This window comes from Arachis ipaensis, chromosome B6 (genome assembly GCF_059453495.1).
Source record: "Arachis ipaensis isolate K30076 ecotype BB chromosome B6, ASM5945349v1, whole genome shotgun sequence".
NCBI lineage: Eukaryota > Viridiplantae > Streptophyta > Magnoliopsida > Fabales > Fabaceae > Arachis > Arachis ipaensis.
In genome coordinates this window covers 122,112,130-122,184,218 of record NC_142441.1, presented here as the reverse complement: position 1 = coordinate 122,184,218, position 72,089 = coordinate 122,112,130, and the positions used below count along the sequence as shown (strand labels likewise).

Here is a 72,089-nt window from a genome sequence, read left to right as displayed (position 1 = left end):
CACACATTCCTTCACCCAAGTCCTCCATCTAAGTCCAAAGCCCATCTTCTGCAGTACTATATCCACAAAGCTCCATCTCACTCTGTCGTAGGCTTTCTGAAAGTCTAGCTTGACAACTGCTGCCTGCTTCTTCCGCAGCTTTAGCCATTGGACCGTCTCACAAGCAATGAGGGCACCATCATGTATTTTCCGGCCCTTTACAAACGCAGACTGAGTCTCCCCTACTAAATTTGGCATCACTAATCGCATTCTTCGTACCAGCACTTTGGATATCACCTTGTACACACAGCCAACCATACTAATCAGTCTTAAGTCCTTAATTTCCTTAGCTCCCACAAATTTTGGAGCTAACGCCACCCAAGTAATATTAGCATCTGTTGGTAGCTTCGCATTCTGGAAAAAGCCCAACACAGCTGCAGTAAACTCCTGACCCAGCTCCTCCCAACAATTCTTTATGAATTTCATGTTATAACCGTCACTACCTGGTGCTTTACTGGACTCACAATCCCAAACTGCCTCTCGTACTTCCTCAGTTGATGGCATCACCTCTAGTGCTTCTCCCTCCTTATCAGTAATCTTCTTGACTAGCCCATCACGGATCCCAATTAGAGGAGCATACTCCTGCCTATACAACTCTTTATAAAACCCCAAGATCGCAGTCTTTATTCTAGCCTGATTCCGTACTAGTCTTCCATTAATCACTAGAGATTCAATTCTGTTGTGCCTCCTTCTTGCCGATGCCAGGTTATGGAAGTACCTAATGTTCTTGTCCATATCTCGAGCATGTTGGGATTGGGACATTTGCTTCCAATGAATCTCCTTTCTGACATACCACTTCGCACAGCAAGACACCAAAGCCTTCCGTCTAGCCTCCATTATTCCGTCATAACTACCAGCACTAACCATATCATCAATTTTCTTAATCTCTTCCTCAAACTTCTTTATTCTGTTGTCCATGTCCCCAAACTTTTCCTTATGCCATCTTCTCAGCGGTACTGTTAACGCCTTAAGCTTGTTGGTGAATATATCATTTCCCAAGTTCCTCCACTCGTCCTTTACCAACTACAAGAACCCTTCATGCGTAAACCAAGAATCCAAGCTGCGAAAAGGTCTCGGTCCCGCACAAAGTCTAGAATCTTCTAAAATCAATGGGCAATGATCTGAGAGGCCTCTCGGCCCTCCTTTCAAACAAGTATCTGGGAAGTCCTCAAGCCACTCCACACTAACAAGGACCCTATCAATGCGGCTACAATATTGACCTCGGAACCATGTGAACTTCCGATCAGGCAGCGGTAAATCTACTAACTGTAAGTCCTGTACCCATTCCTTGAAATCCTCCGCAGATGCAGGTAAACTAACAACGCTTTTTCTTTCTTCCAACCGTAGTATCTCGTTAAAGTCTCCCATGAAGCAAAACAGAACCTGACATAGACCCACAATGTAGCTTAACTCCTCCCACATCACCAGTTTCTCACTCCGAACATGTGCACCATATACCAAGCAGAAAGCACAATTAAAATTATTTTTTGTCAGCACACCTTCAACACACAGCCAGCCATCCCCTTTGTAGCAGTTCAACCGCTTAAATAAAAAAGTGTCCCATATTAACAACAAGCCGCCAGAGGCACCAACTGATTCCACATAGTCCCAACCCACCGTATCACTCCCCCACAAGCGTGCTACATCAAACTTGGTCACCACCTCCCTCTTAGTTTCAATTAGACCTAGCATATTCAACCTACATTTTTTCTTCAACTCTTTTACCATACTCAACTTTCCATACCCTCCTAAGCCTCTAATATTCCAACAACTGTAAATCATTTAAAAGAATTGCTGCACACCTTGTTGTGATGTTTAGGCCTGCTCCTCCTAGCTTTCTCCTTTTATTTTTCCATCTTCCTTTTTGCTGCAATGGCTTCATTTTGACTCTGTAGAATCGCCATAATATCTTCTTCATCGTCATAGATCGCTCCTGACTCCACTGCTAGCTTCGATGTTTCCTTATTTTCTAATAACTGTTCTGCCTGCTTATCCCTATGATCAGAATCTGTTATTGCGCCTCCAATTTCTGCTTCAGATCCAGCATCCTCTGTAACTTAGCCATTCACATTGTGTGGACCCACACCTCCATCTTCCCCTTCTATCGCTTCCAGACCGCTCACCTTCCCATCAGTTCCTAAAACCAGCATGCTTGGAACTCCAACTTCAGCTTGGCCGCCTGGTTCGTCACCAAGCCCCACCACTTCCGGTTCATCCTCATAGTCACCCCTTTTTTTCCGTTCCACCTTGCTCAATCCTTCGCGGTTGCACTGCACCGGCCCGTGGCTCCGTTCCTTCGCTTCCCCGCCAGTCCCACCAATGGTGCCTTCCCTCCACGCACAGGGATGCAGGTGTCCTTCCTCCTGCGCTTCACAATTGCCCACGCCATTCGCTGAAGGAGATGTCGCGCAGCACTCCTCGCGGTCCGCCTCCAACAATGGACCACAGATCTCCTTCCCAGACCCAGACCCACGTCCAAGCAGCCGACCCGGCCCGCATTCTCTTCCGCGTTGCAGGTCCCTCCCCCCCCCCCGGCCCAACTTGCCCTGAAGCCCGCAGATGTGTTTCTTCTGGACTCCACCTAGCTGCCTCCCAAGCCCAATCCGTTCTACCAGCCCAGTTATTAGTTGCCCCACTTGGTGACTTGGTTTGTTTGAAACCTTGTGGGCCTCCCTCATTTGTGAACACACAAGCAACATATTTCCACCGTGACAACTTGTCCCCTCTTGTTTGGCCCTACTTTTTTTTTCCAAGCATATCTGAGTAACAGTTCTCTCTGATTCACCTTCTAAGCAATCATCAGATTCCTCAAAATCAGCCTTTTCATTACACTCATTAATTTTGATTGGATCCGTCATCCGTTGCGTCTTCAAAGCCATTAAATTATCTTGATTGCATTCATTCAAAAAAATGTCCATTATGACCATTATACCCTTATTTTCACCACCATCGTTAGCTCGTGTCCTGATTAGGTCTGCCGCCGGATCCCAAGCCGCTGCCGTCGACACCATTTCGTCGGCAAGTGCGCTATTATTTACACTTATTGACTTCCCGCTTGCGTCTTCCAAAAAGCATTCGTCTCCATATATTTCACGTCCTATTTCCTTCACAAATACATCAAAACCACTGGTCCCAACTGTGATATGTATCCATTCATTGATCACATCAAAGACACAGGTATCGATTAACATGCGGCCAACACTGAAGGATAAGGCAGATTTCGTCATATCATCGCATTGGAGTACTTCTCCCCATAAACCGCCTATCGTATTGAACGTCTCTACTGAACAAACATGTAAAGGCACTCCGTGACTTTCTAACCAAACTGTCCTAGTCTCACTATGTTCGGATTCCTCCCATCTCCATACACTGTAGAAGAATTGTAAGAAACTATTCATTTTGAAGGTAAATGCTTCCTCTGCATTCTTCACAGAATCAAACACTAGGAGGGCTTTGTATGCTCCAAGCTCCCTGACTTCAACAACCTGAGGAAAGTTCTTAACAATAGCTCTCCGTAACGATTTGAAGTCAAAAGGGCTTGTGGTTCCGCCTACTAGACTCCTCAATAGCTACTCGAAATTCTCTTTTGCTATCGGCACTTCAACCTTCTTCGTCCAGCCCTTACCTTGACTGCCCTTGGCAGGTTCTATCCTCTTAGCTTCTTCCATTCTTGAAGAACTTTCACCCTTCTGAAGTACCTTACTCTCCATCGCCGTTCTTACACGGTCTCCCTTACGTGCCTCCGTGTTCCCCTCTCCCATAGCCCTTCTATACTTGGCTTCACCTACGTAGATGAGCTTCCCCCTTATTCTTGTATGATGCATTTCGGTTATAGCCTTCATCGCTCCTCCTTTTGTTGTATATCGTATAAATGCAAACACATACACAACTCCATTTTTCACCTTTCGAGCCAAATAAATGTCATTGATTCATCCTGTCCAATGGAATAATTAAAATAATTCCTTCTTTGAAATATCATTCGGCAGATTATTGACAAAAATTGAAAAAGACACGTTTTCCAGGCGTTGGTACTCTTCTCGATTCCAAATCCTTGGATCTCTTGTCTGAAAATTCCTAGTTCTACCCCACTCAGTGTTTCCCCACCCCCCTCTCTTGCGCTCTCTCTCGCACTCATTTCTGACTCGCCTTTTGACTGAATTTTCTTCCTTGGCCCCGAGAAAAAAACAAGGTTCTAATAATTCTATGACCAAGAACAATTTAGATTAAATTATAAAAGATTTATTTCTCAATATTATGATCACTATCACAATGATAAATCTCTAAATTTAATCAAGGACCTTATTATATTAACATTTTAATATAATAATAATAACAAATTATTTGACACATGATTGATTGGATTGTGGTCATACTACTTATTCCCAACACGATTCAACAATAATTTCACAAGAACAACCCTTAACACAAGCAAATCAAGCATAATTTTCATATATTATTGTTAGATTGGTCTTAAATTTTTTGAAAATTTAGCCGTCGATGGTATATTTGATGCAAATCGAAAACTTCTAAGACAAAATTAAAACAAAATAAAACTTAAATGTATTTTTAAAATTTTTATCGAATTTCAAAGATAAAAAGTATACTTTATCCCTATAGATATTTTTGAAAAAGAAAACTATACATTACGGTCCCACCCTGAATGGAGCAAGACAAGTTTAGTATATATGATATAAAATTAAGATACATATAAATAATGAGACAACGAGTAGGACTCTATGATGAGACATGAGAATTCAAGGCGGATATAGATAAGCAAATACCTACTCGTCGCATCCATTGCCATTCTAAAGAAAGGTTAGTCAAAATGATAGTTAAATATGTAGTGTGTAGTTTGAATGGAAAGAAAAAAAATTATTATATATTATAAATGTGTACTTTGAATGGAAAGAAAAAAAAAGAAGATTCGTACACTCATAAATATATTGAGTGTATGAAAAAAACAATGATGTAACATAGACAAGAAGTATATGAGATTGGAAGAATATGCATAGGTAATAGTTACTAGTGTATAGAAATGAAAAAGGTGAGAGTTAAACACAGGTACTTGAGTTTGTATGAAAAATTTTAGCCAATTAATAAATTAATCACATTAAATGAACAATTAGTACTAATAATTTTATAAAAATATTTGGGAGAGGCACGTCTCCTGTCTATGTAAAGATTTGGTTCCTGTCTATCCGATTGAATTGGGTCAGATTAAATATCTACAGATAGAATGTATATTGTCACTCCTAGTTGACTACATAAAAATTTAAATGATTTAAATTGTCATTTTCATGTTTTATTCTTTATGGTTCACACAATAAGATTTATATCATAAAAATTTGAGTAATTTAAATTGTCATCTCTACGTCTCATCTTTTATGGTTCACACTGTAAGATTTATACTATCAATTAATCTCTACATATAAGTGATTTAAATAAATAAGTCCAAACAAGTTGATTTGACCTAATTCAACTCCCGTGCTAGTTTCTCTAACAAAATTTTCACCCAACGCGCCAATATATAACTTCCATTTTATGGGGATTTTGTTTTCTTTTTCAACTTTTCTCAATGTTATTTGTGTCTCTACGTTCCGTTCCATCTCTGCGTTCTCTGCGTTTCTCCTCCTTAACTATGTGCTCTTCATTCTCTGCATTCTCTTTGTTAAAGTTCAATGCTCTTCATTCAAGTTTTTGAAATCAAGCTGTGAAATCATATTTGAATAGTTATTTCATTGTGGAAGATAATGAATGATTCAAGTTTAGACTGTCAATTAAATCAGAGCAAAGTGGATTATTGTTTTGAATCGAATGAAGCGATTGAGGTGTGGTTCAATTCTAGTTTAATGTTATTCGTTAGTAGTTTATGATTCTGTAGGTGAATAATGATGTTTTTCTTTGTGAAAATTGTTGTTCATGGTTGATAGTTTGAATTGAATGTAACGTACCATTTCTAATCTAATTCTGTTATTTTGATAAATATGTTTCCTCCCCCCCCCCCGTTTCGGTGTATTTTGGAACTCTTTTGGTGTATTTTGAAAACCTTTCATTGTATTTGTATGTTCAGACTTTCAATTGAACCAGAGCAAATTGTATTATTCTTTTGAATCGAATCAAGTAGTGATGTGTAGTTTGAATCTAGTTAATGTAGTTTGTTAGTAGTTTATGATTCTGAAGTTGAATCATTTTATTTTTGTTTGTCAGATTTGTTGTGTATGGTTGATGGTTTGTATTTGATTGTAACGTACCAGTTCTGAATTTGATTCTATTATTTTGATGAATCTGCTTCCTCCCCATTTCAATATATTTTAGTTTCTAATATGGTTTATTTTGCACCAATTTCAGTTTATTTTCAGTTTCTGTGTGATGTTGACGAGAAGCTTATTCCAAAGGTTGGAATGACTTTTAACAAGCTTGAAAAAGTTAGAAAATTCTACAAAGATTATTCTAAACTTGCAGATTTTTTTCGAAAATTCAGAGCACAAATAAGAAGGAAAATGAAATTAATAACTAATTGATTACATATATTAGAGAGGGAAAATGGAAATCGAACATATCTCCAACTGAGAAGATAAATCCCTTAGCTGGATTTAATTGTCCTGCAGGAATTTATATACATATATTGAAGGATATTACTGTTTGAATCATTTCGAAGGTTGTGTTGCATCATTCACATCCGTGCTATCCAAATCAAGCAGAGATGCTCAAATAACATAGGCAATTAAGCATGTCTGTACAACATACAACAGAGAATAATGAGGAAGCCAGAATCAAACCAAAAAAAACTTACCAATCATTTGCCGCAGCAACAAGCGGGTCATCGTGAATTAAGTTTTATTGAAAAAGATGTGAGAAATTACATCATGAAAGAAGTACAGAATGTTTCGGAACTAGAAGATGCAAAAGAATTTGGGAAATACTTATAAAGAATGAAAGAGAAGAATCATAATTTTCTTTTTCAAGCTTAAACTTGAGGTTGATCAGTCAATTAAGATTGCTTTTTGAGCCGACACAAGAAGCAGGGCTGCCTGTGAGTATTTTGGAGATGTTATTTCATCTGATACCACTTACAATACAAACATGTAGTATGCTGTTCTGGTTTATGTGTATTTTGATATTACTTTCGGTGTACTTAGACAGTTTTTTGGTGTATATATGATTTTGTTTATGTGTCGTTGTATTCAGGTATAATATGGTTTTTGGTTATTTTATTGGGGTGAATTACCATGATCAGTCAACACTTGTAGGGTGTGCTTTGATGAAAAACGAGGAAATTCAATCATTCAAATGGCTATTTCAATGTTGGCTTCGTTGCATGGGAGGAAATTCTTCGAAAGGAATTCTTACTAATTAATGCGCATCGATGAAAAGGGCTATTGAGGTTGGTATACCCACAACAATTCACCGGTGGTGTATTTGGTATATCATGAAGAAGATTCTAAGTAAATTAAATGGCTACAAGCGACACAAAAAAATTAAACACGAGAAGAGTCATGTTTTTTGGAACTCTTTTACAAAAGAATCATTTGATAGAACATGGAATGATTTTCTAATAAAGTATGGTGTTGGAGACAACAAGTGGCTTTCAGATAATGATGTCTTTATTAGGATTAAGTGATGTTGTTACTTTTAATATGTGGATATTTATGTGTTTTTCTTCTCTAGTAGAGGTGTCAAACTGTACGTCTTTCGGTGTATTTTGATTCTGATTGGTATTTTTCTAATTTTTCAGAGCTTTTTAAAGATTCGTCATTTATAGATTTCGGTTTATCTCGATCCCCACTTTTGGAATGGGATGAGAAACACACAAAAGAGTGAGAGCATGCATGCTTTTTTCAACAAGTTTATTAGGTGCAACAACTCACTTTCCAATTCGTCAAACAGTACGATAATTGCCTAAGTAGTAGAGAGCAGAGAGAGAGAATCAGATATTGCAGATTTTCATACCATCATACCTTGTGCAACAAATTCTCAATAGAAGCTCAACTTCAGCATGTGTATACTCACGAGATGTTCAGGAAAGTCCAAGCACAATTTAGAGAAAATGTGAATTTCATTACAAGATTAATGCAATCCACTATAAGTTATACGGTATATGAAGTTGTAGAACATATTTCTAACTCAACATTCAACAAGTTTGTAGTTACGTACGACACGATATCATCTCAAGTTAAATGTCAGTACTTATTATTCGAGTCAAGAGGGATATTGTGCCGTCATTCTCTGAGGGCGTTAAGTTTTGAGTGAGTAGATAAAGTGTCACCAAGATATATATTAGAACAGTGGAGTAAGAACGTAAAGAGGAAGCACACACATCTCAAGAGCAGCCATGACGGCCTCTTTTGGAGCCAAGAAGTAGGAGATTTGTCGATTTGATATTTCAGTCACAAAATATTTATGAATTTGCATCAAAATTTGAGTTGACTACGATTCTGCACAGTGCATATGACAATGCTATGGTTGAGATGCAAGAATACAAAGCCAAAAGCAAAAGGAAATGTTCGTTATTTCACGAAGATGTTTCATTGGAAGATATTAACGAGATTCAAAGACCTCTACGGGTGAGAACAAGAGGACGTCCGAAAAATTTTGCTAATATATGATTTACCTTTTGCAGTTGAACCTTTTTTGTGGTGGTTCAGTAGTGCAATCAAATTTTAGATATTATCATGGACATATTACGAATTATAATTTCAGAGGTTCAAGAGAATAAGATAGATTTTTGATGTTTTTATGAATCTATTTTGTTGTTATGTGATACAATTTTGGTGTAATCTACGTATTGTTATTTTTTTTTTTATGGAAATGAGGTTTAATGTTTAAGTTTTCTTATTTTGTTCTTTTTTACAATGTTTTGAAATTATTTTTTCCAATTATTTGATGGGATTTGTTTCTTTAAAATATACAATACACAGACAATTCAATACTTAAGTAGTGTAGAAATTTAACCTAGAGAATTCGGTGTTTATTTGAATAATTTTCGGTGTATTCGAAAAGTAATTCGGCGTAGTATAGAATTTATTCTTCTTTTCCTACATTTTTTTTAACCTAGATTTATTCAGATTAACAGCATTTCAATACAGTACAGATAGGTTCATCAGAATTTAATTTTGGAAAGAAAATTATGTACTATCAATACAAAGATACAATTTACAGTATTAAACTATCTACTATCAATATTTGATGATTTCAATGTATAGTAAGAACTCAGTAGTGTAGCCGATGGCTTGGATAGTCTGATTGCTTCACATTTTTCAATGGTTTTATCTCTGAGTTAATTCATTTCGTCAAATAGAATAGTTGAGGCATATTTCACTCTGAAATTATCAACTTAATCCTACAGTTTAAAGAAATTTCCTATTATTATTAAAGTCTGTTAATTTAGTAATAGAGAGTTATTTATTTTTAAAGATAGTTACCTAGTTTTAATTCTACCACAAATATTTTCTCTTTTTGATCTATTTTGGATTAATTAACACCAGCCATTTCATAACATATATTGCACAATCGTTGCTAAAAAAGAATAAATTAACACAATAAAATAATAGAGTAAGAGAAAACACAATAAAATTTATTAAATAGAAAGATTTGATACCTTATCCGTTGCCCACTGATGTTGATGTACGGTGCTTCAACACCCTCATCCTTGTTTATAAAAGATTCTCCTCCAGCAAACACCCTCATTTTTGAAATGTTGAATCCCTAAAAATCAAAACAAGGCAAGTATAATTTCAACCTTCAGATTCGATGTTTATTTGAATATTTTTCTGTGTATTCGGGAAGCAATTTGGTGTATAATAATATTTATTCCTCTTTTTCCATAGAATTACAAGTGCACCTTATTTCAAACAGATAGAAACAATAGAATTTATAGAGGGAGCAGAAATTTGTATCAAATAAACAACTTACAACAAATTTATTAATTGTTGTTCTCTCTTTTGTAGGAACTTTTTTGTTTATTGGGTCAAGGACATGAAATTTTTTCTTTTCAACATCCACTATCCATAACCACCAATGTTGCACATAGAAAATCGAGACAAATATCTGAAACTTGACTAGAGAGAACAATTTTTTAGCTTAATTGCCACCTAATGTAAGAATTATTTAAGAAACTTTATAAATGAAAGCTTACAAATGGATAGGATACAAGTTTTTTCTTGTCCAAAAATGGGAGGTAGTCTTGATAGTCTTCAACCTGAAAGGACTCTTTAGTTTTTGGATGAAGGAAGTTGCCCTCATGACTCGACATTGCGTAATCCTACAAAATTTATATAACATCGAAAGAAATAGATACAGCAAACAATGTATTTTAAAAATACACCAAAATTTTAATCTATTACAACTTATAATAATATCAGGGAGAAAATAGTATATGAGTTTCTTAAATCTTTTAATGTTTTTGGTGTTCAGAATTTGGCACATTACCGAGACAACCTACGAAAACCAAAACCCCAAACTTAATACATATATGGCACAATGACTGATAAGAAAATCATTAACGTTATTCTAGGATTATCAGATTTTCGACATCTGATTCAGCTTTTAAGGATTCAAAGTGTATTCTTCTTATTTTCAATAGTTTTTCATGCTTCAGTATAAAAATTGTCTCCCACTCATTAGTGCTTTCATCTTCATAAGTCTTGATATTTATCACCCAATAAAAGCATTTCTCCTTAAGTTTATCTATTATTTGCTTCTGCCTCATGGGAGTTTTGAATTTGTCGAGGAAGTTCATTATATAGGCTGCACCTTTTCCAGAGAGGGACTTTTCTCTCTACCAAAATTTAATGCTGTTGCAACCCCAGTATCTATGATAGCTTCCACTAACTTTTTAAAATCTTCCTCCGATATTGGACTGTCCTGAGATTTTCTCTTGACAGCTTGTGGTTTATCCTCTTGAGAAAGTATAGCCTCCTCACTTGATTGAGTGAATCCAAGACTAAATGATGGTGCAGGAAAGTCATTCTTCAATGCAACATTGGCAACCATCATTATTGCATCAGTATTGTTTGAGGGAGTGAATGACTATATGGTGACACATAAAATATCTTAAGATTACTAAGAAAATATTGAAAAAGAATTTTAAGAAGTAGAACTTACATATTAGTAGGAGCTACTTTTTTATGAGATTCTTGTTGTGGTTGTTAAGGTTCTTCTTCAGTACATTTCTTTGTTGAAGATTTTGCAACAGAATGTTGAGGTTGGGAGAGACTTCAGGATTACAGAAAAGGAATTTAATTAATACAATCAAACCAAGTGCACCTTAATTCACATGAAATACACAGAAATATAAATCAAATACATCAAAATTTAAAAAGATATAAAACTTAATAAAACAAGCACAAAATGACAGTAGAAGCACTACAATAAATTTCTATGGGCTAGTTACAACAAATGCATCAACTAAGTCCATAAAAATGGACAAAATCAATATTCTTTTGCTTAGTTATAATAAAAAGAGGACTACAACACCAAGCACACCTCAAATAACAAGAAATACACTGAAATACAAACCAAATAAACTAAAACTATTAGAAAAGGAATTTAAATAATACTTATTAATATTTTTTTCTATATCTTCCTCTCCGGGTGACGTTGCAGCAGTTTGCTGAGTTTGGGAAAGGCTTAAAGTAGGAGCAAATACTTGAAGTGGGACTCTAAAAAAAAGAAAAAATGAAAAAGTTAATATGGCGTAAATATTCAGGTACAAATGGTTAACTCAATGAAATAAAACATCGAAAGTGAGTTGGAAAACTCACATGTCCAACGATTCTGATTGAGAATGAGTTTGTTTCGAAAGAACAATGATTTGTCCTTTAGGATTATCATTTATTATTCATTTCTGAATAGGAGCTGGTTCATTCAATGATTCCTCTTGTTCCATGTACCTGAAATACACCGAAATCACATCAAAACTACACCACAAGCATTCAATAAAAGCATAACTTCTGTTACATGAGAACTTACATAGTTGCATTTTTTGTATAAAATCTTAAAGGAATTTTTTTCTAAAATAAATATGAAATCAGAAGCAGAATATGGTAGCACAAGAATGAAAGAAATAGTAAGAAAAAAAATACATTTTGTCAATTGGTTGATTTACACTACTCTGATTGCTTGTCTGTGTTAGAAACACAGTATCATTTTTACTTGCCAAATTTTACATGTGATATTCTAAGGACAAAATAAATATTATTAGTAAAACTAGAATAATTATATCAGATTTAAGGAAAATTTAGCAAAGAAAGAACTTTAGACAATGAATCTTACGTTGGTGAAGGATTATAGTGAGCTTCCGTAGAGTGAAGCCCAGTTTCTGGAATATCAGTGACTTTTTGTTGCATTCTGGAAAAGCAAACAATCATCAGGAAAAAAATAGTAAAATTGTCAAAATACACTGAAAATTGACAAGTATAATATCTTACAATGATAGTTTCTGAATCTTACTCATTATCAGATTCAGTTTCTTTTTTGGGTTCAGTTATGCAAAAGCGAACAATTCTCAGGTAAATGAACACAATAAAGATAGCATTACAATGATAGTTTTAGAATCTTACTCATTCTCAGATTTGGTTTCTTTTTCAGAAGATGAATCTTCAATAATTTGTTTTCTTTTTGGATTGCATCCTGGAAAAGCAAACAATCATCAGGAAAACATAATAAAATTGATAAAATAATCGAAAAATAATACTTATATTTTTGCAGGCTTGTGAATTTTTTCTTAAATCTTTGTTTTCTTAATTCCTCACTTTCTTCACTTCTGACAATACATTCAAAAATTTTGTTAATAAATAAACTTTTGACGAAAAAGTAAAACATAGTATTTTCAATTATAATTGCTGAACCTTACACATTATCAGATTCACGTTCTTTTTCGAAAGAAGAATCCTCGGTAACATGCTTTCTTTTTTTGGACTTCATCCTGAAAAAGGAAACAATCATCAGGCAAGAAAACATAATAAAATGGCAAAAAATAAACCGAAAAAGAATACTTACTTCTTTGCCACCCTTTTAGATTGCTTTCTTCTTTTCGATATCTCCTCCGAGTCATCTGTAGAATTGGACTCGGATTCAGCAAGACTTTCACTTTCTGAAGAAATACTCTTCTTCTTCTTTTCCTTCTTTCTTTCCTTCTTTTTTCTTTCTTTTTCCCTTCTTTTAGTTGTTTTTTCAGCTGTGTCATTTTCACAATTCCCTAAAATAGAAAAAATATTTATTTACATAATATATTTATAAGAAATACACCAAAAATAAAGAAAAAATTCTGTTGAGTTACCATCTTATTCTTGATCTCAGCATTTATTCTTTGTACCAGCACTCCTTGGTCCAATGTTGGACCCATGGTGGTCTAGGAATTTCATTTATCGGGCTATATTTTTATGTCGATTTGTGAAAATATACAATCATTAGAGTATAGAGGCAGTCATTAACAACATATTTCTTTTCCAATATGTGCTTTTTAATGCCCTTTATTAGGAAGTTGAGCACATGATTAGTCCAATTCTATTGAAATATTGCGTCCACGTGAAGAATGAGCGGCATGTGAACTAGAGAAGTTTTGTTTATCATTGTCGACAACAAGAAGGACATCTGAATGTATAAGATGAATGTCCTCTTGAATTTCATCCGATTTTTCTCCCCATCGACATTCATCTCCATCATAGAGGTTGATAATTGTGACAAGGTCTTGCCTTGGAAGCTTCTAACAACTTTCTTATTCTCCTCACTAAGTTTTTGAAAGTTAATTTTTGCTGGATAGCGTGGCCCTGCAAAAGCGGAAAGAAATATTTCAATAACACAAATTTAATTTGATAATACACTAAAATTTGATTCACAGAATATATTAGGAAATGAATTTTTACCAGTTATACTTAAGCTAAGGGCAGCTGCTATATTTTCTTAGGTGATATTGATTATACTATACCGTGTGTCCAATCTGTTACGGGGCAGATCAAATGAATATGCCAATTGTTTCAATAACTTATGTGGCACATTTATTGGAGGGATATACATCAAACCACCAAATCCCAATTCTCGAACAATTACTTTTTTGTCCTCGCTCATGTTCTAAAATTTATCATGAATTGATCTTATAGAACATCTCAAATCATGAATTTTCTGTAAATAAACGAGAATCATGTAAATAAACTATATTTATACAAAATAAATTGAGTTGTTCAAACATATATATACTTACATTATATTTTGGTTCTACCTTTGGTGCTATTTTTTCTGTAAAGAATAAAAAAAAGGTTAATATATTGAAAGAAACCAAATACACCGAAATACAAACTAAACACACCACTATTGTTTTTCGATTACATCATATAATGTGAGATTAAAAAGACATACAACTGAACCAAACATGCATAAAATAATACCAAAAGCATTAGAATAAAATTCGATGGTTTGTTACAAGAAATTGATAAACAAAACTTCTGATAAACAGACAAAAAACAATTGCAAATCACTCAAATATGTATACAATAACATCAGAAGCACAAGAATATTCTATTTTCTAGTTATAGCATAAGGAATACACCACCACCAGTTGCACCTAAATTCTGATAAAATACACAAAAAGGCAGACTAAATACACCGAAAGACAAACTAAATAGGCCGAAGCACAAACATGGATACAATGATACTAGAAGCACTACAGACACTCATTTCGAAACATGCACAAAAACACATTCAAATCCTTCAAACACATGCAAATATAGGTTAAACTATACAGCAAACACTACGTAACATTTTTACACCGACCTAATATAGTTATCACCAAATGAAGCGTATAAGGAGAACAGTAATGCAATAACATAAAATAAACTGCAATATTACTACGTAGTGTTTTGTGATCAGAATGAGAAAGAGAAAAATGAGAAAACTGTAAGATTAGTGAATATTACCATCAATAATCTTTCGTCTTTTTTTTCTGTGTTTGATGGTGAAGATTTTGACTTCAGCTTTGAAACTTTTTTGATTTTTTGTGACGATTTTGAGAGATTTTTGAGAGGTTTTGTTCGTTGTTTGAATTTTGAGTGTTGCGGCTTTGATCGAGGGAGAAGAATCATTTTTTATAATGACGTTCGTGCTATTCGATAGTCTTAAAAGCGCGTGTTTACATGTACTCTAATCTGAAAGTTGTTTTGGTTGAATTTGAACCAATTTGTTTGAACTTATTTGTCAAAAAAACTTAGATGTATGTGTAACAAATCTGTTATACTATGGCCATGTTTTAATACATTAATACGCTTTCCGTTTTAAACTTTTAATACTAACTCTTATTCACGGATCTCGCTACGGTATAGAAACTGAAGGTTGTAGAAGGCTTAGAGATGGGGGGATTGAATCTATGACCTTCTTTTATGTTAATGAAATAACCCTTTTGAAACACACTTTCAGTCTGAATCTGTTTGAACTCAGTAGCGGAAAATTTATGAGACAATTTCTTTTTATCTCATGAATATCAGAAAACAGAACAGAGAAGGGAAGAGAGAAGTTGACACCATCATGTATCTTGGTTTAGTTGCCTTGTGCAATGCAACCTACATCCAGTCTCCACCACAACAGTGGTAGAATTTCTACTATAGTTAAAGTATTACATACACCGATTCCACAAGATTGACACAATCCTTTTTCTTATCAAGTTCTAACCTAACTTGACTTGGCTATGCTAATACCTAACTCTTCACTCTTAGTTCTCACCCAACTAAGAAAGGGGTACCTCACTGGTACAAGATATAAGACACAACACCAACCTAAATAAATCTGAAATCACTCTAGGCTTTTCACTCAAGTGTATCACTCTGCCTCTTTCTACTCTTAGGCTTTTACTTGAGCTCTCTCATTCTACCTTTTACCTAAAGAAAATACAGAAACATAAACATTAAAAAGAAAATTACAATCTATAAAACATGAAGGAGATTAATGCTTCAACAGCCTCTTTGCTATGTGATAAACTAGATTTGCTTGCCTCTGATTTAGTTCCTCATTCTGGCAGAATGCTCCTTTGACTAGGAAGCACTGTCCAAGTTGATGAACTTCTTCAGAGAACTCTTCTCAGAACATAAACCTCAAAAACACTGGTTATCTCTCCTTTTTTTTTCTGAAGGATGAAAATCTTTTTTTGTATCTCCTTGCATGATGTTGAATTGCTCTCACCTAGGTCAACTCCTCAAGCCGTGAGCTTCACCAAATTATATTTTCACTTTCTTCCAATAATCCTCAAATTAGGAACTTTGGTTCTAACCTTCTTTCTTGACCGAAAGCCTCAGGACAGCAAAGAAAAATATTTTCAATGGAAAACCCAGATCTGAATCCTTGAAATACTACTTGGTCCCTAAGACACAAATTTGATCATAGATTTACAACAGAGATCACTTTCTTCATTTATTCCAATTTGGAGTGGCAGATAGTTGGGGAAGAGGAGAAGAAAGCAATATGCATGCAAGAGAAAATTAATCACCTTTGGCTTCTGACTTAGCTTGATATGGTTTGATGTGGGTGATTAGACCTCAATCTTTTTGCTTAACCCTTCTCTTTCTTTCTTCTTTGGTGAATACTTAGGAACGAAGCTCTCTCTCTTTCTTCTCTGAGTTCTGATCGAAGAGAAAAAGTGAACGTTGCTTTGGAGGCAACACTTTGGAGAGAACAGCTTGAGAGGAATGCCTTGGACTTGGATCATATTCACTTACCATTCAGCCCATGTGATTTCTTTGTTATTTGCAATTGGGCTTTGTTTGAAATTGTTGCCCACTAAGATAGATTTAGCTTGTTCCATATTGGGCTGCTGCAACAATGAATTTTAGTCTGCAACACTTAATCAGAATTAATCAATATTAATTGGTTAATTAGCCCAATAAAAATAATGTTTGTCATCATCAAATTAATTTAGTTAATTTCTTAACTCAACAATCTCCCCCTTGATACAAACATAATTGTAGCATTTAATCAAAAGGAATTGACATTGGATAAAATTAAGAAACTTCCCTTTGATTTATGTCATTTGCTTTTGTGTTGCTCCCCTTTCCTTTTCAAGAGTAGCTCTCCCTAGATTTATGCTCTTTTCTTACTCCCTGTTTATTATTCTTATAAAAAATATAATAAAGAGCTACACACAATTCAACTTGACCAAGGGCTTTTACACAACCAGCAACATAAATCCAGCCCAATTCTAAACATATCATGTCAGCACTTTTAACAAGTATCCATTTCAGAAGCTGCTCAAAGAATTCGAACAAAAACAGAGCATCAAGATTAACCAAGAGATGACAAAACAACAAAACTTGTAAGATAAAATCAAATTAGCCTGATCACAGCATTATCAAGCTTTCAAAGCAATAAGTATCAGATTTAATTCACACATAATGACCACAGTAGTAGCAAAATAACCAGAATCAGAGTACTACTACTCCCCTTTTGTCATCAAGGGAGGAAAAACACTCAATACCAAGATAAAACTGCACCTTAAAACCTGCACAAAAGTGTTAGTTCAAAGTCCAAAACCAGTATGTAATTAACTAAGTGCAACAGTAGTTAAAAGTATTACAGTCATCCAAAAAAGACATAGAGTAGTTCAAAAGTAAAGGACAACAGTTTTCATGAGACAAAAGTGAGCAGACAGCAGCAGTAACATGAGACAAATCTAGGCATCTGAACCATCCTCCTCAGTATTAGCTTCTTCTTCAGCATCAGTGGCAACATCTTCATCCTATTGGAGATTGTCAATGAACTTCATGAAGACAGCCACTCTGTCTCTGGATTTTTGGAGGAAGTTCTCATGCTTGCTTGCCAGCTTCCTTTGTTCCTTACTCATGGCAATCATATGATTTGATTGGGAGACAAAACTCTTGGACCACATCTTTGACAATATTAAACAGAGCACATTTTTGTCCAGTAGAGATGGAGGTGTCCTCGGTGGAAAGAGGAGGAGAATCCTCAAGAATGAACTCATCATCTTCATCATCTAGAACTACCCTTTCAAAGCGAGTTGGTCCCTTATGCTGTTTCACTAAACCACCTCCCTTTAGATAAGAGTGTCTATTCTCATATGACTCATCAGACAAATCAACACCAAAATGTTCAAAAATGCAAGTTAAGAACATGCCATAAGGAAGAGCTTTATCTTTCTCACTTCTAACAGAATCAAACATGTATCTTACCATCAAATAAGCAAAAGAAAATTCTGTTTTAGTGAGAAGAGTGACAATCGTGATTTAATGTCGGTAAAGAAATTCACAAATATAATCGCGTTGCAAGTATAGCTTCTAAACCAACAAAAAATCCTTTCGTACAAACGTTTGGGTGTCACAAGTAACAAACCCCTTTAAAATTGATAACTGAAGTATTCAAACCTCGGGTCGTCTTCTCAAGAAACTGCAGGGAGGTATGTTCTTATTATTGGTTATGAGTTTTGTAAATTGGGGGGTTTTGAAAGTAAGGAACAAGTAATTTAAATGACAAGTAAAATAAATAAATAACTATAAAATAAACTCTTGGCAAGGTATGAAAATTCGGAAGTCCTATCCTAGTTATCCTTATCGATGGTGATGAGAATTGAGTTTTAATCCCACTTAGTAACCTTTACTAAAGCAAGGGAAAATCAAGTGGACTAATTAGTTAGATCCTCAAGTCCTAGCCAACTCCTAAGAAAGGACTAGAGTTAGGGGAATTCAATTCAATTAGCAAAAATAACAATTAACAATCATGATAAGTTTGATAACTCAAGAGTATCCAGTTAATCAATTAAAGCCAAGAATATAAAAAGCTAAATAAGAATCATAAATTTGAAATACCTCAATTTATATTAAATAAAGAAAATCCTAACATGAATGGTTCATAAGCCGATTTGGCAACATAAGTAATTAAATAAAAGCATTAAAGTATCTGAAAGTAAAAGAGAAATATAAAGTAAAAGGAATATTGAACCTGAGAAAGAGTTGAAATCCTAAATCCTTTAAGAGGAATCCTAATCCTAAAACCTAAGAGAGATGAGAGAACCTCTCCCTCTAAAAACTACATCTAGAATATGAAAAGTGAATGTATGATCATGAATGAATGGATTCTCCCACTTTATATCCTCTAATATGTGTTTTTTGGGCCGCAAACTGGGTCGAAAACAGCCCAGAAATCGCTGAAGAAGAAATATGTCACGCTGATTTTCGTCACTGCGATGCATCCGCGTGGAGCACGCGTTTGCGTCGCATAGCGTCAGGAAAACTATGGTATATTATATATCAAATCGAAGCCCCGGACGTTAGCTTTCTAATGCAACTAGAACCACGTCGTTTGGACCTCTGTAGCTCAAGTTATGACAGTTTTAGTGCGAGAGGGTCAGGCTGACAGCTTTGCAGTTCCTTCAACTTCTTGTATTCCTTCCACTTTTGCATGCTTCCTTTCCATCCTCCAAGCCATTCCTACCCTGTAATCTCTGAAAATACTTAATGCACATATCAAGGCATCGAATGGTAATAAGAGAAAATTAATAATTAGCAAATATAAGATCAAAGAAGCATGTTTTCAATCATAGCACAAAATCAGGAAGGAAAAAGTAAAAACATGCAAATAGTATGAATAAGTGGGTAAAGAGTTGATAAAAATCACTCAATTAAGCACAAGATAAACCATAAAATAGTGGTTTATCAAAGAGCATACAAAACAAGAGTGTCAGTGTAAGATACTCTTTGATATGAACCACTCTGAGGAAGGATGATATGATTTACTATACGGTGCAACTGAGCACGTTCATAACCCAGGGCTCTGTGAGTAGGGGTGATGCCATCAATCAGAGAAACATGTTCACAAATATGAGCTAGAGCATCATTGAAAGAGATACCAACTCCTTCATCCCACTTACCAAAAGTATATGCACAAACCCCAACATCAGTGTATTTCAATGAATCACTGATTGTTTCATTGTTTAACACATATCTCGGTCCTTGACATAAGAATGAACACTGCCCTCATGATAAGTCATATTAGCATAAAACTCTTTGACCAAAATTAGGTACACTGGTTTTTTGATGTTAAAAAGGTGATTCCAGTCCAGAAATTCCAAATTTTCAACAAAAGAAAAACCTTTCTTTTTCAGATTTGGTAAATCAGCAAGAAAAGAGGGACACAGGGTATGCTACTTAATAACCTCTTCATAAAAATCAGTATTCATGACAGACTTAAATTTGTAAGGGTTATAGTTTGAGTGGGAGGTCATGAAGTGTGATTTGTGTGCAAAGGGATCAATGTCTGGTTCTCTAACAGATTTAAGAGGGATACGAGGTTTACCTCTCTGAGAACGAGTGGGAACAGACCTTGTCTTAGGTTGAGTGGGCTCAGAGGTAGGTTCAGCAGCAGCTGGGTGTTTCCCTTTCGAGATGCTTGGCTTTGATGAACTATGTTTTGAAGGCGGTTCCTTTGGTGGTGGCGTTTGCTTAGCTGAGGGTGGAAACCTTGAGGGGTTCTTAGTGCGAGCCATGGTATCTGAACGAGGAGGTGAGGTAGGAGGAGAAGGAGAAGGAGTGAAGGTTCGGTCTTGAGAACGAGTGGAAGGTTTCTGTTTTGCAGGGAGCTTGAAGATCTTTTCATGAGGAGGCTTTTGAGAAATAGTTTTCTTCCTCATTTGGTTGGTTTCTGATTTTGAACAAAGAGAAGCAGTAAAGGTAATGGGGAGAAACCGAAGGGTTGGAGGAAGGAGTTATGAGGGGAGAAGAAGGAGTGTTGGTAACCGCACCATAAAAAGTTTTTCATAAAACATGCAACTGTATCATCCATGATTTGACTTTGAAAGGACTTGACATCATAAAAAGAAAGATATGATTTTATTAAAAGATAAAATAGAAAGTAATTTTAAAATTGAAACCTTTTGACTGAAAATAAAAATGAATAAAATAAATAAAGTAAACTAAGATACAATAAATAAATGGATCATGTAACACTCATATTGGGTCTAGAGGTGGTTTGGTTTAAGGAAACATATTGGACCACCTAGATTCTGAATTTTAAGGTTGGCCCAGATAATTCAACAAGTGCAGAAAAGCCGAGAGAGATCCGTTTAGAGATGGTTCTTCATATGCTGAGAATTGTCTCATACCTGTTTATGAGACAAAAACTTCAACAAACACATAAACAATTTTCAAAAAATGAATCATAACTTAAAATCCCTAGACTAGTCCTAAGCATGCAAAATCTGTCCTCAGCTAGTGGTTTAGTAAAAATATAAGCTAATTGCTCTTTTGATTTAACAAATTGAATGTTAATATCTCCTTTTTGAACATGTTCTCTTATTGAGTGAAATCTCACTTCAATATGTTTAGTTCTAGAGTGCAAAACTGGATTCTTTGAAATGTTAATGGCACTCATATTGTCACACAACAAGGGAATATTTTTAGCAATTAATTTATAATCAGCAAGCTATGTTTTTAACCACATAAGCTGAGAACAACAAGAAGAAGTAGCTATATACTCAGCCTCTGCAGTGGATAAAGCCACTGTTGACTGCTTTTTACTTGACCAAACATTCAAAGGCTTTCCAAGGAAACAACATAAGCCTGATGTGCTCCTTCTGTCAACTCTATCACCAGCAAAATCTGCATCACAATAACCAATTGTAGAAAAATCATCAATCTTAGGATACCATAAACTAAAATTGGATGTGTCATGAACATATCTAATGATCCTCTTAATTGCAAAAAGATGTGACTCTTTTGGTTTTGATTGGAATCTTGAATACATTCCAACACTTTGCACTATATCAGGTCTAGAGGAAGTTAGGTACATAAGAGAGCCAATCATTCCTCTATACCTAGTCTCATCTACATCTTTCTCAGTTTCTCCCTTTTCTAATTTTGAATTAGGGTGCATGGGAGTTCCCATGGGTTTGGCATTTTCCATACCAAATTTCTTAACTAGTTCCTTGGCATACTTCTCTTGATGAATAAAAATACCATTTTCAGTTTGCTTAATTTGAAGCCCAAGGAAAAAATTAAGTTCACTCATCATACTCATGTCAAATTCACTTGTTATGAGTTTTCCAAATTCAGTACAAAGGGATTCATTGGCTGATCCAAAAATAATGTCATCAACATAGATTTGGACTAGAATAAAAGAATCATTAGAATTCATGATAAATAGAGTAGTGTTTGTGGTGCCTCTTTGAAAACCATTTTTCAAAAGAAAAGAGCTAAGTCTCTCATACCAAGCTCTAGGAGCTTGTCTTAAACCATAGAGAGCTTTTGATAGTTTGAAAACATGGTTAGGAAATTCTTTATTTTCAAAACCAGGTGGCTGAACCACATACACTTCTCTATCTATCACATCATTCAAGAATGCACATTTCACATCCATTTGATATAATTTAAAACCACAAAAGCAGCATAAGCTAGAAGAAGTCTTATGGCTTCTATTCGGGCAACAGGGGCAAATGATTCGTCAAAATCTATTCCTTCTTCTTGATCATATCCTTGTGCCACTAGCCTTGCTTTGTTTCTTGCAATGCTACCATCCTCTCCTAGATTGTTCCGAAATATCCACTTGGTGCCGGTCACTTTCTTTCCACTTGGCTTTGGAACCAATGTCCAAACTTGGTTCTTCTCAAACTCATGAAGCTCATCCTCCATTGCCTTTACCCAAGAAGGGTCATCAAGGGCTTTCTTGACGTTCTGAGGCTCCATTTGAGAGAGAAGTGCAATGCTTGATTCTTCATTTTCCTTTCTAGATGAAGAGCGAGTCTTGACACCATGAGAGACGTCCCCAATGATAAATTCCTCAGGATAATTCTTCAAGAATCTCCATTCACGAGGTCTGGTGGACTTGGAGGCAGATTCAGTCACCAAGGGATTCAGGGAACTGGTGGTTTCAGGATTTCCTCTAGATTCATGAGATAAAACAGAATTGTATTTTGTTGGATTTTTAGCAGCTGCAGTTTCTGGTTCAATTTGTCCATAATTTTCATTTTCATGATTTTGTGCTATTTCATCGTCCTTTTGAGCCTAATTTCCTGCATCACAGTCTTTTAAAATGCTTTGAACCAAGTTAGTATCACAGAATGTAATATGTATGGACTCCTCAATTATTCTAGCTTTTTGATGATAAACTCTATATGCTTTGCTAGTTGTGGAATATCTTACAAATAAACACTCATATGCCTTTGGATCAAATTTTCTCAAATTATCTTTGTTATTTAGAACAAAACATTTGCATCCAAAGATATGCAAGTAGTTCAAATTTGGTGGGTGACCTTTCCAAAGTTCATAAGGTGTTTTCTTCAGAAATTTCCTTATGATAGTTCTATTCAAAATGTGGCAAGCTGTGTTAACCGCTTCAGCCCAAAGGAATTTTGGAATATTACTCTCACAAAGCATGACTCTTGTCATTTCTTGAATACTTCTACTTCTTCTTTCCACAACACCATTTTGTTGTGGTGTCCTTGGACAAGAGAAGTTGTGAGATATTCCAAATTTCTCACAAAAGGATTCAAATAATTGGTTTTCAAATTCAGTTCCATGATCACTTCTTATAGAAGAGATCTTTAAATCATTTTCATTTTGAATTTTCTCGCTAAAAATTTCAAAGGCCGAAAAAGCTTCATTTTTGTGTGCAAGAAATAAAACCCAACCAAATCTAGAGTAGTCATCCACAATTACTAAACCATAATGTTTACCACCTAGGTTTTGAGTTTTTGTTGGACCAAATAAATCAATGTGTAGCAATTCAACTGGTCTTTTAGTAGAGACGTCTTCCTTTGATTTAAATGAACTCTTTGTTTGTTTTCCCATTTGACAAGCATCATAAGCATTGTCTTTGTCAAATTTTATCAAAGGAAGACCTCTTACTAATCCTTTCTTGACAAGTTTGTTTATTTGAAACATACTTGCATGACCCAATCTCTTGTGCCATAGCCACTTTTCAGATTCTTTAAAATGAAAACATGCTACATTTTGATCCTTTAGTTCATCAAGGGTAAGTCCATACACATTATTACAACGCTTAGCAATAAACAATACTTCATTTGTCTTTTCATTCATAAGACAGCACTCTAATCTTTTGAAAGTCACTAAATAACCTAAGTCACACAATTGACTTATACTCAAAAGATTATGCCTCAACCCATTTACTAAAAAAACATCATCAATGAAAGTAGAATGATTATTACCTACTTTTCCAATAGCAACTATTTTACCTTTTCCATTATCTCCAAAGGTCACAAAACATCCATCATACTTGTTTAGTTTGATGAAGAAAGTTGACCTTCCAGTCATGTGCCTTGAGCATCCACTATCCAAGTACCACATATCGCTTTTGTTCTTGGATGCTAGGCAATCTGCATCAAAAACTTCAAGTAACATTAGGTATCCAAATTAATTTGGATCCTTTGAAGTTAATCCATCTTGGTTGTCCAAGTGCATTGAAATCACAAATAACATTGTAAATTTGATTTCCTACAATTCTTTTTTCAATGAAACATTGTGAATATGAGTGGCCAAATTTCTCACAGTTAAAACACTGATTTTCTGATGCATATTGCTGAAATTGAGGTGAGTTATTATGCTGAAAATGATTAGAGGACTGAAATTTTTTGGTTTTTGGAAGAGGTGCATTTCTTTTGACAAACTGATTTTTGTTATAATTGTTCCTCTTTGCAAAAGCATTCCAACCAGAATTTTTGAAAGCTTTTGGACTTTTCGAATGTAAGGTTTTGTTGTAAAATTGTGGATTTTTGAAAGCAACCTCATTATTCAAAATGTATCCCAGACCTGACCTATTTGATGTAGGTTCGGTTTTTTATGATGGCTCAATTTCACTAGTGTAAAATTCATCAAGTTCCTCCTCATGTGTGGGAGCATATCCAAGACCAGGTTTGTTGGAATTGGATTTAGTTTTTGATGAAGAAGCCACAAATTTCATAGAGGAATCATTAAAAACTACACTTTCCTTAGTTACATAACCTAAACCAGATTTTTCAAACAATGGTCTTTGACTTGCAAGTAATTTGTCCAAGTTACTAGAACTTTGAGCAAATTTTGCTAAATCACTATTCAGCCTTTTAATCATTTCATTTAATCTTTCGTTTTCAGCAATAAGCTCTTGAGAAGGATCCACAATGTGCTTTCCTTTTAATTTTTCAAGTTCAGATTTTAGAAATCTGTTTTCTTTAATAATATCCAAGGCATATTCAGTTTCCTTCACCTTTTCTCTCAAAAAATCATTTTTAGCTTTTAACATTTCCTTTTCAGATTTGCATTTATTGTACTTATCCAATAGTTTTGAGGAATTTAGTGTAAGATCATCAATTATAGCATGTAAATCATCTATGGACAAGTCATAATAATTTACCTCATCAAGTTGATCATTACCAGTCATGAAGTAGATTTTATCTTCTCCTTCAGAGTCTTCTTCCTCATTCGAGTCATTCTTAAGATCCTCCCAAAATGCCATGAGCACTCTCTTCTTTTCTTTCTTCCCTTTGTCCTCCTTCTTGAGCTTCGGACAGTTGAACTTAAACTGTCCAGCCTCCTTGCAATGATGACAAGTCACCTTGCTCAAGCCCTTCTTGTATTCCTTTGAGTTTGAACCCTTGTACTTGTCTTTGTTCTTCATTATCCTTCTAAGTCTCCTAACAAAAAACATAAGTTCATCATCTCAAATACCATCACTAGACTCGCTCTCTTTTGATTCTATTTTTGACTTGAGGGCTATTCCTTTTTTCTTTGAGTCCGGGTTTGTGTGTGTGGCTTCATAGGCAAGGAGTTTTCCTCTCAGCTCATCATAGGTTATAGGGCTTAAGTTATTACTCTCGGCTAGGACAGTGGCAGTTGTTTCCCATTCCTTTGTGAGGCTTCTAAGGAGTTTTCTCACTAGAGTTTGTTTTGAGTAGGTTGTACCCATAGCATCAAGGTTGTTGATTATGATTGAGAATCTCTCAAACACTTCATTAATACTTTCTCCATCCTTCATATTAAACATCTCGTACTCTTTTCGTAGCATATCAATCCTCGTTTCTTTGACCTGTTTAGTGCCTTCATGTGTAACCTGAAGTTTCTCCCAGATTTCTTTAGCTGTCTTACATCTAGACACCTTTCGGTACTCTTCAAAGTTGATAGCACAGTGAAGAAGGTTGATGGCTTTAGCATTCAACTCCATTTTCTTCTTGTCGTCATCGTTCCATTCAGTTTTTTCTTTTGGAGTCACCACTCCATCAGCACTTGTTTTTGTTGGAATCTTGGAGCTGCTCACAATAATCTTCCATATGTTGTAATCAATGGATTGAATGAAGATCCTCATCCTCTCTTTCCAGTAGGCATAGTTCTTCCCGTAGAAGAAGGGAGGCCTATTGTTTGACTGGCCTTCAGTTAGAGTATATGCAACTGTGGTTGTTCCCAAGTTGTTCGCCATTGGACCTTTGCTCCAAGCGGTGAAGCTTGATTCTTGAGACCTTAGCTCTGATACCAATTAAAGATTGTAGAAGGTTTAGAGAAGGGGGTTAAATCGATGACCTTCTTTTACGTTAATGAAATAACCCTTTTGAAACACACTTTCAGTCTGAATCTGTTTGAACTCAGCAGCGAAAAATTTATGAGACAATTTCATTTTGTCTCATGAATATCAGAAAATAGAACAGAGAAGGGAAGAGAGAAGCTGACACCATCATGTATCCTGGTTCAGTTGTCTTGTGCAATGCAACCTACATCTAGTCTCCACCACAACAGTGGTAGAATTTTCACTATAGTTAAAGTATTACATACACCAATTCCACAGGATTGACACAATCATTTTCTTATAAAGTTCTAACCTAACTTGACTTGGCTATGCTAGTACCTAACTCTTCACTCTTAGTACTCACCCAACTAAGAAAGGGGTACCTCACTGGTACAAGATATAAGACACAATACCAACCTAAAGAAATCTGAAATCACTCTAGACTTTTCACTCAAGTGTATCACTCTGCCTCTTTCCACTCTTAGGCTTTTACTTGAGCTCTCTCATTCTGCCTTTTACCTCAAGAAATTATAGAAAGATAAACATTAAAAAGAAAATTATAATTTGTAAAACATGAAGGAGATTAATGCTTCAACAGCCTCTTTGCTATATAATAAATCAGATTTGCTTGCCTCTGATTTAGTTCCTCATTCTGATGGAATGCTCCTTTGACTAGGAAGTACTGTCCAAGTTGATGAACTTCTTCAGAGAACTCTTCTCAGAACATAAACCTCAAAAACACTGGTTATCTCTCCTTTGTTTCTGAAGGATGAAAATCTTCTTTTGTATCTCCTTGCATGATGTTGAGTTGCTCTCTCTTAGGTCAACTCCTCGAGCCGTGAGCTTCACCAAATTATATTTTCACTTTCTTCCAATAATCCTCAAATTAGGAACTTTGGTTCTGACCTTCTTTCTTGACCAAAAGCCTCAGGACAACAAAGAAAAATATTTTCAACGGTAAACTCAGATCTGAATCCTTGAAATACTACTTGGTCCCTAAGACACAAATTTGACCATAGATTTACAGCAGAGCTTAACAGAGATCACTTTCTTCATTTTGTCCCAATTTGGAGTGGCAGGGAGTTGGAAAAGAGGAGAAGAAAGCAATATGCATGCAAGAGGAAATTAATCACTTTTGGCTTCTGACTTAGCTTAATATGGTTTGATGTGGGTGATTAGACCTTAATCTTTTTGCTTAACCCTTCTCTTTCTTTCTTCTTTTGTGAATACTTAGGAACGAATTTCTCTCTCTTTCTTCTCTGAGTTCTGACCGAAGAGAAAAAGTGAACGTTGCTTTGGAGGCAACACTTTGGAAAGAACAGCTTGAGAGGAATGCCTTGGGCTTGGATCATATTTACTTACCATTCAGCCCATGTGATTTCTTTGTTATTTGCAATTAGGCTTTGTTTGAAATTGTTGCCCACTAAGATAGATTTAGCTTGTTCCATATTGGGCTGCTGCAACAATGAATTTTGGCCTGCAACACTTAATCAAAATTAATCAATATTGATGGGTTAATTAGCCCAATAAAAATAATATTTGTCATCATCAAATTAATTTAATTAATTTCTTAACTCAACAGAAACTCATATAGTTATACACATGTAGAAAACACATGTTGCATAATCATTCATTGTCCGGTGACTCTAACATGCTTGTTTCACATATGATTTAACAGATGGGGTCAGACTTGTGGGAGACAAAAGCTGAAAGGCTATTAGGAGGTGATCAGAAGTTGCAGTGAATTAATTAAAAAAGACTGCAGTGGATTAGTAATTAGTTAAATGATTTATTTAATGGTATAAACAGCATAATAAATTCATTGTTTTTATTGCGGGTCGTAGGTCGAAATTGGGTTTTGGACTATGGGTGTATATTATGCTTTTAGTTTTATTTTGTTGGGTTAAGTTTATTGTGATTCATTTGTTTTTGTTGCATTGTACTACTTGGGCAGAAAATGTATGGGATTTTTGATGGATTATTGAGAGACATGTCCTAAGATGAAATAAGTCTTTGTTTGTCTGATCAGGAGATTATGAGTCCAATAAAATAAGCTAGGATATAAAGAGCCGTAGTAACATGACAAAAAAAATGATTGTGGCTACAATATCAAAACAAAATAGATATAACTAGGGTGCATGTTGGGTAATTTCTTTAAAAATAGATGAAGATTGAATGTAAAAAAATTGATTAGCGGAGACAAATATACGTAACATAAAAAATATTTTTATAATTATATTTATTATTATAAATATAATAAATTTTCAAATAATGTCAGAAATAAATTACAACACTAAAATAATCATTTAGATAACAACATATAAGTTAAATAATCATTTAAACAATAGCATGCTAATAAAGCAACGTTACAAAATTAAAATTAAATACAATTTTAAAATTAATTCATGAAAAAAAAAAGTAAGAAGCCACTGATAAAAATAGTGGTGAAATCGTATACAGACAACATAGTACTGTGTTTTTTAATATAATTTATTCTTTGATTTTGTGGTAAAATTAAAGCTTAAGTACGGTTTTGGTCCCTAAGGTTTTGGTCAAAAAAATTTTTCGTCCTCAATCTTTTCTTACATACAAAATGGTCCCTAAAGTTTAGTCTTGGTTTTAAAATCGTCCATAAAGTTTGACTTAGTTTTAAATTTTTGGCGGCAGAAGCGGAGACAGAGGTGGATTGTGGACAGCTGCTTGTTCTTCTTCCCTTCTCCCTTGGCAGAAGCAAAAACATGCTTCTTCTCCTAATTTTTTTATTATTTTATTAACTTTTTATTATGGATAATTTGGTCCCAAATCTTAAAATTTAAGTAAAAAGAACAATTTTGTATACCAAAAAAAGTTGGAATCAGAAAACATTTTCGACCTATATCTTAGGGAACAAAATTATACTTAACCCTAAAATTAATCGCACGATAGGAAAGAAGAAATGTACAACAAAGATATAAAATTTAATTTCCTCCACATATATGAAACAACTCTCACTTCAGTAGGGTTTAGTAAATAAAGGGTGGAAGGATATTGATAATTGTGTAGGATTTAGGGTTAAGGAGGTAGGAGATATGGTGATTAAGGTATAGTATATTTTATGATTTAGGGTTTGGTATCTTAGGAGTTAGGGTTTAAGGTTTGTTTATGTGGTAAATATAAGATAGGGTTTAGGATCTAGGGTTTATAGTTTAGGATTTGTAGTTTAGGGTGTAGGATTTTAGTGTTTAGAGTTTAAGATTTATGATTTTAGGGTTAGGAGTTAAGGTTTAGGATTTAGGATTTTTGTTTAGGGTGTAGGAATTGGAATTTAGGGTATAGAGTATAGAGTTTATGTTATAGAGTTTTATGGTGTATGATTTTACCATTTAGGATTTAGATATTTATAAAGCTATTCTAATTGAGAATTTAATAATGGTGAAAATACACGTACAATTATGTTAATAGAAATTGATTGTGGATAAGGGTTACACAATTATTATTAATTTTATTTTTTTAAAATCAGTTCTGGTGTTTTTTTGTTAATTAATTAAATAATTATTATGTAATCTATAAAACACGTAATATGTAGGTGAAATGTTTGATATTAAATAATAATAATACCAATAATAATAATAATAATAACAATAATAATAATATAAATTAATAGCGGGTATAGTAATTGTTAATTTACCAATAATGACGAACAACGAACATATGTTATTCCTATATTTTTGTATGTCCACTCCATGATCCAAATTTTCAACCTCTTCCACTTTGGGCCTAACTCATATTGGTAATAACATATATAAAATTTGGTCCACAAAACAGAAAATGTAAGACCCGGTTAATTAACGGCTAATTAACCCATAAAATGAGAATTTATTCTAGAAAGCCAAAAATGTTATTTTTATGGCTTAATGTGATAGAGGAGTTTGAGACGAGAATTTCGGTACCAATTTTATAGAAATCGGACCAAGATTGGACCGAACGGGCCAAACCGGTCCAACCGGACCCAAAGTGGGCCCTTGGCCCAACTAAACTAAACCAAAATCCTAATTTTCAGCACTCTCTCTCCTCACAACACACTAAACACGCTGAAAATGGAGGCCATGGAGGGAAGAACACTCTCAAGTTCTCTCCCTTGGTTGATCTTCAAACCACCATAACTTTTGATCTAGAGCTCCGATTGCCGCTCCGTTTGCGGTCACGCGTTCACCGCGGAGAGCTCTACAAAACCCATACAATTAATCTTGAGGTAAGCCACGTTTTACTGTTCGAAATTCCAGCCCTTGATTTCGAGTTTCATGAGCAAAAATGTTGAGATTTTGGGTTCTTTGATGTTATAGGACCCAACTCTCTTGAAGGAGAAGGTTAATCTTGTCTCCTTGGACCTTGGGTGTGGTAAGATTCTCAACCCTAGTGTAAATTATTGTTCTATGATGTTTGGGTATTGAGATGTTGTGTTATGGATATGATGATTGTGGCTTAGGTTGTGTATATGTGAATATTGGAGCTTGATTGGTGATTTTGGAAAGCTTGAAAGAGGGTTTTGTGTGATAAAATCTGTTCTTGACGGTGTTGATACCTTGAGAGCTTGTGGACAAGTGGTTTGGAAGTGCTCCGGTTGAGCTTGGGAAACCGGCTAAGGTATGGTTTCGGTTTCCCGTATCTAATATGTAATGTGGTAGAAAATACTTAGGCTAGAGGCCCTAAGATAGGCATTGAATTGTTGGTGTTGTTGAATGGTTGAGATATATGATGTGTTCATATATGTGATTATGAATATTGATGCCTTGATTGTGTGATATATGAGAAATGCATGTTGTGATATATGCTTGATGGATGATTGAGGTTGAGTTGATGGGTGGTATCATGTTGATGGTGAGTATGATGTTGATCATGTATAATGATGGTTGATTTGGAAATTGATACTATTGGAAATTGGGATGAGAAGGATGTATGACATGAGATTGTGTTTGTCCTTTAGCCATTGATTGAGGAGTGTTAAAATGGTTGGAGGTAGTTTTGGAAATTTTGGTAAAATGTCAATGTGTGAGTTGAGGATGGCTTGTTGTTGATTTTGGTACATTTTGAATGATTTCAAAGAGAAGGGTTGAAATTGGCATGTTTTGATTGATTTTGACAAGAGTTGAAAGTGGCTTGTTTTGAAAATGGCACTTTGTGGTTTTGTATGAAAACATGGTTTTTGGGCATACTTTGACGGGACATAACTTGGACTACGGATCTCTGATTTGTGCCAAATCTGTTTAGAAATGAAATTGGATCCGGGATGTCCATGCCGTTCGAAGAACGGATGAAAAATGATTTAAAATGAGAGAGTTATGATCGTCGGAAGATTGGGGGTTGAATCTGTGAATTCTGCAGCTTTTAACTTAGAAAATTTTTAGCAGAATGACCCTTCGCGCGTAGGCGCACTTGGTGCGTACGCGCCATTCTTCGAGAAAGCATCATCCACGCGTGCGCGTGGTGTGCGCGGGCGCGTCGATGCGCTGCATCGAATGCCCAGCCATTTTCCAGAGAGTTGTGCCAGAGTTGTGCCAGTTTTGTGCCTGGGGCGCAAGAGTACCCACGCGTACGGGTGGCTGACGCTTGCGCGCCGTTTGGCTAATTTTCAACCCGCGCGTTCGCGCGTATGACGCTTGCGCGTCGATGAGTTTTAAGGCCATCCACGCGTGCGCGTGGAGTGCGCGTACGCGTGGCCCTGTTTTCATCCCAAAGTTGATTTTTGAGTTTTAAAAGCCAAATTTCATACTTCTAAGCCTCCAATCTCACCACTTATGTCTTAAATCATTATGATATGCCTAGCATGAGAAAAAGGGCTAGTGAATGTGGTAACTTGCGAGTGAAGCAAGGGAAAAGATGAATGATCATTGAGGATCAAAGATGATTATGTGAGATGCAGAGAATGGCGGTAGAAGTGCTTGTTATGCCATGGGCCGAAGGGCCATAATTGTTAATGCATTGGCTGGTTATGGATTTAACTGTGAGCCGGATGGCTAGATTATTGCCGTGTTACGGCGGAGCCATGTTTATGGCCAAGTATAAATGCATATATGCTGTTGATTGAATTGTGAATGTTTACACTTCCACCATTGGAGATGAGGGTTTCCCTGGGTAGTAGCAATGGCTAGCCACCATGTGCTCCAGGTTGAGACTCGAAGCTCTTTTGACCCTATGTCGTAAGTGTGGCCGGGCACTGTGAAAGTCCCGGATGAGCTCGCCCCCATAAATATTCACCAGTGATGGTGATGGATAAATATTCACCAGTGAGGGTGATGGATATGGATCATGATTATGATCAAGTTTATGATGAGTATAACTCGAGTTGGGGATGCGCGACAGAGGGACATTCCAATGGTTAGCTACCAGGACTTGTCGGGTTGGCTCTATAACCGACAGATGATATCATCAGCCACTAGGGACAGGCATGCATCATAAGCATACTACATGAATTGTTTGAGATTGCCTATTTGACTGCATATTACTTGCTATTTGTCTAAATGCCTTAATTGTTCTTATTTGTATATCTCCTGTCTGATATAACTGTGTTTGCTATATTATACTCCTGCTGGTGGTTGGGAGGTCTGAAGGAATTGGAAAGGGAAGTATTAGTTAGACTGAAGGATCTTTAGTCAGTTGCCACTTACGGTTTAGCTTGTTTATAAGCTTTGATATTATCTGGAGGAAGTTCTAGGATTGCCTTCGGCTTTCCTCTATTATTATGTATTATATATGTGGAAGCTGTTACCATGCTGGGGACCTCTGGTTCTCACCCATGCGGATTTTGTGGTTTTCAGATGCAGGACGCGAGGCTTCTCGTTGAGGCATGCTGGAGACTTCTGGATTAGCGAAGATCCTTATTTTCGGGACTCTGTTTTGGGTTATATATCTTGTTTAGATACTTTTATCTCCATTAAATAATACAAACTGTGATGACTCCTCTTATAGGAGGTTTTGGAGAATAGGTTTCTGTATTTGTGTCCCTTTGGTAGCGTTTGTTTTGAGGTACTGAGACAGAGACTGAGAGACTGAGACTCAGTATCGTGTTTGTTAGTTCAGAGACTGGTACTAAAATTTCTGTCTCTGTCTCTAAAATTTCAGTATTTCAGTACCTCCAAAAAGTAGAGACACAGGGGACTAAAATTTTTAGAGATGGAGACTGAAACTTTAATAACATTTTATACCTAAAATACTTTCATTTCAATTAATTAATTCCAATTTTACCCTTTGTGCAAATTAAATTAGAGTTTTATTCTTGTTTCAATTCATGTCTCCCATTTTGCACCAAACAGAATACTGAAATTTATTTCAATCCCTGTCTCTTAGTCTCTGTCTCTCAGTCTCAGTCTTTCCGTCTCTGTCTCTCCACCAAACGCTACCTTTGGGTTTCCTTTGGGGTTTCCTTATTTTATTACATGTATATATTGCTATGCTCGGACCGGTTATCTTCGCAGCCGGATTTTGAGTCTTGATATTCCTGTTTTTGATACTCCTTTATATATATTATCTCACGTTGGTTTATCCTTGTTCGTTACGTTATCGATCGGAGTGTTGCGCGTTCGAGTTACGATTTTTGTTTACCCCTTTTTCTACAAAGGCTCCTAGTTATAACCAATTATTCATACTACTATACGTACTAAATTTTTGTTTTAGATGTTGTAATACCTTGCCATCTCTGAATTATGACTTAAGCATAAGACTTTGTATGGTAGGGTGTTACAGAAAACTCAACCACTAATTACAGGCTCATTATATTAACATAATCATAATTTAATTATTTTTACTTACATAGAATAATGACTCTACTTTAGAACTTGCCAAAATGTTCTAGAGGATATTAACCACTGCTTTAGGACTTGCCAAAAAACTCGTCAGATTTAGATTAGCTTAAATTTGGGAATGACCGCTGAGGACTCTAGTTTGGAATTTGTGTCTTGGATTCGTTCTAACCTCAACAAAAATGAGTTTCTTTTTGCAGCGGCCTTTTGGTGGATTTGGAGGGATAGGAATAATGACATCTTCCACCAAGATGATCCATGGAGTAAGGAGAAAATTGTTCACTTAGTTAAACATGCTGCTCGAGATTTCTCTAATGTTGTTATCAACCAAAAACATATTATTCCTTCTTCTTTGAAATATAACTGGGAACCACCTCCAATGAATGTCTGTAAAGTGAACTGCGATGCAAGCGTTTTTGAAAATGAGCAATTAGCTGGCTTTGGATGTATTATTAGAGACAGCATGGGAATTTGGATAAAAGGTTGTTCTGCCAGTATACCTCTCTCTAGTGTTCTTTGTTGTGAGTTTCATGCTATTTGGGGAGGGCTTGTTATGGCTTGGGATTGCGAGTGCAAAGAGATCATATGTGAAACTGATAATCTTGATGGGTTTCTTCTTGTTTCGCGAGGCACAACTAGCATGATTAGGAATGACTCTGGTCTGCTTGACAAAATCAAAGATATGCTACAGCGCAATTGGACAGCTACTTTAGTGCTCATCCAGCGAACATCAAACAAAGCGACTGATTTAATGGCTAAGACTGCTGTTTTAAACAAGCAGATGTATCTAGAGTGGTTACTGCCTCCTAATAATTTAGACATTATTATTAGAGAGAAGTACTACTCTTTTTCTTAAGTCTTTTTTCTTTGTGTTATTTTCAGTCACAAAAAAAAAAAAATAATAACTCTACTAATTATCACTACTCACTAACTCATTTGTTTCATTCCGGTAACAAACACAGAGTTTGTCATTTTTTAATGAAATCATACATCACATTCTGTCATTTATAATTAGAAGATTGTGCCACCATAACAATCTTATCTCTTTACACGTGTCTTCTACATATATAGAAGGAATACCATAGTATTGCCCCTTATTTATATTTATATCATTATTACATTAGAGATGTGTGGATAAACAGCATATTCCTTGATGTGTAAATAACTAAATATCGCATCTAATGGGACTTGGGAGGCATGATGGTTGGCGAAATTTGTGAAAGTGAGAACAAAGCTCAAAGCTGGCAGCGGGAGGACCGGAAAATGGAGATAGACTAGAGGACTAAAGAGTAAATTTGGCTTATCTACGTAATCAATAAATGGATTATCTTTGTCTTGTTACTGTATTTATTATTTCAGTCAAAGAATCGCAATCCTAAGAAACATAAAGCCATAAAAAGAACACATGATGAGTCGGCGCCATCCAAGAAGAAAGCTGCACTTTGCATTGTACTTGTACTGCCTACTTAAGGAAACCGAACCTTCTGGAAGCCGAGGAAGCATTCTGATCTGGTAGCACACGCCACTTCAGACATTCGTGTATGTCAACTTTTTCATCATCATCATATAACAATTAAAAGGAGGCCCTGTTTCCGAATACCGAATAATATTTACTATTACTCCTACGCGATTTGTATTCATCACATTCATTGCCCTGTGATAATGATGACGTGGTTCTACTCCGCCTCTGCCGCCGCCACTCTCCTCCTCTTCTTCAGCCCCTCACTTGTCGATCTGGATCATCACAGACCCCCTCAACTCCCAGGTCCCTAAAATGGATTTTCTCTTCCTCCTCTTCCACTTCCACATTCACTACTTCATTTATTACAGTTTAGTTGATTCTCTCGCTATTCAAATGGTCCTAGGGTTCTCACAAAAAAAAAAGGTCCTAGGGTTTCTCGCAATCTTGCCCCTTTTCAAATTCCGTTAAAAAATACAAATCCCAGGTTCGATAGTACTAATGTCGAGGGTTATAAACCACACATTCAAGACAATTTCATTTTCTTTGACTTCAGGCTGTTTTTATTTGGCAAAAAAAAAAAAAAACAAGAAATTGTTGTTGTTATTGTTGGTGGGATGTGGGATTATGGTGATATAGTACAACCTGTTCGAATCAGATGCTAACTCCACGATGAATTCCTAGAATTCAGTCAATTCACTATTCAATTCTAAGCGAATAGCTTATAGGGCCTGGGCGTGTTTCAAGGTGTTTCTCTTTGCTTTCTGTCTCGTAGGGAAGTGAAGTTTCAGGTTAGTTATGCGGCGAGTCTTGGGTATGATCTGTGTTGTTTTTGTGTGATTGGTGCCTCAGTATGTTTCTGTGGTCTGATTGTTCAAGGATTTTGGGAGCTGATGATGGTAGCTAGCTATCAAAATTCAAAAGCTTTGTGTTTTGTTTATTTTGACCTTTTTCCCTTCTTGGGGCTTGACATGATCAATGCCTGTTCTGTTGTTACATTCCATAAGCAGAAACAGAACATGTTTGAAACATAGTCACTTCTGCTTTATGTTATTATTTTTATTTTATTTTTCTTTTTTCTTTCTTGAAAGAAAAGAATCAGGGTGAAAGCTGGCTTTTGTCCTCTGGGGAAGAAGAGATGGGTATTCCACTCCAAAATCAAAAGGCACAACTCGCAAATATACTGAATATTAGAACCAAATTGCTTTTTATATTATTAGTTATTTTGTTCTTATACTTTCCGTTCCTATGTTGTTAAGAATCTAAAGACACTACAAATGCAGGAGTTAGCATTGAAAGGCCGGTGTTAGAGGTCACCCCTGCCCCCCTTTCCGTTCATTCAGCTACTTATGGTGATGATGTACAAAACACTTTACGATGTGCCCGTGTTGCCATTTATGGCATCTCAAGATTGAATCTTCTGAGCTATGCTAGTTCATTCCACATTTCTGTGGCTCCCTCAGCCGCAATCCCAGAGAGGCTACATAGCCAAGTTCAGGTTTGTCTGCATAGGTGAGTGTATAGCTTTGATCAATGTACATGGTGATAGTATATTTATATTTATTTGCTATCATCGCATTCCACATCATTGGTGCATCTCCTGGATTCAACTTATTGCAAAATTCTATGAAGATTGCTTTTTCTTATTAATAAAGTATGTACAGGGACAATTCACTTGGATGGTGTGAGTGCCAAAAGGATGAATGGAAGAGCGTGCAGAAGGGCATATGGAGTGCCGATATGTCACCATATGACAAGAGGTATGCTGATGTGAGGATTAATGGTCAAACATCAGTGTCTGTTACAATTGCTCTTGAAGAAGGTATGCTCCTTCTATCTCATAAAAAGGATTAAAGGCAAATAGTTATTCTATTATTAGTGTTTTGTTTTTACTATTGCTATTTTTAATGGTGCTTATTTGTCCATGTTATTAAAATTGTTCCAGATATTCAGAATTTGTGCCTTATCAGTCTTGTACTTGGATTGGCATTACTGTTGGCTCCAATTATTAGCAGTCGGGTTCCATGTTGCCATAGCAGTTCAATGGCTATAGTGATCTTTCCTGTCATTATAATTCTACTATTTCAGGTGTATAAAATTATTTCCTAAAATATACGGATTTCATTTTGTTATATTCATTCTGATTTTTATCATTATTTTGTTTTTAAACTTCCAAGCAACATTTTTTTTAAAACATTCAGGCAATTTTTAATGATGAACCTTGAAATTAAATAAAGTATGGTGTTGGGAAGGCTTAAATTTTGGGTCCTCTCTATTTTGTTCAGCTGTTAATCTCTTATTGTTTAAATGTCACCAGTTTGATTCCTACAGTTAGTAAAACAATGTCAAATTATTGAGTCACCAATGGTATTTTTCTTGTACATACTACATGGAAGCCACAGTATCACTTTCCTTCTTTGACCTCCTCTTCCTTTTCCCCAAATCTCCAACTCCTTCCTCCTCCTTGATCTTAGCCATACTCTTCAACCAACTTTCCCATCCTACTCTTGCCTCCTTCTTTCCTCAGTTGAACCACAAGGTCAGCCTAATGGCACTGGCATTCACATTATGGATCAGCAGCAATGTGGTCGATCCTCCATGCTGCATAATGCCTGCTGAATGTTGGACCATCTTTTCTGGTTATCACAAATATTGTGAATTCCTCCCGCATCCTATATGACTTGGCATGACTTGTCTATTTTAGGGATCCATTAGCATATGAATTAGTTTTCATAGTAAGTGCTACTCATCACTTGATTAGTATAAACAGATGAGATAGGGTAGAGGGAAGAGTATCTAGTCATTTGAGTAATTGGGAATGTTGGGAGAGTTGAGAGGTCTCTTGAATATCCGTACTATAATTCTAACTAATCAATAAAACACTGCATTCCAATTCCAGTAATAACAGTTGATCAGTGATATGTTACATTCTTTGTCATAAAATATTTCTCATAATGGTTTTACAGGTTGCTATTGTTGTAATACTGAGCATCATCTTGGCTGGAGCTGCTTTAGGTGATAGAATTGTTAGGAAATTTGTTTTCCCGAAACAAGATGGTACTAAGCATGCTGGGGTCGCTAAGTTTGTGATACTGAAATGGGGAATGCGCATCATAGGATCCGCCTTCATTTTTCAGGTTTGCATTTATGTAATTATAGTTTAGAGAACATGAACTACGCTATGGTTGTTATCCAAAACTCACCCTGTCGTATATGACAAATTTTGCTATGTCAATGTCACCTTGTGTAATTTCTTATTGATGCATGACAAGATGAACAAATTTTCTTCACGGAAAGTATGTAACATGTTAATGTTTGTTCGTCATTTCACTGGAATTAATAGCCTAGCTTTTTTTGTCTAGCATCTCTATGAAACTCAGTCACTTGAAAATATTACCAAGCTGTACCACTTTTTGGGAAAGCTTTTTAACCTTCCATTTATCTATTTATTAGTTGAACCAGCCGTCTATTGACTTTCAGTTTATTTTTATATTGTTTTCAAATATTTAATATACTTTTCACTGTTTTAATAGTATTTTAGAATATTAGTTTTACTATTATGTTAATATATATTGTTATATTGTTTAATCTAAAAGGTAATTGTTCATCAAGAGAGTGGTTTGCACTTAATTTTATTTTCTCCTTTTGCCTTTTATTATTTTACCTATTTATCTAACTATTCACCTATTATAATGTTTGTTTTAAAAAATTTTCCACATAAATTTGCAAATGTTGCTGTTTATAGAATCTAAATGTACAATATTACAATATATGAAAAATCTTAGTTTCTTTAATCAGTCACTATGTTGGTTCAGATGAAAATAATAAAATTTAAAAGTACCCTAAACACACAAGAAAAGAAAAACAAAAATATACATTGACAACAGCAACAAAATTCTATTGTCCTTAAAATAACTGTAGGTAAAATAATCTGTTGGAAGCCATACACCTGAGGGAGGGAAAACCATACTAATTGTATCTCATCCTTCAGTTTTGGCTACTGTTCTATCATCTTACCAGATGCCAGTTCGTTACAGTGACACATGCAATTATTTTAAGATTGTTGCTCATTTTCCTATTTATTTTGATTTTACAATTTTTTCTTTTCTGCCAGAGCACTACTGATCCGCCTTTGGCAAATGGAGCCTTGGTCTCGTTTGCAGCTGCTTATCTTATTATAAAGTGTATTCACACATGGTAAGTCTGACTTCTCTTTCTCCATTTTTTTCATTCGCATAAAATGATTTTTAATTGGATCCTGTACAAAACAGTGTTCGTCTTTCTCTGGTTTTTGGGTGTTCATCCCTTTTTCGTTTTCGCCTTCCTTTATAAAAAAAGCAGAAAATGTTTTTTTTTTTGGCGCCCCGCGGGGGTGGGGGTGGGGGTGGGTGGTGGGTTCATGGTTCTTGATATAAAAGATCTTGTTTTCATTTTCAACTTCTCCACTTGTTAACTGGCCATTGATTTCAAGCAGGCATGAAGGTTCAGTGAATGGTAATCCCCTTCAGCAGTGGAAGAGAGGAATAGATGGTAGTGACAGCTTCATGGAAGGTATGTTTCATGCTCTAATCTTTCTTGAATAAGATTTCTACATATTCTGCAACAGAACTTTCTTTTTTGGTTTCTATTTTATATATTTTCAAGTATTTTTGGGGAATTACTAAGTGTAAACTAGTAATTAAATAAAAGAAATTGAACATTTTACTTACAATAGTGTATGGAATCTGTAGAACTGATTGAGCAAATATTTAGCAGTAAAAATGTGCAATATGCTCCAACTTAGGGAAGAAATGCTATGCTTTCATGTTGAATAAGCTGGAAAAGATTTCTTTCCATCGAGAAAAGCTCACTTGTTGGTTGAAAGCTAATTTTTCTCATAAAATACCTTTATATATACAACAATTAAGTTGTTTATAGTTCATATGTATGCTCTGGTGCCGTAATATAGCATTTTGAGATCTGTATGTAGGATTCTTATGTATCATCGGCATGGTAATGCTGAAGATGACGGAAAGAAAATGGTTAAAAGTTTAGTACTAAATGTATGATTAATTATTTATAAAAGTTGGGCACTACAATAAGTTGCTTCTGCAAGTATGATGATCCCTCATGAGTCATGTGAGGGATGTTAATGTCTGTTTTATGCATTGCACTCTGCTTCAATATTTGGCATGTACTAAACAGACACTACTAAAAGCTACTTGAATGCTGGATCACTTCATTTGCTGCATTGAATTGATTTCTCAAGAGTCCCCTGTTCACACATATGGAAATGTTTTGCATTATTGTGTCTCAGTAGTCTTGTTACATTTTTGCTTGCATGCTCTATTTTTTGTTTAAGCCTTTCATTCACCTATATCAATAAAGAAAGTAGAAGAAAAGAGGGAAAAAAGATGTACATGCTTTGCACGGATTATGTTCTCTAATAAACCTTGGAGAAGCCTGTCTAAATTATTGATTTTCATTCAGATATTTATTACTCAAAAACTGTGAAGTTTCTGGAGCACAGCTTTTCTTGCAATAACAAAGCTGTGATACGCTGTCTGATCCATTTTTTGTTTCTTGTGTTGTATCTTCATTTTTTATGTATGTAGGGCACGTGTATTTCTCAAGCTTTTACAACAACAGAAAGAGGTTAACAGAGAATGACCGGGTTGAGTCAACTCGAAAATTCACTGATCAAGCTTTAGCAGATTTGATAGCATCTCCAGCTTTCAGTGCCTGGTTTATTGCGAATGCGGACAGGATACGAGTTGATCCACATGAACCAGCCAAGAATCTCAACAAGTTAAGAGCATTAAAGGAGCTTTCTTCTATGGCCATGGCCTATTGGAGGAGAGTCATAAATCTAAGTATGAGCAAAACAAATACTTTGATTGGAATAATTACAGATCGTGCGATTTGGTCTGGAGGGTAAAACCAGTACAACATGGTTGACATTCTAATCCAGCATGACCTTAATCTCACTGCAGAAGTCTCCAGATTCCAAAAATACTCTGAAACTTCTTATCTACTCTACACTTGATGCTCCACCACTCCCTTTGAAGATGGGTTCATGGATTGAGGCGATTCTTGTATTTTAAGATTAGTGTACAGGTTTTTGTTCTAATTTGTATCTGCATAAGTCATCATTTTGGGTTGAATAGAGGGAAATAGTTCAGCATTTACTTGCTCAATTTTATTTAGTTGTTGGTTATGTTGGTCTGGGTGTGTGACAGAGATTCTTCTGTAGTGTACAATGTGATCAAATGCACCAAGAACCACCCACACAACCACCTGTATCTTCCGTGACCACTATGTTCACAACTTAGTTGCCGTCTGTCACCGTCTATTGTTGAACACCTCCATTGTTTACAATCTTGCTGCTCATGCATCTGCACCACATAAGGTTGACGAGATGATGTAACTGTCTGAGAAAAGGTTGGGTTTTGAAGGAAGGGGAATGACACTGAGAATGTGTTTCTGGGTTTGGGAATATATATATTATTATTGGAATGGCAGAGCTAGAGACGCATTTTTGAGTTGTATTTTGGAGGGGAAAGGAAACCACACATTTCAATATGTAGTGTATATTGTAATTGTGTATATTGTAATTGTGTAAGCTGTGTTTGAGATCCAGGGCCTTGATTATATATTTTCTTAACCAAAATAAAATAAATATAATTTAGATTTAAATGTAGTGTCTACATATTATTTAATGGAAAGTTCTAATCAATCTAATCTAGTAATGTACAATGAATATTATACGGTGGTTTTTTCAATCTCTCTCTTAGTTAAGAGATTAAAACACACTTATATGATTAATCAATGTTGTTTGACTAAATGAAGTATTACACATTTGAATTTGATTTCAAAAATACTAAAAAAATACCCATAAAGTTCATAGTTAAATTTTAAATGAGTCAAATAACCTTTGCAGGTTCTATTATTGATAGACGTTTCGCATCTGGATACTGTGTGTTTTTTTGGAGAGAGAGAAGATAAAAAAAAGCAGAGGAGAGAGTTAGAGCATCTCCAATAAAGTATTTATAGAGTATTATTTTTTATACTTTTAAAAAGTGAATTGATTTATAATTGAAATATACATTAAAGTTGATATATAAAATGAAACCGATATTATTTTAAAAATAAGATATTACTTTCATAGAGAATCAATAAAATTTTGTCATTTATATAATTATGTTAATAAAATAATATAAAATTTTAAATAAATTATAAGACTAAATATTGGAGGATCTCACAAATACTTTTGTAAGATTCAAAATAAAATTGAAATTAGAACTATGATTAAGAATGTTTTTAACAACAAAACGTGATTCAATTTTGAGTTATGACACGAAGTACGTGAACTTCTATGGATGAAGTTAATATAGAGATTATCATGGTTGTGAGTGGGGTCTAAATAATATATAATATAATTCTAAAAAATAATAGATTAGTTAATTCCAGCTAATATTTACAATATTGTTGCAAAATTTGACTAATTTCAATTTAAATTCATAATCAGATTTAAATTTGTATTTTTATCAATAGATATTAAAATGAACATTATATATTATATTTCGCTAACCATATATCGTATATTTCACTATTAAAAATGCACAATACATATTATATATACTAGCAGCGCCAATGAGTTATAGTTCAAATGGCATAGACTCTCCATACTCAATTAAGAGGTTGCGAGTTCGAGTCTCATATCTTTGGTAAAAAAAAAAAATACTAGCGGCTCACCAGGAACTATCGTGCCTATTGAGCCGCTTTTCTATTGAATTTAAAAAATTAATTTTATATTTTTATTTTAAAATTATAAATTTAATAATAATTAAAAATAAATTATAAAAAAATAAAATATCTTAAATTATTTAACATATAAAATGTTAAAATAAACTAATTTAAATTAAAAAATAAAATTAAAAAAATATTAATTTATTATTATGTGTAACAAAATTAATATAAAAATTTATTAATATTATTTAAAGATTATTTATTTATAAATATTATTAAATTTATTTATTTTTTCAATCCTATTTAATTAGAAGCAAATTTAGAAATTTATATCCAAAACATTTTTTATTTCCATCCATAATTCTAATAGATAAAAAATATATATTTTTTTAATCTTATCTTGAACCTCTCTAATTATCTTTAATTTTATTAAGATTATTAATTTTTATTTTGATTATATTATCTCATCATATTATACACTATCTTTTCTTGCCAATGAGTAATTGCTCAAATGGCATAGTCTCCTCATACTCGATTAAGAGGTTGCGGATTTGAGTCTCTATCTTTGGTAAAAAAAAAAATGTTGCTTTGTTTTATTTTTTTTCTTCTTCTATTCATCCCATCGCAATTAATTATCACCATACCATTTTCAGACTTACTTGTTAAGCCATATTTTATTGCTTTAAGACAAAATTTAAGATATCAAGTATTCAAATTTTTTGTTAATCAAATTATAAAATTTGTCATCAATTATAAAAAAATAATATCAAATATATTATATCTTCTTAAAAGAATAATATTATATGGACACTAATATTTTAGCTACTATTAACATATACAATTGAATATAAAAATATTACATTGTAGAATATCTCTCCTACTCTTAACACTTATTTGTAATAATTCTTAATCTTTCTCTAGATCTAATATGTCACCTTCTATGTCTCTAACTAATAAAATTTTTAAGATTTTAGTTTCATTTAATTTCAAAACAAAATTGTAATTTTTATATTGTTATTTTTTTCTAATATTTTTAAGAAATTAATTTTTATGTTTTTTAAATTATAAATTTTAGATAAAAAATAAAAATTTTAATAAATAATAAATTATTAATAAATAAAAATAAAAATAAAAATTTCATAAGTTATTTAATTTTTTTAATATATAAAATAATAAAATTTAAATTAATTTAAGTATAATACTAAAATTGTTACGTTGTTATTATATGTAACAATTAAGATAAAAATTTATAAATTTATTTATTTTTTAATTTTATTTAATTTGAAGTAGATATAAAAATTTAAATTTAAATAACTCTTTTTCTCGCATAATTTTAATTGTTAAAATTTTTTTCTTTTAATTTTATATTCAATATCTTAAATCAACTTTTATTCCATTACTTTTTAAAAATTTTTAATTTTTATTTTTATTATTTTTTTATTATTTTCTATACACATATTTATCATTATTTTTTTTTAATTAAGTGAAATAAAGATAGGAAGAGAGTACTACATGTACTCCATAGAATAAAAAAAAAGACAAAATGAATAGAAGTGATGTATAGAATAAAAAAGTAACTGTATAAAGAATAAAAAAATAACTAATAATTACACTTTGGACCAAATTTTAACAGTAAAATAATATTAAACACAATTTATTGATAGAATTAAGATGAAAAGTGAAAATTGGACAACAAACTCTCCTATTTTCTTTATATATTGTTATAGATATTTAATTTACAGTACATTAAATATCTATAACAAAGTGATAGACCAAATTAAAAATTGTGATTAAAATATTTAGTGATAATTAATAACTATCAAGTGAAGAGAAAATGGAAAGAAAAAAAACTAAAAAGAAAAATAATGTAATATCATAATGGCATTGAGACAATAATAAAAATTTAAATAAATAATTTTAAAAAATAATAAAATTAAAACTAATTTTAAAAATTAAATAATAAAATTAAAAGATATATTTTATCAATTAAAATTATGTATAAAAATAACAAATACTTTAAATATAATTTTTTATCTTTGATTTAAATTAATACTGATAAAAATAAATAAAGAAACCTAATAATACTTATAAATAGTTAATTTATAAAAATTATTTCTAAATTTTTATTTTAATTTTTTTACACATAATAACAACGTAATAAAATTTTTTAATATCTTATTTAATTTAAATTTATAAATCTTATGCATTCTAAAAGTTAAATAATTTAAAACAATATTTTTGTTTTTAAATTATTTATTTTTAATGTTTAAATTATTTTATTAAATAACAAAAATATAAAAATTAATTTTTTAAAAATAATAGGAAAGCGGTTGAACACTGTACTGTGTTTTGTTACAACCTAATATAATTTAAGGATTAATCGTTACATACAAGTGTTTTACATTTACAAGCTTTACAAGTTTGAAGAGAACGAAACTTCCTAAACGCGCTGGTTATATTACGTGCCTCTTTAGCAGACTTTTAAATTAATCAAAATCAATTAACGCGTGAATATATAACTTCCATTTTTCAAAAGATTTTGTTTCCTTTTTCGAGTTTCTTGCCAAATTTGTTCGATCTTCTTCGTGCGTTCTCTCTTTGCCTTCGATCTCCTTCGGTTTTTTTCGATTTTAATGATTTCTGAAATCAAGCTTTCAAATTGTTTTGAAGATAATGGAACTTCAAAAATACACCCAAACAATTACAAAAATACACTCAAACCCAATATCAGATGGGAGACAGTATATTTCTTCTTGAAATCTTTTAATGTTTTGCTGGTTAAGAGTGAGGTACATGACAGACACAATCTAGAAAAAAAAAAAACCTAGAAGAACAGTAAAATAGTACACCTTGAATAATGTTTCTTCGTTTTTTCTGGTGATTTTTTATGGACATTTGTATCTTGTCTTCTTAATTTCTTCTACTCTTTGCGAGGAGTTGGAACGTTTCTTCATTTGTTTCGAATGTCGCTGGACGGTTTGCATTTTGATTGAAGAAAAAAAGGAAGAGTGCAGCATAATGAACGTGTTGTGAAAAAACGCAACAGGTGATTAAGGCGCGTGCGTTGGACGCTCAATTCTAAAGAAGTGGTGCGCGTGTTTTTTTTTTTAGATTTGGACCAATCTATATGTAAACCAAAAAAAATTTGTATGTGTAGTAGGCCTTATAATTTAATATTGCTTCTTCTTGATTACAACCGATTTTGTTAACCGTTTTTGATTCGATAAACCGGTTTGAACTTTTAGAATCATGGTTTAGATGAATCGAGAATTCAAATAAAGAATTTTGATTCAGACGCATTGAAAGATACTTGATTTTTTTGAATTCCATTTTTTCTTTATATTCTGCTCGCGGCACATGGCACTATAGTACTTGTTGAGCCACTCTTCTATTGAATTTAAGAAATTAATTTTATATTTTTATTTTAAAATTATAAATTTAATAATAATTAAAAATAAATTATAAAAAATAAAATATCTTAAATTATTTAACATATAAAATATTAAAATAAACACATTTAAATTAAAAAATAAGATTAAAAAAATATTAATTTATTATTATGTGTAATAAAATTAATATAAAAATTTACTAATATTATTTAAAGATTAGTTATTTATAAATATTATTAAATTTATTTATTTTTTTAATCCTATTTAATTAGAAACAAATTTAAAAATTTATATCCAAAACATTCTTTATCTCTGTCCATAATTCTAATAGATAAAAAATATATATTTCTTCAATTTTATCTTAAACCTCTTTAATTATTTTTAATTTTATTATATTTTTTAAGATTATTAATTTTTATTTTGATTATATTATCTCATCATATTATACACTATTATTTTTTTTTTGTTTTCTTCTTCTATTCATCCCAATCGCAATTAATTATCACTGTACCATTATCCCAAGTCCCAACTCTCATTTTTGTTTATCACTTTGATCTATAACTACTATTGTGTTAACTTTTGAGTTATTAAAGATTTGCTAAAAGAATTTTTTTTTCTTCTTTGATTTAGATATCTAGATATATACCTATTATACAGATCTTTATTATTTTTCATTTGTTAATCAAATTATAAAATTTGTCAACAATTATAAAAAAATATCAAATATATTATATCTTCTTAAAAGAGTTATATTATATGAACACTACTATTTTAGCTACTGTTAACATAAACAATTGAATATAAAAATATTACATTGTTGAATATCTCTTCTACTCTTAACACTTATTTGTAATAATTTTTAATCTTTCTCTAGATCTAATATGTCAACTTCTATGTCTCTAACTAATAAAATTTTTAAGATTTTAGTTTCATTTAATTTCAAAACAAAATTGTAATTTTTATATTGTTATTTTTTTCTAATATTTTTAGGAAATTAATTTTTATGTTTTTTAAATTATAAATTTTAGATAAAAAATAAAATTTTTAATAAATAATAAATTATTAATAAATAAAAATAAAAATTTTATAAATTATTTAATTTTTTTAATGTATAGAATAATGAAATTTAAATTAATTTAAGTATAATACTAAAATTGTTACATTGTTATTATATGTAACAATCAAGATAAAAATTTAAAAATTTATTTATTTTTTCAATCTTATTTAATTTAAAGTAGATATAAAAATTTAAATTTAAAGAACTCTTTTTCTCGCATAAAAGATTATCTGTTTTTCAAATTAGTCCCTAAATTTTTTTTTTAATCAAATTCGTCCTTTAAAAATTTTAAATTAATCATGTTAGTCCTTTCATCACTTTATTTATTGATGGTATCAAAATTTGCTAATGTAACATGTTAAGTGACATTCCAACATACACATATAAGTCTTAATTAACTATTAACATGATTAGTTTATGAAATTAGATCAAATCAACCCCAAATTAAGAAATTCCAATGCCTCGAATTCTCTCCTCAATTAGATTTTGATTTGATCTAAGTTCATAAATTAATCATGTTAATAGTCAATTAAGACTCCTAGATGTATGTTGGGGTGTCACTTAATGTGTTACATTAACAAATTCAGTCTCCCCATACTCAATTAAGAGGTTGCGGATTCGAGTCTCCTATCTTTAAAAAATAAAACAAACAAACAAAGTGATGGAAATACTAATATGACTAATTTAAAATCTTTAAAGCACGAATTTGATTAAAAAAATCTTTTGAGAACCAATTTAAAGAATAAGTAATCTTTCAGGACTTAATTTGACCATTTATTTAACTAAAATTGTTAGATTTTATTTATTAGTTTAGTTGTTTTAATTAGATTTGCTCTTATAAATATATATAGGCCTAATTTGGGTAAACAACTTAATTAAACTCTTTTTGAAAAAATAGTTTAAACAATAAATGACTATATTAGTGCTTGTTTGGGCGTCATTATTTTGATAAAAATGATATTTTTTCAATGAAAAAATATCTTTTTTTTTTTAGTGTGTTTGGCAAATTTTTAGTAGTAAAAGTAAAAGCACTAGACAAATAAAAAAACATATTTTCTGAGAAGTTGTAATTTACATCTTTTTTTAAAAGATCTTTTTCTCTTAAAAAAAGATGTTTTTCATGTAATAAATAAACAAAAAAGTACTTTTATATTGTTATACCCAAACATAATTGATAGATAAAAAGATCTTTTTGCATGAGATACCCAAACATAAAATTACTTTTATTTTTCCATAAGATCTTTTAAAAAACAAATAACTCGAAAAAAGATCTTTTCTTAGAAACTCACACAAACAAGCTCTAAAAGTAACTTATAAATAAATTATTTTGTGTTTGAATTTTTAGTTCTAAAAGTGCTTATTTTATAGAAATGTGATAAAAAATAGTAGTATTATGAGAGAAGTCATTTTTTTTTAACTTCTCTATAAACTCCTAAATAGTTTCTTAGAAAGTCGCAATTTGGTTTTGAAAATTGTACCAGACATTAATACTACTACTTTTCATAAGTCAAAAGTTCAAAAAAATTACTTTTAAAGCTTTTCAAACGGTCCAATAGTGACGAATCTACAAAATTTTGATAGCGGAGGGAATATATATATATAATTAAATAATAATTTTTATAATAAAAATATTATGTGTACATAAAAATTAGTTATTAAATTATTCATTAATTATTATATATTTGTATATAAATATATGTATTATTTAATTTATTTTTAATGTATATTTTTTATTTAAATATATATACATATGGTTATTTTTTATGTACATATAATATGATTAGTTTTTAAAATATCTAATTTATAAATTAAAATACTAAAATAGTAATTTAAATAATAACATATCACTTAAAATTTTATTATTTAGGTTTCGTATTTTAACAAAATTAAATAAATTTTTTTAATAATACAATCAAAATATCTCTCTTTTTATATAGAATAATGCTACACATTCATGTTTTTTTGTTAATCAAGTCCAATTAAGTTAGTCTAAAATAACAAAAATTAGTTATAACTAATATTATTCAAAGTCTTATTGTTTAACTTAATTAAATTTAGTTCATAAAAAGATTTATATATATATATATAAGTAAATACTTATTAAAAATTTATTTTTTATATAATTAAAAACTAATTCTTATTAAAATTTATAATTAAAAAATTCTTTTAATTAATACAGTTGTTACGAAAAAAAAATTAAAACTAATATAAAAAAGACCTAGTACTTTTTTTATTCATAGTTGACAAGTGCTTCTTCGTAATTTATAGAAGGCCTAGTGCTGCATTGTATCAAAGCATGGCACCAGGGTCAGGGTGTTTTGTTCCTTTGCTAGTTAATGTGCTATTTATTATATATATTATATATATACACAATTAAATTATTTTATATTTATTTAATTTAATTTTAGTTTTATACTCATTTTTTTTAATTTATAATTCTTTAGGATTCATGCAATTATTAAAATAAGTATCAAATATTTTAATATTTATATTTACATATTAAAATATTAGTAAAAATATTTATTTTAAATTTTTTAGAGTATTAAATCAAGTAATAGGTTTTCGAAGATTTTGACTTAGGACTAATTAGTAGGACATATAATCATCACCATTAAATTTTACATGATAAATTGATAGAGGGACATAGCGTGTCCACCGTTTACTATTATGGAAGACCAAATTGGTACTTTATTTTTTTTCAAGGGCTAATTAATCCGAAGTTAAAAACTTCAAGGACTAAATTGTCACTTTACTCAACTTTTTACTATTTTATATTTTTTATTTATGTAGGACCGGTTCTACCGATTCAATCAGTAATTTTTTTTCACCAAAGATAGGAGACTCGAACGCGCAACCTCTTAATTGAGTATGGGGAGACTATGCCATTTGAGCTATTACTCATTGGCATTCAATCAGTAATTTAACGGTTGAACTAATAAATTAATAAACCAATAATTTAATCGGTTTGATCACCAGTTCGGTTCTGACAACTATGGCTTCAGCAACTCTTTTCCTATCATAGAAGTTGTAATTTAGCCGTTCTATTAGGAATACATTAGGAATACAGAATTGGTTGTAAAAAATTGAGACAATTCTTACATTAATTTCTAATTTCTATGAGTAAAGGTACACTTTCGTATTATAATATATATTCTTAATGATTTATCATGAATGATCTTAGGATTAAGAAATTTTAAAAATTTTTTAATATATATATATATATATATATATATATAGATTAATTAGAACAAATATAATTAAAGCGACTAATATAATAATATAAATAACAAATAATAAATAAAATATATGAATTTTGTTCGTTCTTATTTTAGTCAAATATAACAATAGAATCTAATCATTTTGGTTATTTTTAAAGAACATTCTAAAAAAATTATGTTGGTTATTTTCAATTATATTTCGATAAATATTTTTGTAATAAGTGGTACCGTGAATATTTTTTTTCATATACATTTAGATTTATAGATATAAAAAATATATTTTGATGTATTCTAATTCTCTATGTAAATATAAATTATAATTTAAAATATTTTTTACCAATTAAGTATTTGCAGAATAAAATTCATGTTATATCATGATTTTTTAATTTTAACCGTATAGATTTTGAATTTATTAATATACTTATAGAAAAAAAAGTGTAAAATGTATATTTAACTATGAGACTAAAATTATTGTAAAATATTAAAAAAATTTTTTTTGAGTTATTTGAATTAACAGAATTAAGTAAATACTATAATTATTTTGAGAAACATCTATGAAAACCAAATTTTAATATGTATTCATATTACAGTGAACGTGAACAAGCTTCAAATATTAATAAATAGACTTCCTTCCTCTTCAGACTCCAAAACCAAATTGAGAACCAACTTCCATTCACGAAAGAATAGACACGTGACAAAAAATGTATGAACAAAAAAATCTCTAACTCTACAACTTTACATTTGTACTAGTGGAAGTAGGCGAGGGACATTTGTGAATTCATTGTAAAATTTTTTTGTTACATTTTGAATATTATTATACTTGTAAGCTATGAGTACCAAAAACATTTGTTATATAAAAATATAAAAATTCATTGTAAAATTTTATAACCTATTCTATTGGTGGCCTATTATTAGTTTTTTTTGTACTCACATTAATAAGTTTTTTAGGCCCAATACTTTTCCATTATATATAACCCATAACAGCACCTATTATTTATAAAAAAGGTTTAAACTTATCCACTACCTACAAATTATACTAAAAGGGACAGTTAATGGTAAAATTTGTCCCCACCGTTAATACATATAAAAAAATATATAAAAATAGTATGTAAAATTAGAAGATTGAATTTAAATGTTTCATTTGTTGAAATATGAATCGTTAAATGAAACACAATATCTAATGTTCTTGATAATAGGTGTCTATGAATATAATAACTCCCTTTTCATCTATCAATGTGCTGCTTTCATTACAGCAAAGTTTAAAAAATAAAAGCATAAACAACAGTTCATCAAAACTTCTTCCTTTCTAATCCACAGCAGCGAAGGTTTGGGAAGAAATTCACTAATTATCAGCATAAACATTGTACTGGGATGTGATTTTCAGATCTACAAATCTTAGTGAGGGTTCCTTTGATTGAGATTATTTTGTAATTGTTCACTTCCATATCATCAGTGAAGACTGTTTGTCTTCTCCAGTTATAGCCATCGAATGATTTTGGTCCAAGATAAATCTTGTTACAAATTTTGCAATTATCACCTGATAAAAAAATTCGTCACCTATTCATATCATGTATTGAAATCATGCCTTTGATTAGGATCTTCATGTATTTCTTAAACATTATCTATATTGACTCTTCTCAAACCCACATACACTGGGTAACAGATAATGGAAAAAAAATATAAAATGCTACACAACCTGTCTTCAATATAGCTGATGCCTAAATTTTCATAAAATAAGTTTACTCATTATGCAAATTCACTGCTTCATTGAAAATACATTTTTAAAAATTCATTCGGTATCCCCATCCTCCAATTGAAAATTTCCTAAAAAAAGGAGGAAAAAATTTGATATAAATTTTTGTTTTCACTATAAATGTATCCTTTAACTTTATTTAATTTTGGTGCTTAAGCAATATTATAATGCTTTATGTCAGTTTAAATCTTATAATTGTTAGTTTTTCATTATCTAATATAATTGGAGAAATTTATTTTTCTCTATGTATCATATGTGGTGTGTGTATCTCACTCTTCCTTTATTATTTTTTTGAACTGGTATTGACCCTACAGCACTGATAGTTTCCAAGCTTTGTTAATTTGTTTAATAATGTTATAAAAGTGTAAAAATTCTTAAGTTTGTTAATGAATCCTTGAATGAAACATTGAAACATGAATGAGATGTTTTGTATGGAAAGAAAGAGGGATTAAAAGACAGGATAGGGGCAAATGCAACGTGCATGTCTTGGAAAAAGGATATAGGTTATAACTTATAAGTTTATTGTGCACTGCAATCTAGAATTCACTTTTCATCTCTGATTTGGTTGAGACTAGGGAGCATTGTTGTGCTGTTGACAGAGAACATTTCCTCTTTTTCCTTCTTTTCCTATTTTTGTATAGAGGATAGCTCTTCCTTTTCCTAAGATTATAATATCTTTCGTTATTTTATACACGTGAAGCTAACAATACTTTTAGATCCCATTCAGTGTGAACATTTTGGATAATGGCTAATGGACAATGCTCTCCAAAGTTGATCCTCAAACATGGATCTTTTCATGTAATTAATGTTGATCATAATCTAACTAACACCCTTACAAATTCATTTTATTGTGGCTCAGTTAGCAAATCTATATCTTATATCTCGATCTACACCTAATCATCATATCAATTATCTTCAATTTTCAGTTCTCAAACTTAATTAATGTATGATTTATTGACAGAGTTAACAATCGATTTTTCTTTTTAGTGGAGACTGAAACCAATCAAGTTGTCCGTTTTTGTTGCTGAAATCTAAGTAAGTTACTTATATTCTATGATACTCATAAGTAGCTTATATTATATGTGATTTGTTTAAGTGGCATATGACCTTTGATATACAGATGTAGTTGATAATAATGGGTAAAGGATTTTACTTCTATTTTCAGCTCAAAACAAAAATAGATTTGTTTTCACTTTCAAGATGTGAAAATCCTGCTTAAAGTGACACTTCCTCTAGATGATGAATGGTAGTATAAACATAGTTAATATAATAAATTTTTACTACATTTTGCATTAGTGAAGAGCTTAATGCACTTTGGTTTTACTCAAAATTTTAGCTCAAAATCAGAATAGATTCATTTACACTTTTAAGATGTGAAAACTCTGTTTAACGTGACAGTTCCGCTTCAGAATAACTTATATTATACACGTAGTTAATAAAATTAACTTCTACTACACTTTGCATAAGTGAAAAGATTAATGGACTTGGATTTTACTCATAGTTCAAACTCAAAGTCAAAACAGATTCTTTTACACTTTCGAAGATGTGAAAACTCTATTTAAGGTGACACTTCCTCTTGAGGATAAATGATAATATATTATCATTACTTTAATCATTTAAATATACATTTAAGAAATATACCTTGAGTGTTGCTACTGGAATAGAATCATAGCTCTGTCAAAGGCATTATGCATTTTGTGTTATCTGCATATTGACCATGAGAAATATGAACTGCATTCATCTTGTGTTCTAGTTTTGTTGGACTATTCATTCTAAACCTAAAAAATTATGATATGAGATTTATCTTCAGCTAAATATATGCACTTTTCCTATATTGAGGTTCCAATTTATTTACTTAAGTTGTATTGAGTCAATAAAAATATTTTACCCCTGGTGGTTTGTAGTGGAATAAGTTCTTCTGTGTGTATGGTTGAATAATGAGCTCAATACAACTAATCATCATATCACTTATCTTCAACTTTTAGTTCTCGCACTTAATTAATGTATGATATATTGACAGAGTTACAAACCGAATTTTTCTCTTAGTCTCCATTGAAACCAATAAAGTTGTCCGCTCTTGTTCTCAAATCCAAGTAAGTTACTTATATTCTATGATACTCGTAAGTAGCTTATATTGTGTGTGATTTGTTTAAGTGACATAAGACTCTTGATATACATATGCACTTGATAAAATTTACTTCAATTGTTGTATGATCCTAAGATTGTGTTATCATATTAAAACTCAGCTGATCTATAGCTATTATGATTAGTTAGAAATAGTTTGGTTACTGAGCTTTATATATATATATATATTTTGAGAAGTAAAGGAATCTAAGTACCTGATTCTTAAGTTATTTAAGATCTCTTTATGATAATAATAACTGCTCTATTATTTTAACAAATTTATTGTTGATTATTTTATACATGTGTTGTGTAGCCAACAATATTTTTAGGTTCCAGCTAGTGTTAACATTTTGGATATTGGACAATGCTCTCCAAAGGTGATCCTTAATCATGGATCTTTTTTTCATGTAGTTAATACATGATCATAATATGATTAATACCCTTAGAAATTTATTTAATTGTGGCTCAGTTAGCAAATCTATATCTTATATCTCGATCTACAATTAATCATCATATCAATTATCTTCAACTTTCAGTTATCGAAATTAATTAATGTATGATTTATTAACAAACTGAGTTCATAACCGATATTTCTCTTAGTGGAGACTGAAGCCAATCAAGTTGTCCACTTTTGTTGCTCAATTCTAAGTAAGTTACTTATATTCTATGATACTCATTACTAACTTATATTCTATGTGATTTATTTAGGTGGCATAAGACTTTTGATACTCATTACTAACTTATATTCTATGGTTTAAAGCACTGCGCTATAACTATCAAAGGCTCGACCCTTGCTTCTTTAAGATAGGGTAGAATTTGGTCTACTATGTCTCCAAACAACACACAACCAATACTGTTATTTCTGCAAAATAAACACAGAAAAATATTCATTTAGTTAAACACTGATTGCATATCTAATTAAAATAGATAAAAATGTTGTCGGGACTCTTACTCAAGGTCCTCTATCAAAACAGCCAAACGTTTTGTCTCCTTGCCTTTGTTAGTAATCAATTCTCTTGGATCTTCTTTTTCAACAACTTCACCTATCACATCTAAACCATAAAGACAGGTCCAAACAAAATTAAAGTACTCACGGGAATGCAGGTTATTCCTATGTTTATATAGAAATTATTTAGTTTATACATTGCCTATAAGTAATGAATCGTCGAGCTTCTCAGCTGCCAGCAGCTCAGGGATTGGCTTAAAGAAAAATACCTCTAGAGAAAAATTTGGATGAGATACCAGAATCACAGTGGTTATCTGTGAAAAATTTATAGTCCATCTATTCGTGATTGTCCTGATTTTTTCTTTCTTATCCACCACAATGAAGTTAGACATGACGTACATGTTAAACTCCAATATGTTGCCTCTCCACTTCTTCACCAATGGCTTTGGGATTGAAGCTTGGATTCTACCACCTTAGAAATTAGAAAAATTACATGTCAGTTACGAATACAAAAAAAAAAAAAAAAAGCAAGAAGAGAATCACTCAAGCAAATCCAAAAAAGGTTTCACAAACTTGCCTTCATATCTTGAAAAAGTATCTTCATATCATTGACTTCGTTTTTGTTGAACTTGTTCAAAACTTCCCATAAGTGCATAACATAAACTTTGAAGGTCCATTGGAGTTTTCTTAAATTAACATCCATTAACATATCACATATTTCTGTCATGTTTTTGCGGATATGGATCAAAAGTCACTCATTTTTTTAGGATATAATACTACTAAAAAGCTTTAGCGAAGAAAATTGTTCATAAACATGAACTAAACCCCCTTTTATAGGTCTCTTTAAAATTTGAAGATCAGGGAACATTTTTTTACGGATAAGTTTATCCTAATCTTAATTTTTTTCCAAACAGCTTTACTTTTCAGCTTACACATGGCATGCAATGGAAGATAACACTTGTCGAATGCTGGCGGCTCCACTTGTCAAACAAAGAACTATATATTAAAGTTCAAGCCTAGAGAGTGTTCTCCAATATTAGTATTATTATTGCAGAATTTGCATTCGTCTGATTCATTGCATTTGGCCATCAAAATGAGGTGGTTCTTCTTCTCCCCCGCGGTCGCCGCCGCTGCTATCTTACTTCTCTTCCTCATCTGCCCCTCTTTCGTCGCCCGGGATCGTCAGAATCCTCCTCCACTCCCAGGTGCCAAAAATAGATATTTTCTCCTCTTCCTCCTTCCACTCCCACTACCTCATTTATTACTGTTTCGTTGATTCTCTCGCTTCTCAATATCAATTATCTCTAGGTTTGCTTCCCCCTTTTCAATTTCTGCTGCAAAGTGCAAGCGCCCAGTTCATATCTTACTTTCACTTTACCTCTTGGAATCGATTGCTAACTCCACAAGGAATTCCTAATAGCTCATTGCCTCATTCGGCCTGTAGGTGTGTCACGGGGTTCCTATTTGCTTTGCTTTTGTTTTAGTTGTAGGGAAGTGCAGTTTGAAGTTAGTTATGTGGTGGTGAGTCCTTGGATATGATCATTGTTGTATCGTGTTGTTTATTCAGATCTTATTGGTGTCCCTATGTCGAATAATTTTTGCACATGATGGTAGATGGATTTCAAAAGCTTTGTCTTTTATGTTTATTTTGACCTTCATGAAGCTTGTCATGGTTGATGGGTAGTTTCAGTATTGTGCTGTTATGTTGGATGAACAGAAACAATACATGTATAGTCACTTCTTTCTGTCTTTCTCTCTTATTTATTTATTTAATGATTATTTTGTTTTTGTTCTTTCGTTCAATTTTCTTTTGTATATTGTTAATTGTTTTGTTCTTATATTTTCCATTCCTCTTCAATGCATATTGTAAAAAATCTAAAACATTACAACTGCAGGAGTTAGCATTGAAAGGCCGGTGTTACAGGTCACCCCTAGCCCCCTTTCTGGTCATTCAGCTACTTATGATGTTGGTGTTCAAAACACTTTAAGATGTGCGCGTGTTCCAGTTTATGGCATCTCAAGATTTAATCTTCTGAGCTATGCTAGTTCATTCCATATTTCTGTGGCTCACTCGGCTGCAATCTCAGAGAAGTTACATAGCCAAACTCATGTTTGTCTACATAGGTGGTAAGTGTATAACTTTCAATGTACATAGTATGTTTATATTTATTTTTCGTCAATGCATTCCTCCTTGTTGGTGCATTCCTGGAATAGAAACACTATCATGGACATGGTTTCAACTTTTTGTAAAAATCTATGAAGATTGCCTTTTCTTATTAATAATGGATAGGGACATTTCACTTGGATTGTGTGAGTGCCAAAAGGATGAATGGGAGAGTGTGCAGAAGGGGATCTGGAGTGCTGTTATGTCACCCTACGAAACTAGATATGTTGATGTCAGGATCAATGGTCAAATACCAGCTTCTGTTACAATTGCTCTTGAAGAAGGTATGCCCCATCCATCTCATAAAACCACCTTTTTTGTTTTAATGTTATTTTCTGATGGTGCTCATGTATTTATACATGTTATTAAATCTTGTTGCAGATCTTCAGGATTGGTCTCTTACTAGTCTTGTACTTGGATTGGCATTGCTGTTCGCTCCAATTATTACCAGTCGGGTTCCATTTTGCCACAGCAGTTCATTGGTTACAGTGATCTTTCTTGTCATTGTAATTCAACTATTTGAGGTGCATAAAGTTCCATCCTAAAACATATGGATGTTCCATTTTACCATAGCAGTTCATTTGTTATGGATCTCTAACGAGTATCTAAGGAAAGTAGAGAACTATACTTTAAAAGCTAGTTATTAAGGGAAAAAACCACTCTATTTGAATACATACACTGTTTTGGGAGACCTGACATCCATGGCGACTTCACTCGATCGCCATTGACCCACTGATAGCCATTTGGCCATAGGCTATCAATTCGGTATTCACCTTAATCCAACTTATAGGTAGCCCTTTCCGTGGAGCCAAGGCTACGGACTATTAGTATTCAATATTCACCTTAATCCAATCTCTAGGTAGCACTTTATATGGTGCCGACAAGCAAGGCTCAGAAAGTAGGAAACCACACTATAAAAGCTAGCTATTAGAGGGAAAAACTGCTCTTTAAATACATCAACAAGCATCCCATATTACACGATATAGGACTTTGGGCACCTCATAATACCCAAGTCTCTAACGAGCCAGCCGCACACATTAGCCCTCACCATTGAAAGGTGGAAATTCCACCTTCCGATTCAGATCCATGATTTTGATTAAGAATAGAGTGAATACCCCACTCGACCCCTGACAATTACCTCGAAAAGACAACGAGGCCCCCAAGAAAAAAAACACCCAATCCGGCCCCTGATATTTTTTTTGGACTGATTAGCCCCTGTGCAAAAAAAAAAAAACATTGACTTTTTTGGGCATAGGGGCCTCGTTGTCCTTTCGAAGTAATTGTCAGGGGTCGGGTTGGGTTTTTTCTTGTTAAGGGCCTCGTTGTCTTTCGAGGTAATTGTTAGGGGTTATTTTGGGTTTTTATGGTCCCCTGGGACGATCTTCCCACCGGTATTCCTTGGTAGCGTCGGATCTCATTAGATCCCAAGTAATTTTATATTTTTTGAAAAATCAAGCATTTTGCAATTTTTAAACCTTGAAAATAAATAAATTATGTTATCAATAAGGCTTAATTTTTTGTTCCTCGCTAATTTTTATTAGCTTTTGGCTCTCCTTTTTTTCCACCTCAAATGTGATGAATTTGTTCCCTAACACAACTATGGAAAATGATGATGTGACTAACAAATTATTGTGTATCCTACATGGTTGCCACGTTATTTGATTACCTCCTCTACCCTTTCTTCAAATGCTCAACCCTTTTCCCCTCCTGATCTTAGCCATACTCTTCCAACCAACCTACCGATTCTACTCTTGCCTTCTTCGTTGGACAGTTGACCCACAAGGTCAGTTTGATGGCATTGGCATTATGCAGCAACAATAGATGAAAGTGGGTTAGGAAGGTGACTCCATGCTGCATGACACCTACAGAATGTTGACCATATTGCTTGACTATGAGACATTTTATCAACTCTTTCCTCATCCTGTACGGCTTGGCTTAGGTTGTCTGTGTTAGGTTTCTATTAGTATATGTTCTAGTTTTTATTAGTATGTGCTAGTTAGGAGTACTTAGTTAGTTACACTTGGTTATTGATTAGTGTAAATAGAGGTGATAGGCTGGATGACAGTGTGTCCCTTGTCTATTCATTTGAGTAATTGGAAGTGTTAGGAGAGTTGATAGGTCTCTTTAATATCCTCACTAGTCACTACAATTGTAATTCATCTGTGATCACCACTTTCTGATTCCACTTCCAATTGTCTATTACAGGTTGCTATTTTTGTAATCCTGAGCATCATCTTGGCTGGTGCTTTAGTTTACTCAGTTGTTAGTAGGTTTGTTTTTTCAGAACAAGATGGTACTATCGCTGCTGGGGTTGCTCGGTTTGTCAAGTGGGAAATGCGCATCATAGGATACACCTTTATTTTTCAGGTTCGCATTTTTGTCATTAGAGTTTAGATATAATGGAGTACTCTATAGCCTTATCAAAATTCACCCTGTCTTATCTGAGAAGTTTTGCTAGGTTGTGTAAATTATTGTTGATGTTGCATGACAATTTCGACATGAACAAATTTTTTACACGGAAATATCTAACTTGTTAATGTTTCTTTACTAAAAATATTACCATGCTGTACAACTTGAAAAATTCCCTGTTTTGATTATTTATTTAATTAGTTGAAGTTTGTGTCAGCACTTGCCGCATATTGGCTTTCAGTTTGTTAAAATATTAGTTTTATTATTATATTTTAATGTTTTAATATTTTGTTTATTTAACCGGAGTGATTAGTTATTTAACTGAATGCTTTGAAGTTTTCTTTTGCCTTTTGACTAATTTATTTTACATTATTTTACCAATTTATGTAATTATTTTTCCATTATAATATTTGTTTTGAATTTTCCACATAAATATTTTTAAGTAGTATATGGAATCTAAATGTTCAATATATGAAAAATCCAATTTTTGTAATTGTTCACTATATTGATTAGATGGGAAATAATAAAAATTACAGAATACTTTAAACATAGGCAAAATAAAAAGATAAAATGAAAATATAAATTGACTACAAAAAATAAAAAACAAAAAATTCTGCTGCCTGACCATTTATGTATGATGCATGCAATTAGTTTAGAAATGTTGGTCATTTTCCTATTTGGATTTAGCTAAAAAGTGCCCTAAGGACATTGATTAAGAGGATGAAAGTAGAAATTTTTTATTTCTTTCAATGCATTTTAATACATAGAAAACTTAAAATAGTTACATTTTACTTGAATTTTCTATGTAAACTTTTTAATTTGGTATCCTTATAGAACTTGTTAGCAAGAATGTTTTGGTATATTCTGAATTCACTCTTTTTTTCTTTTTTTGGTCAGAGCACTATTGATCCTCCTTTAGCAAAAGGAACCTTGGCCTCTTTTGCAGTTGTTTATATGTTTGTTAAGTGTCTTAGTGTATGGTAAGTTTGACTTCTCTTTTGTTTATTATTATTATTAAGATAAATGATTTTTATTGGATACCACTGCTATATTTTCTTCAATCGTGGTTGCTACTGCACTCCAAAGAGGTTTTCATATCTTTTTCTCTTGGTCTTTTTGGTTTCTACTTATTATTTATTTATTGGTCTTGATGTAAAAGATATTTCCTGCATCCTTCTCCACTTGTTAACAGGCCATTCATTTCAAGCAGGAATGAAGGTTCAGTGAATGGTAGAACAGCTGATACTGATGAATTCACGAGAGGTATTGTTTACTAAGCAGGAAAAGATTTCTTCCCGTTGAGAAAAATCCAACTTGTTTGTTCAAAGCTAACTTGCTCATAAGATACCTTGAACAATTAAGTCTTTTATATGTATGCGAGCATATGCCGGAAAGAAAATGGTTAAATTTCTTATGGATTATTATGGTTAATGTTGAAGAGGGAAAGAAAATGATTAAATTTGTCAAAAGTTCAGTAATAATTGTACGAAAATCACTAAATTAAAATTGAGAACTATGATGAGTTGCTTCTGCATGTTTTTTCATGTTATTATTGTCATACGAGGGATGTTTTTATGAATTGCAGTATTGCACTTTCTGTTCTTTTGATTCTTGGCACGTTTATTCTATCCTCCTCTATGGTGGAAGAAATTCACACTCCACATCACTTTACAACCACTCACTTATCTCATTCATGTTTTTAGTTATATTTTCTTGCTTTTTCTCTTAAATATTTGTGGCAATAAATAATTGAGGGAAGAATTACTCTTCCTCGTTATATTCTTCATCCATGGTGTATATAATAAGTTTCCATACACATGAACATGCTTTGCATTGTTGAGTCTATGTGCTTTTGTTGCATTTAATTTTATTTCCTTGCTCTCGTTGGGCTTAAGCCTTTCTTTCACTTGTCGAGAGGAAAAAAAGAGGAAAGAAAAAGGATGCACATGCTTTGTATGGTTCTCTAATAAACTCTGGGGAAGTCTCCAAAGTATTGATTTTCAGTCAGATCATCAGATGTTTATTCTATCGCTTGAAACCTGTAAATCTTCTGGAATGTTGTGATAGATTGTTTGATCCATTGTCTGTTTCATGTCGTGTCTTCACCTTCTATGCAAATAGGGTATTTCTCAACCTATCACAACCTGGGAAACCGAGAGATGTTCATAGAGAATCAGTGGGTTGAGTTGACTCGAAGATGCACTGAGCAAGCCTTAGCAGACTTGATGGCATCTCCGGCTTTCATTGCCTGGTTGACTGAGAATACAGGCCGGATACGAGTTGATCCACATGAACCAGCCGAGAATGTTAGCAGGCTAGGAGCATTAAGGAACGTACTTCCATGGCCATGGCCTTTTCAAGAAGATTCAGAAATCTAAGTATGAGAAAAATGAATACTCTGATTGGAGAAGTTAAAAGATTGTGAGAGAGTTGGTCTGGATCATTAACTGCTGATGTGCCTGATGGATGGTAAAATTTGAATGGGATGCTTGTCGTTTATCCGGCATGGCCTTACACTTGATGTCCATCACTTCCTTGAATATGGGTTCACAGATTGAGGTGGTTCTTGGTCTTTTGTGGTTAGTGTATAGGTTCTTGTTCTGATTTGCATTTGCATAGGTCATCATTTTGGGCTGAATAATGTTGTGTTCATTATGAGTTGCTCAGTTTTGTTTTATCGTTGGTTATGTTGGTCTGGTTTTGGTTGAGATTCTTCTGTACAAAGTGATCAGACCACCCACACAGCAGCCTATGTTTTCCACTGCCACATTGTTCACGACTTGGTCAACGTCTATCGTCCAACACATGCATTGTTATAGTTTTCTGCTTATGCATCTGCACCACATAACGCTGATGAGATGATGGAACTGTCTGGGAAAAGGCTGGGTTTTGAAGGAAGGGGAATAGCAGTGAGAATGTGTTTCTGGGGTTAGGGGATGTATACATTATTACTGTTGTCTTAACAGTTTCTCTGCCTCATGTAGCTGCACCTTGGAATTGGAGAGCTAAAGAAATGAATAGAATGATAAAGTGGAGGTGGAAGGATACCACACATGTCAATATATGTAGTACATATTGTAATTGTGTAAGCTGTCTTTGTGATACATGGATAAGATTATATATTTTTCTCTATTTATTAATTGAATAAATAATCTTTTTTGTGTGTGGGTGTTTTTAGTATAATACTTTTGAGATAACTACCAAATTATTACCTCAAATTTTAGTGTTAGACAAAAATAATCTTAAAAGATGTAAATGTTAAAGTAGTCTTTAAAAAGTTTAAAAATTTGACAAAAGTGACAAAATGTCGATCAGAACTTGTTTGGGTAAGTTTTTTTAAAAAATATCTTTTTTTAATAATATTTTTTTAACAAATTTTTTATAAAAATAAAAATAATTTTATATTTAAATATTTTATTTAAAAATACTTATTTAAGAGATATTGTTTGAATATAAAAATATTAAAATATTTTTATAATAATAAAATCACTTAAAAGAATATTCAATCATAAAAGAGTTTATTAATAATAATAAAAAAAAATTAATTATACTAATTCATTTAATTTGATAATTAATTTCTTATATTGTCTCTTATTTTTTTTATTATTCATTTGTTGACCTATTACTTATAATAGTACCATAATTTTTATTGATGTGTAATGGAACAGTGTTTTTAAATTTTTGTAAAATACTTATGTCATTAGAATTCATCATTCTTATAAAATTATAAAATGTAAAACATACAAGAATGATATCACGTTGGGTTTAAAATTTAGTTCTTAATGGCATATTTTATAGTATCTTCTATCTAAAAGTTCTTTCAATTACTATCCTTAAACTTGAATGACAATACTTGAATTTTTCAAAAGTTTGGTGCTAGTCTGAATTATAGAATATGATATTTTGTATGACAATAAGGTCTTAAAAATTCTTTTAATGTTGGATAACTAGTATCAATTGAGTAATATTTATCTGAAATACATTAAAATATATACAAAAATCAAGTCACATATTAGCATGAAAATTAATGTACCTCAAAATAAACTTAAATGATACAACTAACTTTTTCGTAGATGGAAAAACTTTAGCTTTTTTGTTCAAACAACCTCCATAAAAAAATTTGTATTATGTGCAAAGTCTTCCCAACCAACCATACATAAATGTAAAACACATTTAAATTACACACAGCCATTATATCTGTATAGTATTTCCTTTCCTACCAATAAATCGCACGTACTCATCTTGATGAACATGAATTGGTATATGCGTGCCATCTATAGCTCCAATACAATATTTGAAATATGGCTAATATCTATCATTGTCTATAACATATTTAAGTGTGTTTTTCAAAATTAGGGTCAATAGGTCTAATTATATTTTTTGACAATTTCTTCACACATGATAGGACATGATGAAATTGACGAAATATGATTTCACCTGAATGTTGAAATCGCTCCTACAATATTCTATAAGACGTTCCTTGTTCAAGCATGAATAAGAATGTTGTTACCATCTCTTTTCTATTTACACCTCGTGTGGATTTCAAACCATAATTGAGAATCAAGTCATTGCATAAACGACTAAACACTGATTTTACATTTTAAATTATTCAAAAAAGTGTATTTCATTCCTTTCCTTTAATTCTAATAGTCATTGATATTCTGATAATTTTGAAATCCTTTTCTCTTGTTTGTGGGTGTATCGCAAGTAGTAATTAGCAACTCTACAAATAACCAATATAGCAGCTGACTCATAACATTGTCACTAAATTAAAGCTCAACAATAATGATAATAAGGATTCATCTATGGTTTTGAAAATGGATTGGAAGTTTTGGTTAAAGAAAAATGAGTTTGGTTTGATTAGTTTTATCAAAAGAGATATGTCTTGAGTACTTTTAAAGATTTTAGAGTAATTAAAGTAATGGATTTGAGGATAAATGCTTTTGGGGTTTTCAATTTGTATGGCCTTGAACCTTGTTCAAAAAGGGTTTTAAAGCTTAGAATGGTTTTGAATTTGGTTTGGAAATTTCGGTTTAAATGATTTGGTTTTGATTTAAATGATTTGGTTTTTGTTTAAATGAGTTGGTTTTGGTTTAAATGAGTTAGTTCTAGTTTAAATTTTATTTTGATTGATTCAAATTAAGAAGCTACGATTTTAAGGATTTTTAATGCATTAAGAAAATGAGATTGGTTGTTCTCCCCTAAAGTCTTGAGACTCTGCCATGGAGTTTTATTAATAACTTCTGATTTAAAGTGATTGATTTAAGAATAAGTGATTTTTGAGTCTTTTGAAGGAGGTTTAACATTGAACTAGTTTAGATTGAAGTTGTTTTGAATGTTTTGAAAAATGTTACAAAAGTGGTATTTGTTTTAAAGGAAGATGATTTGAGAAAAAGGGGATTCTTGGTGTGAAATGAATTAAATGTATTTTGTTATTTGAAAGTGAATGGACCAAGAATGATTTTTGAACCGGAATAAAGATGAGTATAAAGACTTATGGTTCGATTTTGTTTATGAATTGAGTTGAGTATGAATTTGAGTTTGATTGAGATTGAAGAGTGTGTCAGGCACTATATCCCAAGAGTGTACATGGACACTATATCCCAATTGTATATGTCAGAAATGCGACCCCAGTGAGATGGTGGAAGGAGAGAATCCCCTTCTTTGTTCCTCCTGAAAATGTAAGATCGCCTCCAGAGACACGGTGGAAGGTTAGGATCCCGTTCCTAATTCTTCCTGGATAAGTATGACAACTCGAAGAAGGTCTGTTTGGTTAATCCCGCTTGTTTGTGGTTCTCTCTGGTTGTAAGGGTAGCCGAGCACGCATCCCAGATAGCGCTGCCTTTGGTGAGAGGTGCAAGGGCAGGCACTACCCTTTTTAGACCGGCTTGATGAAGTTGAAATTATTATATTCCTTACGGAGATGCACGATAGAAAGCCAATGTCTGGGTTAGCTACTGGATGTGTCGGGTTATGACAGTTTAACCGACACGTGAGCTCATGGCCATTAGGAAAGGAATGCATCATATGCATCTGTGTGACATTGTTTTGGTGTGCATATTGTATTTGGTTTGCCTACATGAATAATTCTATTTAACTGCTAATTGCTATACTTGATATAATTGCTCGTGTTTGTGTTTGAATTTCATTACTTGTGATCGTGCCTGGTTGGTTGGATTGTGGTGAATTGGGTGTTGATTGAGTTGCTTGGGCCGGAGGCCGTGATTGATTATGTCATGGGCGGGAGGCCGTAATTGGTTTGTGTTTGAGTTTTAACAGAGTATGAAAAAGCTAGTTCAGCATATACTTAATGAACCTATGCTTGGAACAGGTTGGTCATTCATACTGTCTAGGTAACTTTTAAGATTTTTATAAGAAAAATATGAGTTTTGGATTTTGGATAATTAATTGATGGTTTTTGAAAAGGTTTTGGATTTTTGGATGTTAAACCGTTGGTTTTCAGAAAGATTCATAAGACGAGTGATGATCACTGCAGTTGAAACCAGTTTTCTTTCAAATATCTTATTATCACAATTTCGGAACTCCTATGGTGAAACCGTGTGGTTAAGTTCTCACCCCCTACAACCTTGTCTTTTCAGGAAACGGACGAAGAAGCTCATGAATAGTTTATTGCATTTTTGCTTATATGATATTGTTGTATTAGCTTATTTATTATTTTTTTCTCACCTTTAATATTATATTTTTGTAAAGAGGGATAGGAGTCGTGATTGTAGTGTTTAATGTTTATAAGTTGTTATATAGGGAACTATGGTTCTTACTATATATATAAAGTGTTGTAATTAGTTTGCATGTATGTATATACGTTTTTAAGAATAAGTATTTCCGATTTTTCAAAACAAAAGTTTATAAGGATTCGAGATTAAAATTGCTCATATTTTAATTATTAAGTATATGATAGTCGTCATAATATCCTAGCTATCAGAATGATATAGCCAGAAGCGTGATATTCTGGTAATAAGGGTGTTACACTTTATCCACATCACTGCACATCCTCTCCCTGCCCCCACGTCTACTTCCGCCACTACCATAATCAATCTCCAATTCTCCAATGCATCAACCAAAATGAGTAAAATATTAACCTAATAATCACCTCTAAATCAACTAAAAAATCCCCAAATAGCAATGAACAAAGGAACAAAACAAAATCTCAAAATCTGATTTCACAATAATCAAATAATAGATGATCAAATCTAATTCAATAATCAAATAGGGACAAAACACAATAAATTCTAATAATAAAGAGTAGTGTGAGATGTTGTGAAATTAGACATCCATAATTGCAGGCTATGGAGAAACCAAGAACAGATCTTGACCCAGAATTTTAATAGAGAACAATGAACAATTCAAAGATGATGATGAAAAATAATAAAACAAAGGGAGAAATACCTGATAAGAAAGAAAAAAAGGTTGTTTTAGAATAGAAAATGAAAAAGGTGTGGGTTTTCGAGAATTTAATTTCAATAAAGTTTATTCTATAATTTTCTCAAAAGAATATAGGTAGATGATGAAACACGAGGTGACAACGAAGAATGACGATAGCGTCTGATGATTAGAGAGAGGCGACGATGAGTCACGAGGCGAGCCTGCCGATGAAGTGGAGGTCCTTTTGTAGGATCGACCATGGCGACGACAGATAAAGTGAAAGTCCTTTTGTAGTGGTTGTGGTTGGCCGTAGGAGAGAGAGAAAAAGGTCATAGCAGCTGCAATGGAAGAAACAAAAGAAATGGTATTGGCAGCGAAACTTGTCCACTTTGAAAATATTGGTGTCAATATTAGGTTGTTGATAGAAACTGTTGCAATAGTAATATGATGGGGTAGTAATAAACTGATAAGTGGAGAGAGAGAGAGAGAGTAGTAGAAATTTTATAATAAGTTAACAGTTGACTAAATAAATTAACTATTGATCAAACGTTTAGGTTATTTTATCAAATGGAATATATTTCTTGGGAGTCATTTTATCATAAACAAATGTTAAAGTCTATTTTTTCAAAACTGAATCCTTTGGATGTCAAAATGGCTATTTACTCTATAATTAAAAAAAAAAGAAGCCAAAGTCCACTGACTCTAAGACTTGAATCTATATCATTATACACTAGATAGGCGTGGTTTCATCTCCGAGCTGGAGAGCTCCCCGCATCCCACGCCGGTTCCAGTCCCAGGTGGAGGCTCTCCTCCATGGTGGCACCTCCTCCACCTGGCCCCTTTCTTTCAGGGATGCATGTGCTCCTCTGACAGTAGTCGTCAGCCATCCCTTTCAGCTTCTCTCTCATGCAACCTCGCATCCTTTTCACCGAATCACTGAGGCAACCTTCCTTCTTGATGGATCTGTTTGAATAGGTAACGATTTCTTTGAACCCTAGGAGCTTTTCTTTCTTCTCCAAATTTTGTTTCATCTGCCGTACGAAACTCTATCTACGAGCTGTGTTCTCCTGGGAGTTTGTTCGTCGCCGTTCATCCGGGTTATTGATTTCCCAATTTTCCGCTCAGATTCAAGATCTCAGATCAATCAATCAGGTGCATCCAAACCTATTTTCCTCTTCATCCTTTTTCTTTTTCCTTCATTGTGTCAATCTTTGTGATGAATTTTGGCATCTGTTCCATGATTGACCCAGGTTTTATTGTCTATGATTTGTGAAATCCCTAATTGTGCGAATTCTGATCATTTTTGGTATCTGTTCTATGGTTAAGCGACATTTTATTCTCTAGGGTTTGTGAAATTTCTAATCTTGCAAATTATGATCGTTTTGGGTATCTGTTCAATGTTTAACGCACATGTTATTGTGTAGGGTTTGTGAAATTTCTAATTTGCAAATTGTGTTTGTGACTTGGTTTTTTTCTGGGTTCATGTTCTTGGTTACATTTTTTGGGATTTACTGTTAAGCTTCATTTTGAACTCATTATCAGATCTCCTTTTGTTACCTGTTGAATTGTTTATTTCATGTGTGTTGTATTTTTCATGAATATATTTTTAATTTTTTAAACTGTTTTCTGTATTCAGAAACATGTTCTGTTATCTATGTTTGATGTAATATTCGCATGAAAAGGTGGTCTCGATACATAATAAGGTTGTGCTGTATATTCTTCATTGGAAATTCGAAATTTGGGAATCATTATCAAGGTATGAGGTTTCAATCTCATCCCTTTCATGAATGTTGATGTCATTGAGAGATTTTTTCTCATGTTTGTCTATACTTTTTTTTCCCACTCATCTTCTGTTTTCAATGTATCCTTACCTAACACATTTACCAACTCTCATTGTGATGAGTAGAATCATTGTTTGGGGTAGTTGATTACTGCCTTCCCTATGGTCTTATGGCGTGTAGGTGCACTGTAGTAAGTATGGTCTCATATCTCAATTTCTGGTCCCTATTTCTTGATTTCTTGAAAGATTCACTTGTTTTTCCTATTTTTGTGTTGGTTCAGGTTTTGCTCTTATGATTAGTTGTCTCTATGCAATTGAATGGAGATGAGAATGTGGGAATACCTATCAAGGTATGGGCTTTCTATCTAACCTATTTGGTGAGTATTGATGTGATTGATATGAATTGATTCATAGCATCTTCCTCATTGAATGAAAGATTTTTTTTCAACTCAATTGCATTCTCAGTTTTTTTTTTGTTATTTATGTAAAAATTATTTTGTATTTCACCTCTTGAAAAGACATGGGAGTCTTTTCCTGAATTTGAGATGTTATTCACAAAGGAAGTGGCTTTGTTAAAATAAGATGGCATCACTCCACTATTTGTGTTACTAGGTCTGCCGCAAAGTTTAACTAATTTTCACAATTTTTTCCATTCTTAGTTTCTATTGATAATTAGAGAAAAAAATTATGGCATCACTCCACTATTTGTGTTTCTGGTTGCATGTGGGTTGTGTGGATGATTATGAAGGAATCGGTTTTGTACCTAATCTATTTTATCAGTGGTAATGTGATTCACAAAAATTGATGTATAGCCTGTTGTTTATTTATTTAATTTTTAAGTTCAACTGAATTGGATTACATTTTTCTGTTGATTATGTTAAATTTGTTTTATATTTCAGCTGTTGGATGGACATACACCTCCTTGGCCTCAAGTTAAGAGGTTCATTGAGAAAAGAATGGCCTTGTGCCAGTAAAATGGCTTCATGGTGTTCTTTGTCTAACAAGCACATGTCTTTAGCCAAAGAAAAAACTATCCAGCAGCTGGTCTTCCCATGAAAATGTGTTCTTCACACATAATAAGGTTGTGCTATATATTCTTTATTGGAAATTGAAAATTTTGGAATCATTATCAAGGAATGAGGTTTCAGTCTCATCCTTTTCATGAATGTTGATGTGATTGATAGATTTTTATTCATGTTTGTGTATACTTTTGTTCCCATTTATCTGTTGTTTCGAATGTATCCCTAACTAACACATTTACCAACTCTGATTGTCATCACTAGAATCATTGTTTGGGGTAGTTGGTGACTGCCTTCTCTGTGGTCTAATGACATGTAGCTGCACTGTAGTAGGTGTGGTGTGATATCTGAATTTTTGGTCCCTATTTTTTTATTTCTCCAAAGGTTCACTTCTTTTTCCTGTTTTTGTGTTGGTTCAGCTTTTGCTGCTATGATTAATTGTCTATGTGCCATTGAATGGAAATGAGAATGTGGGAATGCCTATCAAGGTATGGGCTTTCTATCTAACCTATTTGGTGAGTGGTGATGTGATTGATATGAATTGATTCATAGCTTCTTCCTCATTAAATGAAAGATTTGGTTATTCAATTTTTTTGTGGGTTCATCTTCTTGGTTACAATTTTTGGGAGTTGCTGTTAACTTTCAGTTTGAACTCATTATCAGATCTCCATTTGTTACCTGTTGAATTGTTTGTTGCATGTGTTTTGTGTTTTTCATGAATATATTTTTAATTTTTACTTTGTGTACATTCAACAAACCCCTTGAGTTTTTAAACTAGTTTCTGTATTCAGAAACATGTCCCCTTATCTATGTTTGAAGTAATATTCGCATGAAAATGTGGTCTGGATACATAATAAGGTTGTGTTGTATATTCTCTGAATTTCTGGTCCCTATTTCTTGATTTCTTAAAAGTTTCACTTGTTTTTCCTATTTTTGTGTTGGTTCAGGTTTTGCTCCTATGATTAGTTGTCTTTATGCCATTGAATGGAGATGAGAATGTGAAAATTCCTATCAAGGTATGGGCTTTCTATCTAACCTATTTGGTGAGTATTGATGTGATTGATATGAATTGATTCATAGCATCTTCCTCATTGAATGAAAGATTTGGTTATTCAACTCAATTTCATTCTCATTTTTTTATTATTTATGTAAAAATTATTTTGTATTTCGGCTCTTGAAAATACATGGGGTCTTTGTCCTGAATTTGAGATGTCATTCACAAAGGAAGTGGCTTTGTTAGAATAAGATGGTATCACTCCACTATTTGTGTTACTAGGTCTGTCCCAAAGTTTAACTAATTTTCACAATTTTTTCCATTCTTATTTTCTATTGATAATTAGAGAAAAAAAATGATGGCATCACTCCACTATT

At 32.8% G+C, this 72,089-nt stretch overlaps 5 protein-coding genes across 8 annotated transcripts; 2 read left to right on the top strand and 3 right to left on the bottom strand.

The window, feature by feature from the left end:
- Window positions 1–1,062: 1,062 nt before the first annotated feature.
- On the bottom strand, window positions 1,063–1,767 carry LOC107647217 (uncharacterized). The gene has a single exon (XM_016351326.1). It carries the CDS (start codon window positions 1,765–1,767, stop codon window positions 1,063–1,065), a length of 705 nt encoding a protein of 234 aa, XP_016206812.1.
- Window positions 1,768–25,642: 23,875 nt separating this feature from the next.
- LOC148562543 (uncharacterized) lies at window positions 25,643–26,430 on the bottom strand. Its single transcript, XM_088490915.1, has 2 exons — window positions 26,044–26,430; window positions 25,643–25,651 (listed from the first exon to the last, which is right to left on the bottom strand). The coding sequence occupies exons 1-2, from the start codon at window positions 26,428–26,430 to the stop codon at window positions 25,643–25,645; spliced, it is 396 nt and encodes a 131-aa protein (XP_088347041.1).
- A 9,235-nt stretch (window positions 26,431–35,665) lies between these two features.
- LOC107647215 (uncharacterized) lies at window positions 35,666–42,423 on the top strand. 3 transcript variants are annotated; one of them, XM_088491487.1, is made up of 9 exons: window positions 35,988–36,054; window positions 36,845–36,913; window positions 37,032–37,260; window positions 37,413–37,570; window positions 37,694–37,836; window positions 38,715–38,885; window positions 39,863–39,945; window positions 40,223–40,299; window positions 41,343–42,423. In XM_088491487.1, exons 4-9 carry the CDS (start codon window positions 37,489–37,491, stop codon window positions 41,663–41,665), a joined length of 879 nt encoding a protein of 292 aa, XP_088347613.1. In that variant the 5' UTR covers window positions 35,988–36,054; window positions 36,845–36,913; window positions 37,032–37,260; window positions 37,413–37,488; the 3' UTR covers window positions 41,666–42,423. The 3 variants fall into 3 exon arrangements, with proteins under 3 accessions (XP_088347611.1, XP_088347612.1, XP_088347613.1); XM_088491485.1 differs by lacking the exon at window positions 36,845–36,913 and having other exon boundaries at window positions 35,666–36,054; XM_088491486.1 differs by lacking the exons at window positions 35,988–36,054; window positions 36,845–36,913 and adding an exon at window positions 35,667–35,828.
- Window positions 42,424–55,764: 13,341 nt separating this feature from the next.
- LOC148562542 (uncharacterized) lies at window positions 55,765–56,690 on the bottom strand. Its single transcript, XM_088490914.1, has 4 exons — window positions 56,537–56,690; window positions 56,166–56,435; window positions 55,970–56,069; window positions 55,765–55,879 (listed from the first exon to the last, which is right to left on the bottom strand). Exons 1-4 carry the CDS (start codon window positions 56,688–56,690, stop codon window positions 55,765–55,767), a joined length of 639 nt encoding a protein of 212 aa, XP_088347040.1.
- A 314-nt stretch (window positions 56,691–57,004) lies between these two features.
- On the top strand, window positions 57,005–63,697 carry LOC107604799 (uncharacterized). 2 transcript variants are annotated; one of them, XM_088491839.1, is made up of 8 exons: window positions 57,005–57,168; window positions 57,859–58,090; window positions 58,254–58,411; window positions 58,509–58,651; window positions 60,333–60,494; window positions 61,434–61,516; window positions 61,747–61,799; window positions 62,658–63,697. In XM_088491839.1, the coding sequence occupies exons 1-8, from the start codon at window positions 57,057–57,059 to the stop codon at window positions 62,912–62,914; spliced, it is 1,200 nt and encodes a 399-aa protein (XP_088347965.1). In that variant the 5' UTR covers window positions 57,005–57,056; the 3' UTR covers window positions 62,915–63,697. The 2 variants fall into 2 exon arrangements, with proteins under 2 accessions (XP_088347965.1, XP_088347964.1); XM_088491838.1 differs by having other exon boundaries at window positions 61,729–61,799.
- The last annotated feature ends 8,392 nt before the right edge of the window (window positions 63,698–72,089 follow it).

Bases quoted from the DNA above. Each gene is read 5' to 3' on its own strand.
- LOC107604799 (XM_088491838.1), top strand. From the start codon at position 57,057: ATGAGGTGGTTCTTCTTCTCCCCCGCGGTCGCCGCCGCTGCTATCTTA. The intron at 58,091-58,253 runs GTAAGTGTATAA...AATAATGGATAG, and splicing joins CATGTTTGTCTACATAGGTG to GGACATTTCACTTGGATTGT. The intron at 61,800-62,657 runs GTATTGTTTACT...CTATGCAAATAG, and splicing joins TACTGATGAATTCACGAGAG to GGTATTTCTCAACCTATCAC.
- LOC148562542 (XM_088490914.1), bottom strand. From the start codon at position 56,690: ATGACAGAAATATGTGATATGTTAATGGATGTTAATTTAAGAAAACTC. The intron at 56,436-56,536 runs GTTTGTGAAACC...CTAATTTCTAAG, and splicing joins TTTTCAAGATATGAAGGCAA to GTGGTAGAATCCAAGCTTCA. The intron at 55,880-55,969 runs GTAAGAGTCCCG...TTTATTTTGCAG, and splicing joins GTTTTGATAGAGGACCTTGA to AAATAACAGTATTGGTTGTG.
- LOC107647217 (XM_016351326.1), bottom strand. From the start codon at position 1,767: ATGGTAAAAGAGTTGAAGAAAAAATGTAGGTTGAATATGCTAGGTCTA.
- LOC148562543 (XM_088490915.1), bottom strand. From the start codon at position 26,430: ATGGCGAACAACTTGGGAACAACCACAGTTGCATATACTCTAACTGAA.
- LOC107647215 (XM_088491485.1), top strand. From the start codon at position 35,952: ATGATGACGTGGTTCTACTCCGCCTCTGCCGCCGCCACTCTCCTCCTC. The intron at 37,261-37,412 runs GTGAGTGTATAG...AAGTATGTACAG, and splicing joins GTTCAGGTTTGTCTGCATAG to GGACAATTCACTTGGATGGT. The intron at 38,886-39,862 runs GTTTGCATTTAT...CTTTTCTGCCAG, and splicing joins GATCCGCCTTCATTTTTCAG to AGCACTACTGATCCGCCTTT.